General features: G+C 51.9%; 15 protein-coding genes across 15 annotated transcripts; 8 read left to right on the top strand and 7 right to left on the bottom strand.

Moving 5' to 3' along the window:
- Positions 1–983: 983 nt before the first annotated feature.
- rfeF (putative transcription factor RfeF) lies at positions 984–3,810 on the top strand (the record flags this gene model as incomplete). Its single annotated transcript, XM_053094771.1, has 7 exons — positions 984–989; positions 1,131–1,247; positions 1,323–1,376; positions 1,684–2,208; positions 2,331–3,207; positions 3,261–3,328; positions 3,382–3,810. 7 exons carry the CDS (start codon positions 984–986, stop codon positions 3,808–3,810), a joined length of 2,076 nt encoding a protein of 691 aa, XP_052950507.1.
- Positions 3,811–6,024: 2,214 nt separating this feature from the next.
- KD926_003423 (aminophospholipid-translocating P4-type ATPase DNF3) lies at positions 6,025–11,121 on the top strand (the record flags this gene model as incomplete). Its single annotated transcript, XM_053094770.1, has 1 exon — positions 6,025–11,121. The coding sequence occupies one exon, from the start codon at positions 6,025–6,027 to the stop codon at positions 11,119–11,121; it is 5,097 nt and encodes a 1,698-aa protein (XP_052950506.1).
- A 6,177-nt stretch (positions 11,122–17,298) lies between these two features.
- KD926_003422 (homeobox domain-containing protein) lies at positions 17,299–19,168 on the top strand (the record flags this gene model as incomplete). Its single annotated transcript, XM_053094769.1, has 2 exons — positions 17,299–17,612; positions 17,680–19,168. The coding sequence occupies 2 exons, from the start codon at positions 17,299–17,301 to the stop codon at positions 19,166–19,168; spliced, it is 1,803 nt and encodes a 600-aa protein (XP_052950505.1).
- A 629-nt stretch (positions 19,169–19,797) lies between these two features.
- On the bottom strand, positions 19,798–20,860 carry KD926_003421 (phosphatidylglycerophosphatase; the record flags this gene model as incomplete). Its single annotated transcript, XM_053094768.1, has 2 exons — positions 19,798–20,018; positions 20,155–20,860. 2 exons carry the CDS (start codon positions 20,858–20,860, stop codon positions 19,798–19,800), a joined length of 927 nt encoding a protein of 308 aa, XP_052950504.1.
- Positions 20,861–21,183: 323 nt separating this feature from the next.
- KD926_003420 (putative small nuclear ribonucleoprotein SmD3) lies at positions 21,184–21,817 on the top strand (the record flags this gene model as incomplete). Its single annotated transcript, XM_053094767.1, has 4 exons — positions 21,184–21,240; positions 21,335–21,395; positions 21,500–21,629; positions 21,715–21,817. The coding sequence occupies 4 exons, from the start codon at positions 21,184–21,186 to the stop codon at positions 21,815–21,817; spliced, it is 351 nt and encodes a 116-aa protein (XP_052950503.1).
- A 488-nt stretch (positions 21,818–22,305) lies between these two features.
- KD926_003419 (adaptin-binding domain-containing protein) lies at positions 22,306–23,939 on the top strand (the record flags this gene model as incomplete). The annotated part of the gene is made up of 3 exons (XM_053094765.1): positions 22,306–23,332; positions 23,420–23,746; positions 23,860–23,939. The coding sequence occupies 3 exons, from the start codon at positions 22,306–22,308 to the stop codon at positions 23,937–23,939; spliced, it is 1,434 nt and encodes a 477-aa protein (XP_052950502.1).
- A 276-nt stretch (positions 23,940–24,215) lies between these two features.
- On the bottom strand, positions 24,216–25,149 carry KD926_003418 (protein tyrosine phosphatase-like domain-containing protein; the record flags this gene model as incomplete). The annotated part of the gene is made up of 3 exons (XM_053094764.1): positions 24,216–24,283; positions 24,386–24,525; positions 24,635–25,149. The coding sequence occupies 3 exons, from the start codon at positions 25,147–25,149 to the stop codon at positions 24,216–24,218; spliced, it is 723 nt and encodes a 240-aa protein (XP_052950501.1).
- A 4,350-nt stretch (positions 25,150–29,499) lies between these two features.
- On the top strand, positions 29,500–30,193 carry KD926_003417 (Hpt domain-containing protein; the record flags this gene model as incomplete). Its single annotated transcript, XM_053094763.1, has 3 exons — positions 29,500–29,538; positions 29,588–29,856; positions 29,938–30,193. 3 exons carry the CDS (start codon positions 29,500–29,502, stop codon positions 30,191–30,193), a joined length of 564 nt encoding a protein of 187 aa, XP_052950500.1.
- A 751-nt stretch (positions 30,194–30,944) lies between these two features.
- KD926_003416 (uncharacterized protein) lies at positions 30,945–31,475 on the bottom strand (the record flags this gene model as incomplete). The annotated part of the gene is made up of 2 exons (XM_053094762.1): positions 30,945–31,138; positions 31,208–31,475. 2 exons carry the CDS (start codon positions 31,473–31,475, stop codon positions 30,945–30,947), a joined length of 462 nt encoding a protein of 153 aa, XP_052950499.1.
- A 3,184-nt stretch (positions 31,476–34,659) lies between these two features.
- Positions 34,660–35,687, bottom strand: KD926_003414 (YqcI/YcgG family protein; the record flags this gene model as incomplete). The annotated part of the gene is made up of 2 exons (XM_053094761.1): positions 34,660–35,401; positions 35,467–35,687. 2 exons carry the CDS (start codon positions 35,685–35,687, stop codon positions 34,660–34,662), a joined length of 963 nt encoding a protein of 320 aa, XP_052950498.1.
- Positions 35,688–36,863: 1,176 nt separating this feature from the next.
- Positions 36,864–38,575, top strand: KD926_003413 (putative MFS multidrug transporter; the record flags this gene model as incomplete). The annotated part of the gene is made up of 3 exons (XM_053094760.1): positions 36,864–37,510; positions 37,567–38,066; positions 38,136–38,575. The coding sequence occupies 3 exons, from the start codon at positions 36,864–36,866 to the stop codon at positions 38,573–38,575; spliced, it is 1,587 nt and encodes a 528-aa protein (XP_052950497.1).
- Positions 38,576–40,552: 1,977 nt separating this feature from the next.
- On the top strand, positions 40,553–41,502 carry KD926_003412 (uncharacterized protein; the record flags this gene model as incomplete). Its single annotated transcript, XM_053094759.1, has 3 exons — positions 40,553–40,654; positions 40,956–41,262; positions 41,414–41,502. The coding sequence occupies 3 exons, from the start codon at positions 40,553–40,555 to the stop codon at positions 41,500–41,502; spliced, it is 498 nt and encodes a 165-aa protein (XP_052950496.1).
- A 124-nt stretch (positions 41,503–41,626) lies between these two features.
- Positions 41,627–43,286, bottom strand: KD926_003411 (uncharacterized protein; the record flags this gene model as incomplete). The annotated part of the gene is made up of 3 exons (XM_053094758.1): positions 41,627–42,645; positions 42,710–42,790; positions 42,926–43,286. The coding sequence occupies 3 exons, from the start codon at positions 43,284–43,286 to the stop codon at positions 41,627–41,629; spliced, it is 1,461 nt and encodes a 486-aa protein (XP_052950495.1).
- Positions 43,287–44,745: 1,459 nt separating this feature from the next.
- On the bottom strand, positions 44,746–45,547 carry KD926_003410 (uncharacterized protein; the record flags this gene model as incomplete). The annotated part of the gene is made up of 2 exons (XM_053094757.1): positions 44,746–45,161; positions 45,523–45,547. 2 exons carry the CDS (start codon positions 45,545–45,547, stop codon positions 44,746–44,748), a joined length of 441 nt encoding a protein of 146 aa, XP_052950494.1.
- Positions 45,548–48,284: 2,737 nt separating this feature from the next.
- Positions 48,285–50,259, bottom strand: KD926_003409 (CAAX farnesyltransferase subunit beta RAM1; the record flags this gene model as incomplete). The annotated part of the gene is made up of 7 exons (XM_053094755.1): positions 48,285–48,561; positions 48,633–48,908; positions 48,965–49,082; positions 49,138–49,265; positions 49,331–49,405; positions 49,467–49,622; positions 49,730–50,259. 7 exons carry the CDS (start codon positions 50,257–50,259, stop codon positions 48,285–48,287), a joined length of 1,560 nt encoding a protein of 519 aa, XP_052950493.1.
- Between the last annotated feature and the right edge of the window lie 714 nt (positions 50,260–50,973).

Below are 50,973 nucleotides of genomic sequence, written 5' to 3'. Positions count from 1 at the left end.
CCCCCCCCCCCCCCCCCCCCCCCCCCCCCCCCCCCCCCCCCCCCCCCCCCCCCCCCCCCCCCCCCCCCCCCCCCCGCAGGGTTGAAGCTATTCGCGCCCGTGCCGCCGGGAGGGGGAAGTATATCGATCCTGCGTCCCTGCATGGTACGGGTCTGATGCTTGATTTCGTGGTGCATCTGATTGATCTAGGTAAATGTAGATTCTATCCAGGTCTTATACACCGTGTACGTGCGACTATTTCGAATTGGCTTTGAAGAAGCCAAGGTCGAGTCGATGCATGCGTGTCGATATACATCTGGATCGACGCCACTCCCGACCCTGCAGCGAGCATCCATCTTGTCTCCGCTGAGTGACAGCTAAGGTTAGTTATCCGGGGTATATCAGGCCATTTTCGGTCTTCATTGGTGGTCCAGAATTATCGAGCAGAATGATCTGAACAAAATACTTACTTGGACCATGACACAGTAGCCAGGGGACCCCAATCCGAACGTTTGGGTTTCGCAAGTTAAAATGTATCTTCTGAGTAAGCTCAAGGTAAAGTTGGACGTGGTCAGATGATGTGAGATCAGATGGTGTGCTGATTCGTATTCTGCATTCTGTTCTTTATGCTGGATGCCTGCGACAAGAAAAGTTCACTTGGGACAGGGTAAGAGGCGTTGTGGCGGTATATTCCGTGCAGGTATTCTGTATAGATCATGTTCAACCTGGAGAAGGAATCATAATCGACAAACAATGATTGATGGTGGAAGGCGCAAGAAGGGAAAGGCGGCTAAAATTAGGCAGGGCGGGTCTGATGACGAACGGATCCGTCTCTCGTCACTCTGCATAAGTCAACAATCATAATCATCATCATTATTATTAGCTACTCACTCTACTCACTCTGTGTTTACTTCTTCTTCTTCTTCCTCTTCCTCACCTTCCTGTCACCCTCTGCCTTCCATTCTTATCATTTACTTTCACATTGTCTACACTCTCTATCCACCATGGGGGTAAGTCCACTCTTTCCCATCCTCTCATACACGCACAGTTTTTTTCTCCCCCCCCCCGGCGTCTCTGCCCCGCTTCCAGCCAAGCTGCACATTCCACAGACGTGAGAAACTGATCATCTGCATGCTGTATGACATGTCCAGTTTGCTTCCAAGATCGCCAGTAGTCAACAAAACGCTCCGAACATGAGTGGGAACAACGCCCCCTATCCCGGAGGAGCGCCCCCAACGCTGCAGCCTGGGAATGCCGGTGGATACGCCGTAAGTAATAACTTAACAAGTAGCCCTACTGCCCCTCCATCGTCATCGAAATCTTTGTTTTGACTCACTCCCCAGCCCCAGCAGTATCAGGCTTATCCGGGTGCCCCTCCTTCCGCTGGCAACAATTCGGTAAGCTTCGACTAATCGTTTTTCTTTTGCTTTTTTTTTTCTTGTTTTCTTTCTTGGTCTTTCAACTTCGATCGTCACCCTTCCTTGGTTCTTCTTTCTTCTCTCCCATCCTCCCCCCACCTTCACCCATCGCATGACAAAGAGGACTCTGGGATCGTCTGCTGGCTTCTCTCGCCCTTGCCATCACCATCGTCGCCTTATATCGGCTGGACCCGCGACCGGCGCTACTTCCTTCGTCGCTTTTTTGTATCCCCGCTGATCTCGACAACATCCCGCCACCATGTCGCGACCTTACTATAATCCCCAGGGATATCAGGGCTATCCACCCCCGCGCCCCGGTTCAGCCCAGTCTCCCCATCCCATGTCGCCGGTAGCTCCGAAGCCGCCCCCGCAGCAGCAGCCACAATACCGAGCATATTCTCCCGCCGGCGTGCCCCCGTCTGTGCCGCCAAACAAGCCGGTTCCCTCGCATTCTCCGGCCCCCGCTGGTTATTCGGGTCCTCCGCCCTCACAATCGCCCATGTCGCCGGCCTTTTCTCAATCGCCCTACGGGTCGGCCCCGCCGCAGCAGCCGGGCTATCCTCCCGCTCCCCAGTACGGCTCCGATCCTCGATATGGCCCGCCCCAAGGCTCTGGCTATGGTCAACCTCCGGGCTACGGACAACCCCCTTCTGGCTACGGACAGCCCCCTTCAGGCTACGGACAACTTCCTTCAGGCTATGGACAACCCCAGGGTTACGGGCAGCCCCAAGGCTACGGACAGCCGCCCCAATCCCCGGCACAGCCTCAGCCATATGGAGCTCGAGGATTTCCTCCGCAACCTCCTTCCAATGTACACACGATCCCAGGCACCTCCTTGTTATATCGATTTCCTTGTCTTTAGCTTTCGTTGTTCAGTTCATTTTGATCTTTTGTGCCGTTGGAAATCCTTTACTGACCCCGGTTCATCAGCAGGCCTCCCCGTATCCCCAGCAGAACGCACCCTATCCCCCGCAGAATGCACCTTACCCCGGCGGCCCCGTTCGTCCTCCGCAAGGCGGTCCTCCCGGCCCCGGGTACGGAGCTCCGGGAGGTGCGCCTCCCGTGGGCCCCGCCACCGACCAACAGATCTCCGCTTATCGCCAGCTCTTGATTGCGACCATCCGAGAGAAGAACCTGGAGCACTTCTATCCCCCCGATAAATTGGACCGGGTTGTCCAGGCACTCGCCCGAGATGCCCCCGGTAAGTGCAACAAGCTGATGCACGAATGGGCAGTTCCGATGGAGGTCGCCACGGACATCATCAAGCTCGCTCTTTTCGATGTCATTCTCTACGTGGATGATAGCGGATCCATGGAGTTCGAGGAGAGGGGCGTGAGGAAGGAACAGCTCAGGAATATCATCGGCATCGTCGCGACGGCCGCATCTACCTTCGACGAGGACGGCATTTCCGTGCGATTCATGAACAACATGGAGAATGGCGACGGAATCCGCAATGCCGACGATGTCAACATGCTCGTGTCCCGGGTCCGCTTCGCAGGCCTCACCCCGCTGGGAACCGGCCTCAAGAACAAGGTCCTTGACCCTATGGTCGTGGGGCCTGCCCGGGCTGGCCGCTTGCAGAAGCCCGCCTTGGTGATCACCATCACGGACGGCCAACCCGCCGGCGAACCTCTCGACACTGTGGCCAACTCCATCCGCTACGCCATCTCCGAGGTCTCTCGCACGCCGTATGGCCGCGGCGCCGTTTCCTTCCAGTTTTCGCAGGTTGGCAACGACACCAAGGCGCGCGATTTCCTTTCCAGCCTGGACGAGGATCCTCAAATCGGCAACTTGATCGATTGTACTTCCAGTAAGTGTGCTTGATGTCTCCCGGGGAGAGCCAGTAATAACCAATGCCTTTAGACTTCGAGGTGGAGCAAGACGAGATGTCGCGTGCCAACCCACCGATTCATCTGACGCGAGAACTCTGGGTAAGTAGCTGCTACCATCGTCCCGTGAGATATGTCTAACGAGTCAATCGCAGTGCGCCAAATTGATGCTTGGTGCCATCGATTCGTCATACGATACCAAGGACGAGAAGGCGGGTGGTGGTCCCGGCGGTGCAGTTGCCCCTCCTCCTTCCAGCGGACCTCCCCCCGGCCAGTACGGAGGTGGTTATAGCCCGGCCCCCGGTCAGGGCCAGCCAGGATATTACAACCAGCCTCCCACTGCCGGCTACAGTCAACCCGCGCAGTACAGTCCCAGTCCCGGATATGGTCAGCAGGGATCCTACCCTCCCAGTCAGGGCCAAGCCCCGCAGCCCGGCTACGGACAAAGCTACGGTGGATATGGCTCCGGTTCTCCCGCACCTCCTGGGTATGGAGCAGCCCCTAGTGGTGGCCAGGCCGGTGCGCCCCGGGGATACCCTCCTCAGGGCTACGGACAGGGTCCTCCGCCCCCACCCCGGTACTAGAATGACGACATGAAAGCTGGCCGATCACGACGATAATGTCTGACGCGACTTAATTTCATTGTGTTTTATTTTTTATGGTTTCCCTTTCGTGTGTTTTCTTATGACTATACAGGCTGGTGTTCGGTCAGGTCTGTATGCATTATGACGACGCGATTTGCCTGCTTTACTTTAATGACAGAAAAATCTTGTACCAACGAAGCCAACGAAGATTGAATGGACGCAGAGGAGTTCCATGTGGTCGTATTTTCGCCGTGTCCTGTATGGAGTACTTCAGCCGGCGTCTTCGCTAATCAGTAAGTATTTGATGATCGCTTAGCGGTCCTCTGCTCGCGTGCGAGCCCGAATGACGTCGGTAGTCGCGTGGACCAGGGTCCATTCTTCAGTAGTTCGTACGATCAGCATGGGCCCGCCCACACGCGAGGAAAGCCCACCGAGTACGGGAGACGGTGTATACCTACTGTGTCGGTCGGTCATTCGACACCTAAGGCCAGTGTGAACGGGGATCCCAATCCGTCATCATCGCCCCATACTCCGTATATCTCCAGCAGTAGCAGCCGTCAGAGAGACAGAGACAGTCAGACATCATGTCATTTTTGCCACCCTCCAGGCTCCCAGGCCTCCCACTCCTCCACAGGGCTGCGTGTCCCGAACCCAGTCTAGTCTAGACTCGGTCGACGGAGAGTCCCGCTAGGCCTAGACTGGACTAGCCACTCCACAGTCTCCAACTGGAACTGCCTGAAGTCGCCTTCTTTCTCCTCCGTTGTCCACGAATGTTCCACTCGTTTAGACTTCCATGTCTGCAGTGACACTGCATGTGTTCCCCTGGGACGCAACCGGTGGGAGAATATCACGAAGCCTTGGGGGGTTGCCACAGGGAACATGCGCCGTACAGAGTACGGAGAGGTACATAGCTGTAGGCAAGGGGGGGCTGTGCGACGCAGGTGAGGTAAGGTGACATACGGAGTACGCTTCTGGTCAACAGGATAAAAAATATTGGCCGAGAACTTATTTATTGCTTATTATTCTGGTGGTCGCAATTTCTTTACCCAGAATGGTTATAAGGTTTCATCCTGCATGGAGGGTGTGCCAGACTGCCAGGCTGCCAGAAAGCAGAAACCTCATGGCACAATCCGTGGTTGCATCCCGGCTCCATCTTGCGTGGCCCCTCCAAGCCACCGCGGCACCCCTCCAACGCCCATGACTGGACGGCCGCCAATTTAAGGTGCTTTCTGGTCGTGGGTCTCTCAACCGTGGCCTTTCAGGGACTGGACTGGCCTCTGGTTAGTGGGGGGTTCAGATGGAAGAAACGTGGAAGGTTGTCTGATTCTTCTTCTTCTTCTTCTTCTTCTTCTTCTTCTTCTTCTTCTTCTTCTTGACCTCTGCACCTGCTGCTCCCAACTATTTCCAAGTTCCAACGGGGACATTCCTCACCTGCGTTAAACGGACCTGCGGCAACTGGTGGCGGGCGGCTCTCCATTTTCGGGCATCTTACCGGATTCGGTCGTCTCCAAACTCAACCCAAATTGACTCTTCGCCGCCTGCGGTCTGCAATCTGCTTTCTGTCTCGCTCTTGTCCTGTTGACCTTTTCTCTCCTCTGTTTTGGTTTGATCTTTGCGTTGCTCTTCTCTTTCGGCTCCCACTCATAACCGTCGTCTCTCCTTCGTTTGTTTATTCTTTCGGGACTCAATTCCTTTTTTGTCCACCCGCCTGCGACGGTACTACCTACAGCCCGACCTTCCCCCACAGTCGTTTCCGTTGGGCCTCGTTCGCTCCTATCGCGCTTTGTCGTTCGACTGCCTCCACTACTCTGCGGGATATTCTAATTACGCTGCAAGGAATAGCTACTAGGTGGTTGCCGATCTCGACGTCATCTCGCAACGGATATTGTGAGAGGGAGTGTGCTTTTTCTTTTTTTTTTTTTTTTTCTTCCGCTGGATAGAAAGAATGAGCCAAGGCTTCTTTCATCCGAGCCAGAATTGCAACTGCGCCTGCACCACCCACTCGCTGTCTCAGCTGTTCGAGCTGTATATTTCATTGAGGGTATACGTTGCGTGAGATTTGGGAAGGAAGTTTAGTTCCGATCGATTCGCAAGTACGACCGTTTTTTTTAGCTCGGAAAACATTCCGGTCACTCGTTCGCAGTACCGGTTGAGCATACCCATTCCACTTAATTTTAGGCCGATCCGATAAGCACACATACGAATTGCCTCGCTATGTCCAACAAAGATGCGGAGACGCAGTCGAATCGAGATCCGCAGCCAACGACCACCGACACCGAACACACAAGGCCGATGTCTGGGGAATCCGAGTCGACGGGGAATACCGCCCCGGGGTCGAGGTCGGGGTCTCTTCCGCGGAGTCATTCTCTGAATGTGATCCCCGCGCGACATAGTATCGGTCAAGGCCGACCGTCCCTCGTCTCCTCGCGGCCATCCATGTCTCCTTCGCGAACGCTGTCGGATTCCGGGCGACGGTCGTCCCATCAGCACCATGTGCGTTTCTCGACTGACCTAGAACGTCCCACGGCGGAGGAGATCAGCCAGCAACAGCAACAGCAGCCCCGAACGGATCGACGACGCTCTCGGGGACTGTCGATTAATACAGATATCGCGCAGCAAACTTCCTCCGGCAGGTCTCCGGAACGAAGCACCACCTCTTCTCTATCGCCTCGAAATGGTCTCTCTCCTACCTCACCCCAGAGTCCGGACTCAGCCGGTCGTTCTCGATCCCGGAATCGTGGGTACTCGCTACGACGAACGATATTTGCGAAGAACATCCAGACCCAGTCGGGCGGGACCTCGCCTGGGGCTATCGAATTAAGCGACGCCGTGAGTCCGCAGGCTGAAAGTCCACAGGAACCATCGCTGCCAGAAAGCCCGCAGAAGGAAGAGGATGCCGCAAGACCTCCCCGTATTTCGACGGAAACCGAGAAGAGCCATGTCCTGGTGTCGCAGACGTCGATGCCCGAGTCCAGTTCGGCAGACGGAACTTCGACCACGTACGTCTCGGAACCGTCCGAGGGCCTCAAGCAAGGCAGACATCTTTCCATGTCCCTTTCGCATGAGCAGTGGTTAAAGAAAAGAGCCCTGATTGCGACGTTTCAAGGTCGCATTGAGGGCATGCTTGAGACTGTGCGCAAAACCATTCTTCAGATCAAGGAAATCCCGCCTAGCAAGGATGGCCGCCACGTCGATCTTGATCCTACGCGCACGGAAGCGCTAGTTGACGAGAGAACGGGAAAGGCCTATGTCGGGAATTGGATTCGTTCCAGTCGATACAGTTTCTGGAGCTTCTTCCCCCGGCAGCTGTGGGCACAGTTCACCAAGCTGGCCAATTTTTATTTCCTGGTCGTAGCGATTCTGCAGATGATTCCCGGTTTGAGTACTACGGGTACATTTACCACGCTGATCCCGCTGCTGATCTTCGTTGGTATTTCCATGGGCAAGGAAGGCTTTGATGACTGGCGCCGATATCGTCTAGATAAAGAAGAAAACAACCGCTTTGTCCCTGTGCTCCGTCCGGGCGTCGCATTTGGGGACCAGTCACCCGCCAACGACAACTCTTCGATATCAAGTGAAGATCGGAATTGGGCTTCCGTCAAATGGGAAGATATCAAAGTCGGAGATGTCGTCAAGCTGGAGCGTGATCAGCCCGTACCCGCGGACATGGTCCTACTTCATGCGGATGGACCTAACGGAGTGGCCTACATTGAGACCATGGCCCTCGACGGCGAAACCAACCTCAAGAACAAGCAACCTTGCCAGCCCGTGGCTAAGATGTGCAGCACCGTCGACGGCATCTGCAGCAGCGCCATCCACTTTACGGTCGAAGACCCGAACATGGACCTTTACAAGTTTGACGGCAATGTGATGATATCCGCGAATGAGAAGCTGCCCTTGACCAACAACGAGATCGTCTACCGCGGCAGCATTCTCCGCAACACAGAGCAAGCTATCGGCATGATCATCTACACCGGCGAGGAGTGCAAGATCCGTATGAACGCGAACAAGAGCCCCCGCATCAAGTCCCCTTCCCTCCAGGCCCAGGTGAACAAGGTGGTGATGCTCATCGTACTCCTCGTGGTCGGTCTCGCAGTGGCCTGCACGATTGCGTACAAGTACTGGTCCCGCGACGTCGAGAGCCATGCCTGGTACCTCGCCGAGGCCAACGTCGACTACGGTCCGATCTTCACGTCGTTCCTGATCATGTTCAACACGATGATCCCCATCTCGCTCTACGTCAGTATGGAAATCGTCAAGGTCTGCCAGATGCTTCTCCTGAACGCCGACATCGACATGTATGATCCGGAGACGGACACTCCTATCGAGGCGCGCACATCGACCATCAACGAGGAACTTGGCCAAGTCAGCTACATCTTCTCCGACAAGACCGGCACGCTCACCAACAACTCTATGCGCTTCCGCAAAATGAGCGTCGCGGGCACGGCATGGTACCACGACTTCGACCTTCGCGAAGAAGCCGCCAAAGAAGGGGATCGGGAGAAGCTCATCCACAAGAAGCGCAGCGCCAAGGGCAAAAAGGCCATCGGTCGCAAGTCCAACGCTTCAGAGGCTAGGTCCTACCTCGCACGAGCCGGCTCGGCGTCGATTGCGCGTGGGAATACGCCGGGATTCGGCCAGTCGAATTCCAAAAATCGCACAACCGACATGCTGAGGTACATCCAGCGCAAGCCGTACACAGTATTTGCCCGAAAGGCCAAGATGCTCATCCTCTCCATCGCCCTGTGCCATACCTGTATCCCGGAAACCGATGAGCACGGACACACTTCTTTCCAGGCCGCATCTCCCGATGAGTTGGCCTTGGTCATGGCCGCCCAGGAGCTTGGTTTTCTTGTCTGGGATCGTCAGCCCAATACGCTGACCATCCGGACTTTTCCTAATGGGCACAAAGGGCAGGCCTGTAATGAAGTATACGAGGTTATGGACGTGATCGAGTTCTCCAGTGCCCGCAAAAGAATGTCTGTTGTCGTGCGCATGCCTGACCAGCGCATCTGCTTGCTCTGCAAAGGAGCCGATAGTGTCTTGATGCAGCTGCTTAAGCGGGCGTCGCTCGCGCAGGAGAAAGTGGCCGAAATCGAGCGGCGCGCCAGCAAACGCAAAGCAGCCGAGGCTAGCCAGGTCATCCGACGCAACAGCGAGTACCAGAGCCGCAAAGATAGCGGGCCCCGGCCCAGTTTCAGTCGGCCCAGCATGACGCATCGACGGTCGAGCATTTCGGGCCACCGCGTGTCCGCCCTGAGGGACAGCGTCGACGTCTGGCTGCGCGATCGGGAGACGGACGGCGGGATCTTGAATCGGGGGAACGACGCCGAGTATTACAGCCCTCGGCCGTCGACTCAGACTGGCCGACCATCTACTACTGTCTCTGATTCGGGCAGCTCGGTCAATGAAGATGAAGAGGACCTGGTTGAGGAGGGTCTCGTCGTCAATGAAGCCGCTGTCTTTGAACGCTGCTTCCAGCATTTGAATGATTTTGCAACGGAGGGTCTGCGGACATTGCTGTATGGTCATCGCTTCATCGACGAGACCACGTACACTAGCTGGAAATCGGCATACCTCGAAGCCTGTACCAGCCTGGTCGACCGACAAGAGAAAACCGAACAGGTCGGCCAGCAGATTGAGGCGCAACTCGAGCTGACTGGTGCCACGGCTATCGAGGATAAATTGCAAAAGGGCGTCCCCGAGGCCATGGATAAGCTGAGACGGGCTAACATCAAGATGTGGATGCTGACTGGTGATAAGCGGGAAACTGCCATCAATGTCGGTCATTCGTGTCGCTTGGTCAAGGACTACTCGACGCTCGTGATTCTAGACCACGAGACCGGCGAGGTTGAGCAGTCGATTGTCAAGCTGACGGCAGACCTCACCAAACGGACTATCGCGCATTCTGTGGTCGTTGTTGACGGACAGACGCTGGGTATAATCGAGGCTGACGAGACTTTGAGGGTCCGGTTCTTCAACCTGGCCATCATGGTGGACTCGGTCATCTGCTGTCGCGCCAGTCCCAAGCAAAAGGCCTTCCTTGTCAAGTCGATCCGCACGCAAGTGAAGGATTCCGTCACCCTGGCGATTGGCGACGGTGCCAACGACATTGCCATGATCCAGGAGGCCCACGTTGGCATCGGTATTACCGGAAAAGAAGGACTGCAGGCGGCGCGCATTTCGGACTACTCGATCGCCCAGTTCCGGTTCCTGTTGAAACTGTTGCTCGTGCACGGACGGTGGAACTACATGCGAGCGTGCAAGTACACCCTGGGCACTTTCTGGAAGGAAATGCTCTTCTACTTGACGCAGGCTCTATACCAGCGCTGGAACGGATATACGGGTACAAGTCTGTACGAGCCATGGGGCTTGAGTATGTTCAATACGCTCTTCACTTCTCTGGCTGTCATCTTCCTGGGTATCTTCACCAAAGATCTGTCCGCATCGACACTACTTGCCGTTCCGGAACTGTACACCAAAGGCCAACAACACGGCGGGTTCAACATCCGACTATTTCTCGGTTGGACGTTTATGGCGACTTGCGAGGCGATGGCCGTCTACTTTATCATGTTCGGCCTCTTCGCCAACGTCCTTTTCACTCACACCGGCAGCGACATTTTCACCTCCGGCCTTCTGACCTACACCGCCTGCGTTATCATCATCAACACCAAACTCCAAGCCCTCGAGGTCCATAACAAAACCTACCTCTCCCTCGTGGTGATGATCATCTCCATCGGCGGTTTTTTCGTCTGGAACCTGATCCTCTCGCGCCAGTACGACATCCACTCCGGCGACGGCATCTACCACGTCCCGGGCAACTTCATCTTCCAATCGGGCCACGACCTGGCCTTCTGGGCCGTTCTCCTCCTGACGGTCATCGCGGTCGTTGTCTTCGAAATGACCGTCTCCGCCCTCCGCGCGCTCTTCTTCCCGTCCGACGTCGACGTCTTCCAGGAGTACGAGCAGGACTTGGAGATCCGCAAACGCTTCGAAGAGGCCGCCGCCTCCGAGCTCCAGCAGGGCTGGGACCACGGCAAGAAGAAATCCAGCTTCGAGATCGCGCGCGATCTCACGGAGTCCGAGGCCCGCGAGAAACAGGTCCAGGAGCTGCTGGCCCGGCCGAGAGTCATGAGCAAGACGGGTGACGGGCACGTCGAGATGGAGGAAATTGACGGTCCGGCTGGTGGGCGAGGTCCCGCCGGTATGGCAGGTGATGAGGAAATCACCCATGCTCGGCGACGATCCGTCGAGGTCCATGAACTGTTCACCAAGGGGTATGGTGCTATTCGGAAGGGTCAATTGAAGTGATTCCTTTAACAAATGCGCTCGAGCACGAGCACAGCGGTGGCTGTAGGTTTCTATGGCTGTGGATACATATCCTTCTTTTCTTCTTCTTTTTACTTACTACCACCTCTATCTGTTGTTAATAGTTTTTTCTTCTTCTCTGTTTTATTTCGTTTGGTGTGGGGGGGGGGAGGTTTTCTGATTCTGTCCTGTACTATTGACTTTATCAGCGTTCTGGCGTTGGCAAGTGGATACCCCGGATATTATTTTGTCGCTCCTTTTTGATACTGTACGTTGTTGTTGTTGTTGTTGATGATGTGGGCAGCATGGCATGATGTTACTTACATGTGTATATGGCATTGATGAGGTGTGATTACATACATACATACATATTACTTTGACTGAGGTTTTTCTGGTGTTTGTAACTTGGTAAAAGCAAATTATGTATAACTCCAGGGTATCTTACTTTTTTCTGTTTGTACTATCTTGTTATTCCTCTTGTCTAGCTGAATATAAATAGTATCGAGACCTATCAGGCCATAAATATATAGCAAGTCTACAAGAGTATACATGCAGATAATTAGTCGCGTAAAGCGAATGCAAGCTCCCTGTAATTTCTATTTATGAGCGTACTAAACACCAAGAACACTATAATTATCCGTCAATGCAAATCCCACTGATTTAGAAACCTACGAAGGTTTTGTCGAGTAGCTAGCTAGCACTAGAATCAAAAAACAGCTGTGGGTATGTGACTACTAGGTATACTGGAGAACGGGCTGCCTTGTGCTGTCTGTACATATGAAACAAAAGCTGAAAAGCCTCGCTTGGCAAATCAAGGAGCAGAAATATATACATGCGCAGGCATCTTGTTGCCTGTATGTGAACTAAACCAATGTAGATAGTTACATGGGATGGGTGGGTGGCATGTGACATGTGGTATGTTATGTTGGTAAGTTAGTTTGATCATATCGCAAGAATATTTTTCTGTTTTCCCTTTATCCTAACAATATTTATTCTAGTGATTGAGCCCATGTAGTTTGGGAATCGATGGCTTCGCTGCATATCGAAGACTCAGAGTATAACTTTGTGTAATCTATATATTCCGGGGGAAATATATACCAACTGCTAGCACCATTCAAAAACACAGTCCAGTCCAATCGCAATAAATCCCCTTATAGGTATTTATCGTATCTCCTCCGTGAAACATTTCAATCCATATAAAGAAATGTCCTCTTCCCTGACACATACAGGTGTACATACCCTCTTGGCAACCGCCGTCCTCCCGTGCGTAACTACATAAGGCAGTTAGAGCTAGGGAAGTGTTGGCTGTTGGCAAAGCCCGATCTTGTCATACGATCGGATCCGATCTCCCAGGCAATTTACACCCCCACCGCAGGATAACTAATGTTTTTTTTCTTTGTTTGCATCATGCGATCGCACACGATCGATCCGTCTGCGTAACTATCGGGGCTCGGGGATCAAATAATAATAGAACTGGGAAGTATAGTAGGGCGTCTAGGTAACTTTGCACTTTGTGCACGTCCTGTGTAGCCAGGCACATGGTACGGGGTACTGTAGATTGATAATGTACGACTGGATAACTAGATAGGTGGATGGATAGATGGATGATGGCAGATAAAAATAGAACTTCCCCAGTATACATAGAATGCACGTTGAAGTATTTTTATCAATCATCCAATACATACTAACGAATCGTCCAATAGTCTACTGTGATAGTTCAGAGTCAAAAATATAGGCACAGGAAACTAGATCAGCCGATTCCCATTGGCGCAGGCTCGCAATCCCTCCGGTCAAAAATAGATCAGCAGGTCGTGAAGGACGACCGAGTCAGGAAAACTAACGCTGCTTGGCTTCTGGCTAGCTTGGTCGTCGGCTCCGGGGATATATTAATTTTAATTGGGATTTAGTATGGTTGCTACTAGACTGTAGGTGTATGATGCGAGGATCGACTCGGTAGATGTGTACATAGATGAACTGCTTAGTATAGTGCTAAGGAGAGGCTAGGATTGCACTATGTAGATACTAGAATTAGATACTAGATGGTGGACTGGACGGCGCATGGTGGGCAGGTGGCAAGGCGGTAGAAGCCGTAGAATAGTACATACTAACGGATAAGACACACTTGGCCGGAAATAGAATCGCATGTCCGTTGTGATTTATTATAGTTTGGTGGTGGTTGAATCCTCGAATTACTCGTTCTAGTTCTGCTGCACACATGATGATAGTACTGTATGTACCTACATGAGGGGAAGACATTCTGTCTCGTAGACACATGTTAAAAATAACCCGCATCCTAGCGAAAGAAAGACAATATCGCTTCTATGATTACCTCTCCCCTCCTGCACATTGACGTACCGTACGTCCATGGTGTGCACCCTGCAAAGACCAACGAGGGAAAGCAGCTAAAGCACACTATTGTAATTCCGCCGGTCCGCGCGAGGTTCAACCCTGAGTCCCTGACGTCGTCGACAGCTCCAGCCTTGAGTCAAAAGGCAAAGCAGGAAATCCGCGTCCGTTTTTTCCTTCTTCCTCGGGGTTAGTGTCGGGGGCTTGATGCTGTAGGTTTGCCGCTAGTTGACTTGTTCCGGTTCTCGTTCCCGCGAGGAGGGCGACGGGCCAATAACCACCGAGGCATTTGGGGGGCACGGATCATTGGGCTTTGGGGACTAGGCTGCATTGGGATGGAACGGGCAGGGATCATGCATGGAGGAGGTGTCGTACCTTACAGGATACTTACTTACTTGCTGTGTAGGCAGGTGTGTTGGAGTTTCATGTCTTCTCCTTTTCCTTCCGGTTTCTTTTTTCTTTTACTATAATAAGATATAGCTGTATATATGTACTGTACAGAGGAGTACTTAAGGCTGGGAATCTGCTGTGGATTCTGTACTCTGGACTCTGCACTCCGAGGTAAGGTAAGTATGTAATAATAATACCTCCTGCTAGTCAGGCACACGAGTGCCGACCGCTCCACCCCTGGCGCTGTCATGTCCGCCTCGCCAATCACGGCGCACGTAGTGGCGACGGGGAAGGGCGGGTACCTGGATCGATTCACCAAAGAACTGGCTGGCTGGCCGGCCTGGAAAGGCTGTGCCTTACACATCACTTATTAATAGTAAGAGGAGCATGCTCGGGATGCGCACCTTACTTAGCGACCACCTTGCCTCGATCAACTCGCACTTCCGGCCGATATCTTTGGAGCTGGTCTGATGATGGATCAGGGACCAGGAACCAGGGCATTGTACGTCACAGAAGCAGAATTGACTTTGGCTGACCATGGGTCCTCCGGCGGGAAAGTGCTCTAGTTAAGGTACCCGGTCAGCACCTACGTCCTAAATGTAAGTGTAGTGTATGGAGAAATTGTAAACCTGTACGGATGGATACTAGAGTCGGGAAAGGAGGGAGAACCGGATTCATTTGAAACAAGACCCTGAAGTAAAACCAGTTCGGTCGCAGGTGTGTGTGTGGTGTGTGGTGTGCGTGTTACCTACTCCGTACTGTTAGCGACGGAGACCTTACTCCTTAGTCGCAGCGTTCCACGAGGGGGGTGCCTGAGGATTATTTAGGAAGTGTTGCTGGTGTGTGGTTCTTGGCTTTGCGCTTAGCCTCTCTTTTTCCTTCTTTTCTTTTCTTTTCTTTTTTTCTCACCCTTTTTTATTTTTTATTTTTCTTTTCTTTTTTCCTTCCTAGCGTTTCTCTCGGCTCTCTCCCCTTTCCCACCCACTTTCCCAACTTCCGCTTCCGCTTCCACTTCCACTTCCCACTTCCCCTGCTCCTGACGACTACCAGAGTGTCCACTCCCCCTAAGCCGTGAACGGAGTCGGCACTCCGTAGTCCGTTACGGTCTGAGAGAACCAGACGAAGGAGATCCTTTTCGTTAAGTACCGTCAATTCGGCAGAGGTTGTGATCGTGCTGGGTGTGCTTACTGGGGCTCCACTTTCTGGGAAACCCTTTTCCCTTCGGATCCGATTCACTGCGCCTACGTACACCATACACTGTACGGAGTAGTGTGCACATACAGAATTCTCCCAGCTGGCGTTGGCTGAGATCAAGGGGACATGGGCTGGGAGGTGCAAGTGCCCTTAATACTCCGAACCTCCCTGTCTACTGTACTGTACTGTGTGCAGCGTCGAAGGAGAATAACCAGGAGGCTGGCCTCTCGATGGAATTAATTTATTTCTCCGAACGGCCCAGGTCGCCTTCTTCCACCCGTTCCTTCATCCGTTTGCCTGGTTCATCCTAACCGGCACTATGACCTGAACGGGGTCTGGTGGATTCGACTATCGGTCTTCCGTCTTCCATAGAGCCATCGACCGACCCGAAGGGGTCATATTTCCCCGAACATTAGCAGGAGGGAAAATAATAATATTATGGTTATTATTATTCGTACGGACTATTATTCATGTTCTACCTACTGTAGTATAGTTCCTGCTCTGTCCGGTACCTAGTATGTATTTACTATCCAGTATTCAGTTGTCACTTTAACCGGTCAACGTGGTTACCGTTGACCAGCAACGGTCGGACCTGGACGGTTAACTGTTAACCTGTCATATTTCTTGCGAATCGCCCGTACGTACTCCAAAACTAGTCGGATAAGCTTAGTATGTGACTGGTAGTTGTCCTAGTCAGCGTCACCCCCCTCTTCTTCTTCATCCTCCCTCCGATTCGGTTCGCCTCAAGGCTGGCGCGAAATGGAGACGAGCGATTAGTCCGTGCTGGTCGGTAGGTCGGCTTAGGTGCATGACTAGGTCGAGGTTGCTCTGAGCCCTCTCTGCATAGTGTGCATACCGGGTACATCCTGGTGGCGGTCGGTGGCTTGTTATTGGGTGCTGGCCATCCTAAACAGCATTGGGCAGCAGGCCTCGGATGCGCGTGGATGCAGGGGCCAAATCCAGGAGAGAGGGTGTGTGGACTGTGTATGAAGACTGCATCGGAGGGAGGGGAATTTGTTCTTTTCTACTTTATTTTTTTGGCCCTCAGATAAGGCAAGGTCCAGTCCGGAGTAGAGTTCCTTGGGATATGATATAAGCACCGGTCGACGGTCTGGAATTAATCGGGCGGATTCTCACGTCAACAACGATACTAAAGATCGAATCAGGGAATTAATTTATTGTCCGTCTTGTTCTCGATCGTTGTCAGTGTATTAGGGATCGTCTCTCCCGTAACAACCGGATTTTTTGGTTTTATTTTATTTTATTTTTCTGTGACCTAAAATCTGGCCAGGCAACAGAGACCGAACAGGGCAGGTCAAAAAGGAACAGGAAACAGAAAAAGAAAAAGAAAAAAAAAACGCCCCACGGAGAAGTCAGGAACCGCCGGTGCCAAAACAACCAGCGCGACCAGGCCTGCGACTAGACCCGATCGAGCCCCCCCATCTCCTGACCTGACTCTCTGTGTCTCTGGCTGCTCTGGCACTGCTCTCCGTCTCTCTCTCTGGCGCGCCTCTCCTCCACCCGTTTGTCTCTCCTTCTCCTTCTTCCCTTCTCTTCTTCTTCTCTCCTCTCCTCTCTTTTCCTTCCTTTCTCTCCCTCATCGACCATCTTTCCTTCTTTTTTCTTCCCCCCATTCACTCTTTTTTGTTTTCCTTTCTATTCTCTCGTTTATCCTCACCCCAGTCGATCGTTTCACTCTTTCACGATCGACCTCTCCCTTACTCAGTATCTTGCGCACTTTTTCTCGCTTACCTCTGGACGGTGATCGTTCATTTGTTCTCCCTCAATATCAGAACCTTGATCGATCCTTCCCCAGCTGCGAAGATCCTGAATTTCATTCATCACCCAAAGCTGCATAGGTCGGCTTATTTTTATCTTTTCCCCTCGGAAGATTCTTTTCTTTGACGCTTCTGCGACGCGATCATCTATATCCGCTTAAGCTTGCTGGTCTGGTAAATCTCCCGGACCGACTCCATCTCTCAACTTCCTGCCTAAGCGCTGCCACTCGTTTGAAAACCACCAATCCTTTTTTGACTCCTCTTTGGCGCTTGAAGCTGCTATCGAGAGTATCAGACATCTCCTTTCTTTTACTTTTTTGACCTTGTCGACCGGATCGTCACAACTTTCTCCCCTTTTTTGAGAATTTCTTCAAAAAGCCTCATCTACTTCACCCCCATCAATTGGTCGAATACTCCTTTCCCTACCTCATTTCCATTATCTATCTTTTTTCTCGGTCAATCCCTGCAAACCATGTCCGTTCCTGATCCGTCGGCTACGCCGACTATTTCCACTGCTATGGCCCCGTCTCCTTCATCCGCCGACGAGACCCCGTCCCCGACGGCCTCGAATGCCACCACGTCCTCCGCCAACCGGCGCCCTCAGCGAAAGAGCACCTTGACCCAACAACAGAAGAACAACAAGCGCCAACGCGCCACCCAGGACCAATTGGTCACTCTGGAAGTGGAATTCAACAAGAACCCTACGCCGACCGCGGCCACGCGGGAAAGAATTGCCCAGGATATCAACATGACTGAGCGGTCGGTTCAGATTTGGTTTCAAAACAGGTGCGTTCTCGGGAAATTATTGCGCAGTGATGGTAGGAGACTAGCAGGTTTGCTAACGACAGTCTAGACGTGCCAAGATCAAGATGCTTGCGAAGAAGAGCATTGAAACCGGCGAAGGCTGCGACTCGATCCCCGAATCGATGCGCCAGTACCTGGCCATGCAATTTGATCCGAGCAAACCTGGTGCGCGCGATCCTTTTGGCCGCACCGGAGGCTACGGAACCAGCGGCGCATTCCCCAACGAAGCCACTCCCTCGGGGAAGGTGGTGATCCACCACTTCACCTGTCGATCCCTGACAATCGGTAGCTGGCGGCGCATCGGACAGAATGCCATGGACCTGGTCGTCTTTTACTCCCCGGAGAAGGCCTGCATGACGTATTACATCAACAATGACTCGGCCGGATACAAGATCGAATACCCCTTTTCCCATATCAAGAACATCACCCTGGAGTCCGGAGACCAATCCAACCAGGCCAGTGGCGTCCCCTCTCGTCCTGGTGGTCTCGTGGTGGAACTGAACCGCCCACCCATGTTTTACATGGATTCCTCCAACTCGGGTGGTTTCTACCAGTGCGGCGATTTCACGGAGGACCAGCAGGCGAGTCAGTTGATGGTTCACCACCTCGGAGGTCACCCCAAGGTTCTCAGCGTTCAATTGGCCAAGCTGGTGTCGTTGGAGTCCTTCCAGAACCGTCTGGCCTACGGCAACTTGCCCATGAACGCACCTGTTTCTACGCCTCCCTTCATTCAGCGGCCCGCCTCGCAACCGAACCAGTTTGCGCCGCCGCCGGCCTACCTGGGCCTGTTCCAGGACAACCACTCGCATCTGACCGTCCAGGCGGCTCGAGGACACAAGCGTCAGCGCAGCCGGTCCGTTCCCGTGGCCGTCGACTTTTCTGCCATGCAGGCGCCGCTGCCTTCGTACAACATGCCACAGACCCCGTCTCCTTTCCATCACGCGGAGTCGAGCATCTATGCGCCGGTTCCTCAGCAGGCCCATCCGTTGGCGATGAACCTCCGTATCGATACCTCTGCCGCCTACGGATTTGACCCGCGCCATCCCATGTCGGCGGCCACGACGGCCTCTCCTTCCGATTTTGCCAGCCCTTCCCTTTTCACGGCCGGGGCGGGTGATTCCACTCCCGTTGCCTCAAACATGGGCACTCCGTTTAACATGTCCTTTGTTTCTCCCCAGGTTGATTCGTCGAGCCTGGCGCAGTCGACATCCCCGTACTCCGCCGTCGGCCATGCTGACCCCTTGATCGCGGACCATTCGCCTCCGCTGTCAACGATGCATCACGCATCCCAGGAAATGTATGGCTTGGGTAACGACCACCAGGCCAACTTTGCCGACGAGGGCATGTCGATGAACAACATGTATCCCAAGCATAACATGAACTTCACCGTGCCGACCTCGATGGGATTTGAGGGCAACACTTTTGATTTGCCCATCCAGAGTGTTGGGAGCCATTCTTCCCCTGGCGTCCAGGGCAACTACCAAGGCATGAGCTCTTTGGACAATGTCGACCCCAACACTATGGGCCCGAGATCGTGAACAAGTCTATCTGATACCGCTTAGTCTGAGTGACTCATTTTGATGTTTGAAACCATAATATGTCAGCTACTGCTCTTGCGATGACAGAATGTGGCGTTTATGGCTCGATCCTCGTCCGTAGAAGATCTTTCTGCTCGAACGACACGGATATCACCTATATCCAATAGGCAACCCCATTGTTGCCTTGATCATTTTACGCGAACGTCCCTTTCGAGGGCTCGGCAAATTTGAGGCAGTTCTGTGCCTCATTTGTTGATGATGATGAAGAGGACATATCCATTTCTTTTTCTTTTGATATGCTCCCATATTTTTTTTTTTCTTTTGGACTTTTTTGACACTTCTGATCTTTTGTGATTTCTTTTCATTCTTCTTTGATTCCTTTTTGGATTTTTTTTTTTTTGGTGTATTAATACCCTTCTCCTGTAGGGCTGGTCCTTGAGCGTTTTCCCTACCTTTTTACCCAGTCTGACTGGGCTTTTCCATTCTTCTCCCCCTTTTTATCTTTTCTTCTTTCTTCTCTTCTTTTATATATTGGACCGGGGCCTTTTTAACGTGGTTATGCCAGAAAGCCATTCAGTTGGCGAGATTCACTTGGATTTCCTTTTCCTTGGTTCATTTGGGTCGGCGGGTTAGGAATTGTTTGCATATTTCCCTTTGTGATGGTCATCTTTTTTGGGTGACTTGTGGTCTGAGTTGGAATCCTTGGTCGATGATGCATTAGCTAGTTGAAGTGCCGGCTCATAGTCGGCACTAGTCGTCGCGAAGCTGAGACATTCTTCGCGACGACAGTAGAGGAACAATTCAATCCAGATCATGATCTCCATCTGCTTCCGCGTAGTCATCGGTAGGACTTGACGATCGAGTATCAGTAATATCAGTACAGTCTATAACTAGTCTACATGGGTATCTCTAAACACAGCTCATCCCGCGCAATTACTGAGCCAACCACCCCTTAGGCGCGGGGGCCTTCAACCCCCTCGACTCACGCAGATACATTTCCAACCACGCTTCCATCTTCTCCAGGACATTCAAATCCTCCCTCCCTCGTCGCGGATCAACCCCCTCCGTCACCCCGTCCCGACACCAAACACTCCACGCCCCCATCTGCGCCGCCATCAACACATCCGTGCCCAACCGATCCCCCACGACGGCAATCTCCTCCGGCCCCTTCACGACCCCCCGCTCCGTAAACCACGCCAGGACCTCCCGTCCACAGAACGGTTTCTTCTCGCTCCCCTGCGGTAGTCGGAACACGGGGATCCGGAGCCCCGAGAGCCCGTTTTCTTGCAGTTCGGTGATCTCAGAGTCGTAGCGAGGGTGGGAACCTGCACGGTTCGACACGATTAGGATCGAGTGAGGGGCGGAGTGCATGTTGAAAGGTGAGGTTGGGGAGGTCCGGAGGGTGGTTAGTTTGTTGAGGATTTGCGGTGGGAAGGAGGTGGTTTTTGCGGCGCAGAGCGTGTTGTCTTTGTCGAGGATTAGGGCGCGGATTGTGATTGGTTTCTTTGGGGTTGGGTTTGTCGTGGACGAGGAGGTGGGATTGGTATATGAGGATGCGAGAACCGGTCCGATTTGTTCTGGGAGATGCGTGATGGTCGGGATGGTGAGGTGCGGGAGGAATTGAGCGGGGGATTTGAGGAGGGTGGAGACGGCGAGGTTGAAGGCTCGGAGGTTGCTGTTTGGTGGGTTCATTTTGATGTATCCATTAATTAATTGATGCGTAGATGCAGATGTTCGGAGTACTCCGTAAAGAGAACGAGAGGAAGGAGAGAGGAGATCCTGCCGGGCGGAAGACTCAAGCAAAGCAAGCTAAGGCAGAGCCGCAAAACTTCCCTCCGCCGGCGGAAACTTCCCTCCCTCTTTCTGTCTACCTCTCCACGTCCTCGAACCTCTCCATCCCGCCTTGTGTGTTTCAACTGGTCTTGTTCAGACCTAATCAATTGCGCTCGTGTTCTTCATCGAGCGATCTTCTCTTCCTCGATCGGTTCCCTTCGGATTAAAAACTACGACACAGAATGGGCAAGCTCACCAGCACGATCGGAATTCCGATCAAATTGCTCAATGAAGCGCAGGTTCGTTCGCATCCCCCTCTTTCCCCTTCTGTGTCTATCTGATTTCGAGTCCGGATATGCAAGCGATGCAATACAGCTAACAGATCTGCTATAGGGCCACGTCGTCACGCTAGAGATCACTTCGGGGGTGGTGTACCGCGGAAAACTTCTCGAGGGTTGGTCTTTCTTTCCCACGCCCCTCGAACCATACTTCTGAAATATGCTATACAATCGATATCCTGGAATAAATCAACGCTAACCATGATCCTCTGATCTACAGCCGAGGATAACATGAACGTCCAACTGAAAGATATCACCGTCACTGCGCGCGACGGTCGCGTGTCGCATCTCGACCAGGTGTATATCCGCGGCAGCCACGTGCGGTTCTTCATCGTGCCGGATATGTTGCGGTATGTTTCCTCCTTCTATATCTCTTGGGGGATCTGAGAGAGAGATTCCGGATGGAAGTGAGTGGCATGCTAATTGATTCTATAGAAACGCGCCCATGTTCCGTTCTCGTGGCCAGCGCGGCAGAGGTGTCGGTCTTGCTCGTGGTAAGGCGACGGTGCAGCGTGCGAGGGGCCAGAGGAGAGGGTAGTATGAAGTTGGCTGTGAGGGGGGCTTCTTTTTTTTATCATTACATTTTTTACTTGAATAAATGGCGGCGTTTCTTTTGTGAGTTTGTTTGTTATAATGGTCTTTGATCGGTCGGTCGGTCGGTCTATCTATCTACCGCTTAGATTCATTGGTCGAGGGAAAAGAAAGGAAATACCTAGGTATGAATTCGGTTCGGATGATTGTGTTTCTTGTAGTGGTTTTGTTTAGTTGTAGGAGGTTGATTGGTGTTTGTAGAGCTGGAGCTGGAGCTGGAGCTGTTAGTCTGGTACTGATTGATGGTCATAGGAACTGAGGGAAGAAGTCCGACGGAGCTTTTTTTGCTCTCCGCTCGTCGCTCGTCTTCCCGCATTCATCCTTCTTCTTTCTCTTTTACTTCGTACACTCCCTTACCTACCTACCTACCTACCTTTCTTAATAGAAGCTTCACAATTCAACAGCGCATGACCTAACTGACGCAAACAATCCAAAATGCCCACCACCACCACCACCTCCCAAGAACCGTCCCATCAACAAAAACAACAACGAATCCCCAACCCCCGCCGCCTCCTCATCCTCTCGCCCTCTTCGCATTCCCCCACCACCATCCCTCCCTTCCTTCACGCCCTCACCGGCACCCCGGTCCTCGAGGCCCCGTCTACATCTACGACTACATCTACAGCTACGTCATCGGCGCCCTCGAACGAAGCAACAACAACAACAACAACAACACAGCCGAGTTTCGCAGGCTACACGACCCATCCGCCCCTGCAGATTCGCAATCGGTATTATGTCGCCGAGGTACCGGTCTGGGTAGATGAGATTGCGCTGGAGGGGACGGCAACGTCAACGGTAACGGTAACCTCCACCTCCAGCTCGACCTCCACAGCAGAACCAGGATCAGGACCAGATGCAGATGTGCAGTCCCAATCCGAGAACAAATCCAAAGAAGAGCAAGAACAAGAGCCCGAACCCATCACCACGCCCTCGCTCTGGAAAAAGGAATTCTCAGGCCCAGAAGCCCAAGTCGTGAGAGATGCTATCGGCGCCGTGGTGTTGTGTATCGTGAATCCGACTTCCAATTCCATTTCCACTTCCACCTCTTCTTCTTCGGAATCAAAGACGGAGATAGCCCCGGAGACGCAGACGCATGTTGATCGGCTAAAGGAGTTTCTGCGCGCGGTCGGAGACGTGCGCGCCTTGGTTGAAGAGGAGAGGGGTGGGATGGGCGATGTACCTGGGTTGGTGGTTTTGGTAGGAGGAGGAGAAGGGACGCAAGCTGCGACGGCGCAGCAGCAGAAGAAGAAGCAGGATCTAGGAAGTGGGCAGGAATCGGGGATGGGGGATTTAAGTGGTGATTTGGGTGCGGATCTAGATCTGGATACCGATGCCGAGGAACCGTTCTCGGTCCCCTGGTGGGAAGACCAATTATATGAGATGGGGTTGATCGGGATGGAGGTTGTTAATTGGGATCCGAAGGCTGGAGGGGAGGAGACGGAGGAGAGGAATCAGTTTGGAGGTATGTTTCTCACTCTCAACGTCATCTGTTTCTGTTCTCGCTCTACTAGCGTAGGTCTGGATCGGATATGGCTAACATGATAAACAGAATATCAAGGACTGCGACGCATCCGCGAAGTGCTGGAAACGCACGACTGGGCGCCATCATCTCTCTCCGACGACGAAGACAAGGACGGCGATGACGAGGCCGACGAGATCGAGAAGATGTTGCTTGGGGCGGACGCCGACGAGGACGAGGACACGGGCTTTGGGCTGGAAGTCAACGAGCTGGAGCGCGAGATGGTGGGGTTGCGGTTTGCCATTGAGCGAGGTGGAGGGAGTGGGCGGGCGGATGAGGACTCGCAGGACGAAGGCGATGATGAATTGAGGGTCGATGCGGTCGAGGCGTTGATGTTGCGGATGGCTGCTATTAGAGGTATTCCCCTTCCCCCTCCTTCTTTGTGATATTCGCGTTGTATATCCTCGTTTTACCTTGTTTATTCTGGCACACGAGCTGGCTGGTTGACTGACTGACTAACTGATGAACAGATATGAGCGACGAACTACCCGAACATGAACGCAAACGATTCGCGGCCAAGGCTGTACGAGATATTATGAAGGAGATATGATCTACCCTAGTAGGAATTGGAATAGCATAGAGCATATAACATCTAGTGACCGACTAGCTAGTGAAAAGGAACTGTATACTACAATTAACATTAGTATATTACCTACCTCCCCCCTATCTGTCTAAATATGCTATGCTACAGCACCTATACGTCCACTCAAAAACCGGTCACAACCATACTATCAATCCCGATCTCAAAAGATATCAAAACTAGACCCTGATCCCATGTTCCAGAGGACACTGTCTAGTCTAGAGAAGCAAAAAGAGAACAAGCCATCTACTCTGCCCTCTTCTTCAGCACCTTCTTGCGCTGCGCAATCATGTGCGTGTATAGAATATACGATCCTGTTTAGCTCCGGTTAGCACTGGTCCAGTTATCCGGTGGACAGTCATCCACACGACACCACACTATAAATAAATAGAAAGGAATAAGAGAGGTAGACGTACCAGGAACATAAATACCCAACACGGCAATCAAAAACCACCGATACAGCGGCTCCAACTCGCCCGCCGGTGCAAGCGCCTTCACGACAAGCACACACTCGCTCGTGATGCCGAGCGGGTAGAGGATGTAGAAAGTATTATATCTGATAACCAGTCAGTCGTCAGTTCCCTCTCCCCCCAAAAAACAAATCCAATGACCAATCCAGCCACAAACTGAAGATGCGAGGGAATGGCAAAAAAAAAGAGACTAACCTCAACCAAGTCCACCACCCCGGCACGCCCGTGCCCAGAACCTGCAACGCAAAGAACCCATACCGAATACACTCCGTAACGCCCCATGCGGTCAAACAGCCCAAGAAACCGAAATCACCGGTCTGCGCGCCCTTCTCCACACTGCCGACGATGTCGCCGCCGAACAGGTACATGACGCCCCAGACGACCAGCAGACGGCTGGCGACTTGCATGGCGGTGGTGAAGATCGGGGCGCGCACGAGGCCGAGCAGGCTATGTAGGATCTCGAGTGTGGCGAGGGATTGCGTGCCTAGAAGCAGCGGGGAGTAGATGTCGTTGAAGATGGAGGGGAGGGCGGTGTTAACGACGGCGTCGGAGTCGGTGTTGCTGGTCGCGGGTAGGATCACGGTGGTGAGGAGGAGGTAGAGGCCACGGACGGTGCAGGTGGCCCAGAGGGCGAAGCTGAGGGCATTGTAGAGGATGAGGTAGAGGCGGGTGAGGCCTTTGGGGCCTTTGGAGGGTTGTTTGGGAGGCATTTTTGGTAGCTCGAATCAGTTGGATATGGGTCGGTCGGTCTGGATGGATGGATGATGGATGTGACAATTGGAATAGATCAATTGACTTCTCTGGTCGGTTTCTTCCAGGTGAAAAAGAGCCGTACGCCGATGGGATGAGACTCGGCGACGCGAAATCTTCATGGACGCCAATCTGTCCGCATGTTGAATTGTTGAGGTTGAGCGCGCGCGCTTATGTAAGGCATGTTTGGTCCGAGGTTGTTCTGGATGGGGGCCTGTGATTGGTCGGCGGGCGGATGGTTTTTGAGGCCGGAAAGACGGGATTTTGAGACTGTCTGATCGTGAAAGAGGATTGATTTGGGGAGGGATTGTAGACGTCACGTGTACTGTCAATGGATGGACGAGATAGTAGGCAGGTCTATACGGAGTATGGAGTATGGAGTATGGAGTAGGTGCATCGGCAGTAGTGAGAATTCCGGCATAAAGACCAAACAGGGGTAGGGATCATGAGATGGGATGCACCTCGGCATATCGCTAATTGATGCCAATTTGAGTGCCCGGTCGTACTACCTCCCTGCTCTTAACGAAAAGAGTAAGTGCCGTCGACGGAGACGACACTCTCTGGCAGCGTCCAGCGGCGTAAGCTGACATTCCCGCCCGGCGAAAGGAAAAGTACGACATACGTCAGGTTCCCTCGGGCTGCAGGGTGATGTCATCGGATCACACGCAGATGGAAGGATTCCAGTCCCTCCACCGACATCACCAGTCCAGATGAGGGAAACTATATCAGTATATAGTCTTCAACCGAGGACCGTTAGAATGCTTAACTGGGATTATCTTTGCAACGGTGGACCGAGTCCGAACTTTTAACTACTAGAAGTGTACTCCGTAAGTTCTTCAAGGGAGTGGAGCGAAGGCTAACCCCAGTTGAGTTGACAGGGCCTGCACGAGCCATCATTCTGGACTGTATGGAGTACTTCGTACAGAATACAACGTATACTCAAGAGGAATTCGCATTCCCGGAGCATGTCCAATCCTGGCCGGGACCGCGAAGTGTCTGGAATGCGGCCCAAGCTTCGCGGGTCTTGGCACCGCATCCGCCAACGTCAGCGGCTGCCGCGGATTGGCGGCCGGTCGGCCCCGCCCTGATGTCACCGCTCCACTTTGTGTCTCATGATTGGCCGCGTCGAGAAACCGCGAGCCAAAAGCCAGGCTCCTCAGGTTCCTCGAGTTCACGGCTCGCCTTTATGAACCCCACGATTGCCTGCTTGGTTCGGCTGGAAAGCGTGGAAAAATCGCCAGAATCCAGAATCCCAGAAGCAGGATCGACTCCTGGCCGGTCGCCCGTTTGCAAATGTACGCCAGTCTCTTCTGTAGCAACTCCGTCATTCCGTCGGACGAGCTGGTGATTACTTATTATAGCCTTATGGGCTATGACATCTTTTCGGCCCAGTTGAACCGTCACCCCGCAGTTGGCAGGCTACCGACTAGGAGTAGCTGAGAAGACCCTCCGCTCGGGGAACTGGAAACCAAAATGAAGGCCAAAAACGAAAAAAAAAAAAAAAAAAAAAAAGGATTAAAAGAAAGGAAAGGATAGGGTCCTGAGGGGTGATCTGGGTGGCTGGTCTGCGCCATTTCTCGGGGATCACGATGCTGCAACTTGTCCTCCCTTGGTCATCCCGCCAGGTTGTCGCAGTCACTTGGTCCTTGGTCCTTTTCTCCCCTTCTTTTCTTTTTCTCTCTTTTCGTCTGACCATTTCAACTGACCGCACATAACATACAGAAACCCCGGAGTGGTCCGACGGCCATCCACGGTGCAGCCAAAGGGTATGGAAGAGCATCGTCACGGGCTCACGATACCTTCCCACGTGTCCAGCGTCGTCATTGGCAGGGTCAGCTCCCGATGATGTAAACTGATTAGTCAGAGCCCGTAGGTTCGAAAGGGTGAGTGGGGCTCACCCGTCGGCCAATGATAGGTGGGCATTCGATCTAAATCGACGTCAGCGGTGGTCTGATGAGTTCAACGTGCATCCCACACCAAAGTGGGGTTGGCGCTGCTTTTGGCCCTACACAATCTCTCATTTTAGATCTTCGATGGAAGAATCATTGAAACTGAACAGATGGAAAAGGGCGCTAGGATAGTTCCCATAGATAAAATTCTCGAGGAGTCGAGAATGGGAAGACTTCAAGACATCAGCCATGACGAGCGTTGGCGTGACTGTTTGCCTTTTTTTTTTTCTTCTGGTGGTTCCCCACAATAACAGTCCAATCGGTTGCCCTGGTTTTGGTGGGATGTTTAGCATGTCTTTCAATTGAAAAAAAAAATCCAGCAATGACGATGATATGATATATCGCAATCTCCAACCTCACAGGGCAACGTAGGCGGTATTCACACCACTGCGTACGGAATATATACTCGATCTGATAGGAATATCAACCTCTAGCATCGACCTTGCAGAATATCTGGCGGCTGTCGTCCTCTCTCTTTTAATCCGCCGTATTCTCCTATTCTTCTGCTCGACTCTCTGGCCTCTGCTCGACCAAACCACAGAACGGGTTGATCATCGTCGGTCTGCAATGCGATTCCCCACCAGTCGAGCCTCCATTCTCCCCCTGCTATACCGATTAGGCGCAGTCCACTTGGTCGGTGTCCAATGAGGTTGACCGCCTCTTGGGAAATCGCTCGACGAAGAATTCCGAACGAGACGGTATCCAGGGTGATTGAGGGGTGAACGGCTCCTTGGGGACGGATTGGATATTCGGAAAACCTCAATCTCAGATGTAAGAACGTAATTTCTTTGGTATTATGATTTAATTCTCCCCCCAGACCAAATAATCCAATGGTACCTGGAGGAGGCCTTCAGAGCGAAGTCTCGGACATGCGACGGTAAACCCACTTTGTTCCTCCCCTCCTTTTCTTTTTTTTTCTTTTTCTTTTTTTTTTCCCCTTCCCTTCCCCTCCACTTTCTTTGGTTCATCGCCAACGCGCTCGAGGAGAAAATAGAACAGAGGAAAAGAGGGAGGGAGAGAAAAAAAGAAAAAAGAAAAAAGGCCCGCCGATAAACCCATCGGGTGCACTTTTTTCTCTTCTTCTCTGCTTCCATCGGCGTCACTCCTCTTGACTCTTCCCTCCTCCACTCCGAACACCCACCAGCCTAATCTACCTAATCCATCCTCTTCTCTTTCTTCTCTTCCTCTCCCCCTCTTTTCCATCCGTTTGATCCTTTTTATTCCCGCATTTTTTTTAATAATTATTTTCCTTTTTGTTTTTTCACCTTTCTTGTCACTTTTGATACCGTTTATTCTCGGCTTAATTAGCAGCCTCATTTCGCAATATACCCGGCGTTGGGGCGGGCGAACTGACATCAGGTGGGAGAAAAAAAATCCAATACCCCTCGGCGTTTGTTTCTGATGAACGAGTGGATGCTCGTCTTGACGATGGATTTGCTTGCTTCCATGCTCTGCTCTGCTCGATCTGATTTGCGATGATTTGATGGAATTAAATCATTGCCGGACTGATTGGATGGGAATGCCGTCAATCTACCTTACCTACCTTTTTACCTTACTTACCCCTCCCTCTGTTATTCTTGCCCTTTTTCCCTCGTCTGATTGTACTTCTTCCCTTTCGACCTATCCTCCCATGTGGACCCATCATCCACTTCGGGCTGTGGCTGGTTGATATTGGCTCTCGGCTTCTGTTCTTCTCACCCACCCTTCATTTCACAACTCAACTCCCCTTGTTCCTCCTCTTCCGTCGAGATCTACCTGTCAGACTCGTTAGATTTCTTTCTCCTCTGTTGATTTCGGGATTTCCCTGTCCTCTTGTCCATCCACACCCCTGCTCTACTTCTCGATCTGTGTGTGTGCCCTTTCGCCACGCCACCTGCTTCCCCTCCGGTGAATTCATTGTCTGCCCTACCCTATCTTGACTCTTGTAAACCGTTTTTCTGCCTCGTTGACCTGCTTTCCCTCTCGTGCCTTCTCTCCTTCCTCTCCTCTCTGCGCCCTTCCCGCGTAATATCTTTATTGCGTAGGGCAACATGTTGCAAATCCAGATCAAGTCGAGCTTCTGTAACGTTCGTCATGGGTTCGTGGACTGTCAAACTGACCTCGAATTTTTTTGAATCTCACAGATCGCTCTGTAATTTCAGTACTCGCGTGGACATTTAAAAGGAAACATCCCTTGGGGATCCGGATCACTTAAAAAAAAGGCGGATAACTACGTGCCCTACTCTCGTCACGAACCTTCACCGTTCGGCACTCCTCGGACCATCACTACATTAGTGTTTGCGAACTATTGTGAGGGGTGTTGCGTTCCCATTACAAATCATCACCGATCAAGGGAAACTTGCAGATCACATATCTCACATCATGGCACCGACCACCACCACCAAGACTGTGGAGGAACCTGTATGTTGTGTGCCCATTTATGCGTCAAACTCCGCTAACTGTTCTCCAGCCCAAGACCCAGCCCCAGTCTCAGCCTCAGTCCCAGTCCCAGCCCCAGTCCCAGTCGCCGTCTCAATCTAAGCCTCAGACTCAGCAGCCGCCTAAGGAGGAGGAGACCCCCGCCGACCTTGCTTCAATGCCAGACCACATCGACCAGAACACATTCGACCAGATCCTCGAGATGGACGACGACGACGACGACCGGGATTTCAGTAAGGGCATTGTTTTGGGCTTCTTCGATCAGGCGGAAAGCACCTTCGAGAAGATGGAGAAGGCCTTGTAAGTGTTTCTTATCATTTGGGTCGTTTCATCTGGTTCTTGAATCCGAGGAAGCAGGGGCAGAGACTAACTCTCCAACAGAGAGGACAAGAAACTGGCAGAGCTGTCGTCACTCGGTCACTTCCTGAAAGGATCGTCGGCCACTCTGGGCCTGATCAAGGTCAAGGACGCATGCGAGAAGATTCAGCACTTCGGCGCCGGCAAGGACGAGACGGGCTCGACCGACGAACCCGACGATGAGGTGTCCCTGAAGAAAATTGACAAGACTCTCACACAGGCCAAGAAGGACTACAAGGAAGTAGAGAAATCCCTCCGCAAATTCTTCGGGGAATCCTAAGTTTGATCGTTGAGTGTTATCTTTTTTCTTTTTTTTTTTTTGACGTTATCTTTTTTTTTTTTCAATCTCAATTTTCAACCTTTTTTTCTTCCTCTCTTCTTTTCATGTTCTTGGGTTGTTGAACATATGGAGAATTAGAAACGATGATATTTGTCTCTTGAAACTGAATATACCATGTGCTTTCTTCTTCCTCTGGCTCTATTGATTCAATATTTCCCATCAACTCCAAAAAAACCGTGAACAAATGAGTCTCTTTGGCATGCACAGAAATACCCCCCAATCTACGTGATGAGCAATGATATCCTGCTCGGATTTCCATATCTATTTCACCCTTGACATTAAAAAATGAAACATCACGTTCGATCTGGACTGGACATGAGACTGCTAGTACATGTCTACCTACCTTTCTTCCATCCTGTATAACTAGTAATTCTTTTGCTGGCCGCGCTTTACTTGATACATACAAGTAGGCATGAATATTTTGAGTTAGCACTGCCCTGCGGCATCAAAAAGAGAAAATCATGTGATGCCTAAATTTGAATTATTCACTGGGTAATCTTAGCATTTAAATGATCTAGTCACATGTTTCTTTTTTAGTGTTCAAGATCGCACACTTGATCTGCACCTGCTTCATCTTACCTACACCATTATATACTGTCTCCAGACAACGACGGCAACAGATCTGATGCTACTCAATAGAGGTTTATGTTCACTATCTACACTAATTCGTACATATAAGTTGTTTCGTTACTCATAACACCCCGATAACACCCCGTCTCAAGGTAAGTCCAGGCAGCACCTGGTCCCTTCTCATCCATACAAACGATCCATCTGGACTATACCCATCGTCGTCTGACTCTCCGACGAGATCTGCGGCACCAGTCTCTCCGCCGGTTCGGCCACGTAGCCGGATGGCGTAGATGCAGCTTCTCGCGGAGCGACGCGCTGCGGCGACGAACCCATTGCGTATCTAGGACTAGCGGGCTAGAATCGTGCCCCTCGTCGAACACCAACTCGGCGTGTTCGTGTTCGTCGTCATCCTCCGTCGACCCGGGCGTTCTCCGGACGCGGATCTGCGCGACCTGCGCGTAGGTAGGTGCTCGAGCGCGACCAGCTCGCCGACGGTGCTCCAGCTCCCCGAGGTGTGGCGGTTGCGGACCACGTAGAAGACGTGGATGAGGAGGGCCGACATGGGGAGGAAACTGGCCAGGAAGTTTTGCATGGAGAAGCTGCTAATTTTCATCTCTGCGGGAATGCCGAGTTGCTGGATGTGGGAACCCATGACGGGGTGCGGCCGCCAAACAAGACATTGTACTTGTCTCTGAATACCGTCGTTCGGATTCATGCAGCCTGGACTGTATAGCCAAATACTGCTCTAGAAGCTTCCGGCGCGTTTGTCGTCTCCAATGAGGCCGCCTATACTGCCAGCTCCGAATTTGGGTGGATTGAGGTGAATCACACGATTTCCTCTGACGCCGCTAGTCGTTGTGGCTCTGCGCAGCGAGTGATAGACATGGCGTTCGATCATCGACCTGATTAGATGTCAAGCTCTCCTGCGTCCTCAGGGTCACAGTAGATGCTGGTTGCGGCTGCAGCGATCCCCCGTGATTGGGCGAGGAGCACGGGGCCCCGGCGGCAACCACAAGCGCCCTTTTGACTCTCGGATGATCTCCATCCCTTCCTCTTCCTCCCCCCCCCCGTTCTCCATGTTGACATATCCATCAAATCATGTAATTCCATCTCGTGCTATCTCGTTCTACCCTCTCGTTTCAGCTCTTTGAACAGCTCAGTGTTTCAGTACCTTGTTATTCTTTAATTCGCCGCTTGGTCTTCTCGCGAATCGACCGATAATGCAAATCTCCGGATGCGCTTGCGCGCCCCGTCTCACATCAGGAAACAGCACCAAGAATGCTTAGCCACTCGCCCCATTACCGCTTCGGCAGGTTCTCTCTCTCCACGACCGGTCTTATAGTGTGCATCCTCTCGGCCCTGTACCTTCTCTCTCTTCGCTACTACCACGGCGCTAGCTATCGCGACCCCACATCCTACTTCTTCGATGCGACTCGTGCTTACGAGAAGTTGTATTCATCCAATCGAATAACGGAAGCGGAGGCGTATCTGAGTGCGGCTGGCGATGTCAAATCCCCGGCGAGGTTACCCGGAGAGAAACCTACGATATGCGTCGGCATAGTGACGGTTCGTCGACGCGGTGATCAATATGTCGGCCTGACCGTCGCGTCTCTTCTGGAGGGTCTCAGCGGTCCCGAAAGAAAGAGCGTATTCCTCGATCTCCTTGTTGGAAATTCCGACCCGACAGAGCATCCGATCTACTCAGAGAATTGGGCCGAAACGCTGCCCGATCGCCTCCTAACCTACTCGAAAGACGACTCCGACTTCGAACAAATACAGAAATGGGAGGAAGGCGGATGGTATCGGAACAAGACGATTTACGACTATACGCATGGATGAAGAATTGCTATGAGACGGGTGCGGAATATGTCGCGATGGTTGAAGACGATACCTTGGCGGTTAAGGGCTGGCTCCCGTCCGCCTTGCAGGCTCTCAACACGGCCCAAGAGCGCAGTGCCGGTCGAGACTGGATTTATCTTCGCCTGTTCTATGCAGACGATCTCCTTGGCTGGAACTCCGAGGAGTAGCCGAGATATTGTTCTGGTCCCTGATCGTTTGGGCAATGCTTACGGGAGCTATGGTGGCAGCCAAGCGGACTTTCAAGACGCAGCTCAAGTCGGTACCCAACGGTGTCATCTGGATCACTTCCGGCATCTTCATTCCAGCTGCTATTGACCTCCATTTCATGGCTGGCCGGCAGACGATGTGGCCTATTGCTCCTGGTGTTCATGAGATGAACAAATATGGATGTTGCTCACAAGGCCTTGTTTTCCCTCGCTTCATCATCCCTTCCTTCCTTGAGAAGACCGACTTGACTACAAATTGGTTAGTTGATATGATGATCGAGACGATTGAGAACCGGGAAGAATGGACTTGCTGGGCTGTGGTTCCGAGGTGCAGAGTGACCAACGAGGGGTCGAGACCGGTCAATGTGTGGTATTTCATGGATGTTAATTCAGTATCTTCTCTCGGTATGATCTATTTTAGATTTTATCGTGCCTTGGTCTTTCTGCTCCTGGGGCATATCTTGTTCGGAGTTAACCGAACTGAACCAAACTAATGACTACTGAGACCAAACGCCGGACCTGCCGTGTCACAATATTGACTTCGGTCTCACCACTTGTACGCCTATAGGACCTGGACATCAGAAGCACGCCTCTTGCATGGACTCCCTGACTGGTTTCAACCAATGGAGGCGCCCAGCCTGAACCATCGATGAGGTGCATTTAGATATGGGACCATCTCTTCTATAGTTTGAGTCCACTCCCAACCACCGCGTCCGCTTTACCAATCGGCATGCCTGCGTTCAACATGGCGGTGGACAAGAATGCCGAGGTCGGCTACCGATCTAACCCCAGAAACAGCCTCTCCACGGCTGAGTAACGCATCAAATGCAATAGTTAACGAGTTCATTGCCTAACTAATGAAGGGGCCTGCATAAGAAACCGCAGCCATGTGATTGACCGGGATTTTATCCCCATTGCTCAGAGGAACTGAAGCTCATGCAAGGATGGGCGCCTCACTCCCAGCTAATATAAAACGACATGCAAGGGGCAGTCGATCGGAGCTCTGCCAAGCTGAAGAGGCTAAATTTGGCCCATGCCATTTTGCACCACGCGTTGAGAGCGCTTGTGGCGTACGGAGTACTTATCAGGAAAATGTGTGTGATGTATTCGAGAGGCTGATCTGATGACTAGTATGTGGGCATGAGATAGATCTGATATGGGAGAACGAGTTGCCACTTAACGTCTCGGCCCGTACAGTCTAATGGGGCCCAAATTTCACTAGTTTGAGCTTGTCTCACTTGGCTTATCCTCCGAGATGGATCGGGTCGAAGTAAGGTAATGAAAATCTTCCCTTTCTTTCATCTTGGTTGTTTCTTTTAGCTTTCAAATGAGAACGAAAGGTTCAATTGCGATGATCGTACTCACATAATTCACAGATCCGGAAAAATCAGTTTACTTGTTCTTCCCTCCTCAACATCCGCCCATACAATTTCATCTCGCCGGCATACGCAAGGACTTTCTCGAATCTCACTTCCAAAACATGCATGTCAGATCCAAAAAGAGCTGAAACTTTTCATTCTTACAGCACTAGCATGATGTCATAATTTCAATATAACTGCAGCTATGAAACCCCCCGCCCCCCTCTCCCCGCCATTCCTCACCTGTCTACTCCGTATGCCGGCGCTGCCACCACTGTTTCTTTACCACCACCAATCTATGCAAGTTTGCTTGCCTGTGACAAAAGGACCGTGCAGCACATGCCAGGACGCGCGTCCTGCTCAGCGCCCACTCCATGCACTCTATGCAGGAGATGCTGCAATGTGACGTCCTTTATGCCATGTTCAGCTTTTCTTTCTGAACGGCCGCCTCGAGGTCGTCATATGGGCAATCTGCAGTCTCGTTCTTGTCCAGCAGGAAGTACTGTCTGCTCTCGGTGGTACCCTCGCGGGCGTAGTCGCTAATGTCAGGGCTGTGAGGGATCTCATCGTACTTGTCGACGAGGCCACGCACGGTGCGGGTGGCGGACTCACGGTAGCGCGGGTCCTTGAAGATGATATCGAAGATCATGCGGGGCTGGTAGACCATGGCGAAGTTGGGAGCGCTGCGAGATCGGCGCTGCTTGTGGGCGGGGGTCAGGACGGCGAAGAAGGCCTCCAAGCCGTCGAAGTTCATGCACCATTGGCGGTTCTGCGTGTCGTGGGGGATCTTCTTGGGCCAGGGCTTGGGGTCGAGCTGACGGAGACGCTTGAGGAAAGACCAGAAGATCTTGTGGTATTCCTCGACGGAGCGTTCGATCTTGGGTGGCGGGCACAGCAACACAAGCGAGATGTTGCGACCACGGCTCTGGAGAATCTTGTGGTATTCGACAATGGCTTTGGCTCCGACCTTTGCGATCTCGAGGTTGTTCAGGTCCTCGGATTCCAGGAAGAGGAAGTCGAGCTCATTCGCCTTGTATCCTTTCGTACCATAGATACAAGGGAAAATCTTGTCCTTGGCGACCAGAGCGCCAGTGAAGTCGTCGTAGGCTTTGCGCTGCCAGGTGCTCTTGTCATATTTTTCCTCAACTTGGTAACTAGAGGGCCACAAAGTTAGTTGGTTGATGGGACGGAAAAATTGGGTCTGGGGCGCAAGTCATACCGGTCTAAAAGCTCGACGGAGACCTGATCCAAAAGTCTGTTTGCCTTCGCAGCACGGGAGCGTCCAAACGAAAACCAATCTGACAGACCCGACTTAATCTGGGACAGGTTGCTCAAAAGAGGATTGAGGAAGCCCTGGGAATTGTTGTGGACCTTGGAGACCACCAAGCCCAGGAAGAAGGTAAAAACATGGGTGATGAGAATCAGTGAAAACGGCTCCATATTGGAAAATAAAAGGAAATATCCCGAATTCGACAAGACAAAGAGGGAATTCGAATCTCTGTCAGAGACTTGATCCGTTGATCTGAAGTTAATGATCAATAGCAAGCTTGCCCAGAAACCAAGCCGGCTTTATACCAGACATCTTCACTATCAGGCGATTTTCGATGATGCTATGCCAATATGTCGGCGTCATATCCAGATTTCCGTACGGGGAAATTGATTCACCACGGTCTATGTTCATGTGCGCCGGCCTTGAACACTGGATCCTCCTTGCAGCCGGCAACCGTACGAGCAGTCTGGAACTGCATTCTTTCTTCCTCTTGGCCGACAACATCGATGACTTGTAGTCGCTTGGCTGCGTATACGGGGCAATGATCCACTGCCGGCTCTGTCGTGATTCATTGCCTTCAGCTTCTCTTGGGATGGTCCCCTCCTTACTGGGGAACATCTCAGCTCAGCTGGAAAAATTTCATACATCAGAGCCTCTTGGCAGATTAAATCAGATCCACCAGTGTCATAAGCAGGGCAGCCAGCCGCTCGCACTTCTCGGTTGGCTTCCCAAGGGCAGCGTTGCCCTTGCTTCTCTACGTCCCCGCTTACCTTGCGGGAGAAGATCGGAGGGAGGCGTACGTGGCTTTATGCCATCTCCAAACCATGGTGTGCGCCGGAATGTGTGATAATTCAGCCACACCGACACTCACAAATGTCGCACATGCGCCGAGGTATGCTTCAAAAGGGCAATGATGGCAATGGCTGGACCCACCTCCCAATAATACGCTGCAACGCAAGAATACTCCTTTCTCCAATGATTCCAGAATTGTCCCGGTCCACTCAGATGCAAGGGAATATTCAGCCGAAAAACTGAGCCGAAAGGGAGGCAAAGAAGAAAAAAAATTAAAAAAAATAAAAAAAATAAAGACACACACGGGACAAGAGAGAAATAGAGAGAACGAGAGAGAGCACGAAAGATGGCGGAGGGCCCGATTCGGTGACTCGAGCGTGGTGCTGACATTTCGCCATTCGAGTCCCCGCCCCTTCGAAGGAAATTAGCCCTAGAAAGGTCTATCGAGGAGGCTATTTGAGCCTTTGCTGTCCCCCTGTCGCTTTCTCCTATTTTTACTGGTCGCCAAAGTCTCCTGAATCATATCCTTGTTGGCTGCAGTCAAGACTCAAAACATGCCTGCATTTGGTTCCTCTACCGGAATTACAATCACACCCAACGACGGTGACAGCTCTATAGACGACGAGTACCAGGATGCGCTACGTCGGCATGGACTCGTTTTGAACGAGGCCGGCTTCGTTCGCTGGGAGAACAGTAACCCTAGGCATCCGAGAAATTGGAATGCGAAGCTTAAGACCTACGGCACCATCGTGATTTTGTTGCTGGAGTTCATCACCAGTGCCGTCGGCACGGCGGGCACTGCAGCCGCGCAGGAGATGCGGAACGACTTCTCGGTCGGCCTCGGCCTGTCCATCTTCTGTCTCACGTCGACGTACATGATCGGCCAGGGGATTGGCGGTGTGTTTTTCCCGCCGTACTCGGAGATCTGTGGCCGCAAGACCCTGTACATCGGGTCGACCTTAGTGTACTGTGTCTTCTCGATCATCACGGCGGCCGTCCATGCGCTTCCTGCCATCATCATTGCGCGGTTCCTGTCCGGGCTGGCCTCGGCAGTGCCTACGATCGTGGTGGCGGGGAGTATGGAGGACATGTACAATATGAAGGCGCGGGTGTGGATGATCTTCGTGTGGGCAGTGATTGGGAACGCGGCTGTTTGCGTCGGTCCTATCTACAGTGCCTATGTCACCCAGAACATGGGATGGTGAGTTCTGTTCCTTCTGGACAAGGCTTAAGCACAGATGATTAACTTCAATCTAGGCGTTGGGTCTTCTACCTCGCAGCCATCGGCCTCGGAATTCTCCTGGGATTCTGCCTGTTCCTGCACGAGACTCGCCCCAGTCTCCTGCTTGAACGCGAGGTGGCGATTCTGCGAAAGTCACAGCCGGGCAGAGACATCAAGCCTCTCAACCCCGACAAGACGCTGGACTTCAAGACCATGGTCACGGTCACTTGCGTTAGACCGGTGCGACTCTTACTCACCGAGCCTATCATCATGATGGTGTCCTTCATGGGTGCCGTCATCTGTGCCCTTTTCTACCTCCAGGCCGAGTCGTTGCCCTTGGTCTACGAGGCCTACGGCTGGCCCACGGCCACGGCATCGCTCGGTTTTATCCCGGTCCTTCTGGGTTGCGGGATGTCGACGTTCGTGCGTTTCTACGATCAGCATCATCTGGAGAAGATCGCGCGAAGCGGTCGAACTATCGAACCCGAGGACAAACTGATCGGGTTCGCCATTGCGACGCCCTGTCTGGCCGGTGGTAAGTCCATCTCCACATTTTGCCCTTGCCTTTCTTCCCAGTGACAACAAACTAACCCTCAAACAACAGGCCTCTGGCTCTTCGCCTGGACCATCCCACCCTTGACACAAGTCCACTGGATGGTGCCCATGGTCGCGCAGTTCTTCATCGGCTTCGCGCTGAACGAGGGCGTGTACACGCTGACGGGGTATCTCGCCGACAGCTACACGATCTACGCGGCATCGGGATTTGCCGGCCTGATCCTCGTGCGCGCGTCGACCTGCGCCGTCATCCTGCCGTTCACGCACCCCATGTACGTCAATCTGGGCTTCAACGTGGCGACGTCGATCCTGGCGGCCATCGCCACGCTGTTCTGCGTGGCGCCGGTGGTCTTCATCCGGTACGGCAAGCGGATCCGCGAGGCCAGTAAATTCGCGCGGCTGAGCCTGACGATGTACCACGACAACAAGGTGGAAGATGACGGGATGGATAAGGCAAAGGTGGACGAGAAAGTGGATTATGAAAAGTAGAGTCAGGCATTCTTTACAACACGTATGTACAGACCGAAGAATGATCGGCTCTAGATAAATAGAGAGATAGAGATAAAATCGGCCAGAAAAGGGGAAGCAGGGGGGGATACACAATTACTTCTCTTCCTTTCCCTTCCTTTCCCTTCCCTCAGGGTTTGTCGTACAGAATCGAAGGCCGATACAAACGCCTTCTTTATTTTTAATTTTTCTCCCCTCGACTCCGAGCAAACTCCATTTCGGGCGAGTTGTTGTTGCGACGGAGAGTTGGTTACACGACAGCTTGTGTTGCTGATCGATTGATATCTTTCAAACAAATTCCACCGAGGAGAATCCGTCGTTTGGTTGAACAAACGCGATTAAGAAGACCGGGAGGGAGGGGGCGTTTGATCGTCTTCTTCTCTTCTGTTCTGTCATGTCATATCCTCTCCACAAGCATTGCCAATATTCACATTCATTCATTTCCACCCAACCCGACAAGACCACGCCCAACCTAACCCAACCCCCGTAGACATCGTACTTCTGTCCTCGTCCTGTCAAATCCTCGACAACCCCGGTTGGTCTAGTCTGGACTGGACACTCTTAGTCTAGTCTGTCTCTCTCCACCGGGTACATACTTCCCGCCTACCAACGGTCCTGCAGACGGGTGGCATTGCAATCATTCCAATCATCATCCCGGATGCGATATGTACCGGGCCGAGCTGAGTAGCTTCTTCTTTTTTATTTGATTTTAGTGTCTCAAATTTGAATCTTTGGGCTTGGTTTGGTCGTTTAATCGTCCCTTGTCCGAATCCAATTCCTCGAGTGACTTGACTGGATTTGATTTGATTTGATTTGATATGGGACCGGTGGGGTCTGCTTGCTTGTCTGTCTGTCTGTCTGCTTGACATACAAGCACAGTACTATAGGTCGTTATTATCTATGCATTGGTTAATGTCTTGTCTCAGTTGTCTGATCTTATTTTCCTCGAGGCTAAGCCCATGACCGAGACTGAGACCGAGGCACGGAAAGACAAGACAAGGCAAGAAAAAACACATAATGAAATGACATAAGTGAATAAAATTGAAAAAAAAGTACTTTTATCTCCCCACCCTACCTTGTGCCTCTTGTTCCATTTACCCAATTCAGGCACTGGCCTGGTCGTAAAGTACGACTTTTTTTTCTTTTTCTTTGCCCCTCCATCCCTCCTTATACTCACCCGATCCCTAATCCTGATCCCAGTTCTAGTCATAAGACTACCTACCTCAGCAAAGCAATAGCAACCTGAAGAAAAGAAAAAGAAAAAGAAAAAAATGTCCCTGAACCCCGACCCGAACCTAAATCTACCCCTTGTCTGTAAACTCTGCTGTGTCACGATGGAGGGGGGGGGGGGGGGGGAGATATGTTCTGGGAATCGGAAGACAGGCGGATTTGATTTGAATTTGAATCGGAAATTAGATTTGAAATCGGGTTCGGATTTGTAAGTGTAGGGAACAAGATGGGATGGGTACGTACTTATTTTTCGGTTTGAGGGACCTATTGCTAAGGACCTTTCTACGGATCCCAAGGTAGGTATGTACACGATTGGATATGGAGGTGGGAGGCAGCAGCAGCTCCAGATCGATTTGATTTGATTTTTATTTTTATTTTTCCGGCTGTTTGGTCTGGTCTTGTGCTTCTTTTTCTTTTCCTTTCCCTATTTATTTATTCTGTTTGTCTGGGTGGTACTTCTTCCTCTTCTTCCTTTCTTCCTCTTGCTTTCTGTTCTTCCTTTTACCTATCTACCTTACTATCTATTCATCTACTTGGACTTTCTTCTTTCCTTCCTTCTGGACTCTTGGATTCATTCTACTTTTCTAGCCCTGCTTCCTTCCTTCCTTCCTTTCCATACTCACCTTCTTTGACCCCTGGTCTATTTCACATACTCCATACTCGGACCATTCGATTCGATCCAACTCAGTCCCATTCAATTCTATTGAATAACAAGCTGTTCCTATCGAAATGCCCCCCGTAGGCCCACGCGCCTCCAAAGAGGAATTCATGCAAGCGTTGGGCTTGAATTCTCAGAATCCGCAGCATGAGCAGTATTACCGCGCTATGAGGGTATGTGGATTTTCTTTCCTTCATTTTCGTTTTGTTCTGGTTGAAGTACTATGCTGTGTTGTGATTATTTGTTTTCACATTCATGTGTGGTCTATTTCCCTGCTCTATTTTATACTATACACTATACACCCCTACCCACCTCCTCTACAACAAAAGAAAAAGAGAAAGAGAAAGGAAAGAAAAGAAAGAAAAACCAAACATCCCCAAATCCCAAGACCAAGAAAAACACAACCAAACAACCATCCCGGAAAAAAAGGAAAGACACGATTATATATACATTCGCCTCACCAAACAAAAACAGGACGTAGCCATAATCATCTACAACCGTCTCAACGAAAACCCCTCGAACCTCCTCGACAGCGTGGCCACGGACCCAACGACCCGTCCCCCGTTCTTCTGGCACCATATCCGCCCGGACCGTCAGCACTGGGGCATCCTGGAGATCGTGTCGCATGCGGGACCCCTCACGGAGCCGTTCTTTGCGCGTGGCAACACCACCGGCGAGTATGGGCCGAATTGGGTCGCGGGGTGGTTGCTATACAGCGTGTTTCGGTCTAGGGATGTGCGCAATAATCGGAATCGGAGGAAGGGGGAGGAGCAGCAGGCTGGTATGTTTCTTTTTCCCTTTTTTTTCTTAATTTTTTTTTTTTTTTTTTTTTTTTTTTTTTTTTTGTCCTGGATTTTTGGTTGGGGAGGGGGGTGGAAGGAGAGGAAAGGGAAGGGAATTTTGGATGTTTGGCTGATAGAGTTGACGGGTAGGGCAAGCTTCGAAGACGGCGCCGTCAAAGTCGAAACAGGATGAGGGTCCGCCGAAGAAGGAGTATTATGATCCGGTGAGGAATGGGTGAGGGGATCCGAGAGAGAAAGAGAATGTCCTTAAGGTAGGAAGTGTGAGAATGAAAAGAAAGGAATCAAAATCAAGGTGGTCTCGAGTCATGGGCGATAGCGTTATCTGTATTCCAATACACCGGTCTAGTTGCCATCGTGCTCGTCGCCATCTAGATCGTCTTTCCGCTTGGATCCGTTCTTATGCGTGCGCTCCTTCTTCAGCGCCTCGGTCACGCGCTCGTCTTGCTCGTCTTTCTTCTCGTCCCAGTAGACGTCGTACTCGGCGGCGATGAGCTTGATCTCCTTGCGCAGGGTATTGCCCTCGTCGATCAGCGACTCCCACATGTTCAGATCGACGCCCTTCGCCTGATACAGCTTTTTCTGCCGCGCGTTGATCGTAAAGTCCAGTGCAGACCGGTACGAGATCTCCCGATTGTGGTAGAGAAACCAAAGATAGCCGCCCATCAGCGTCGTCAAACTGACCAGGTACGTCACCGGCTCCATCGTATCCCAGCCCAGATCCGTCTCGAATGTCAGCTTGTACACGAGATACCACCAGAACGAGAGGATGCCGAATCCGCCGATAGCCACGCGCTGCGCGCCCCGATGCGCTAACATATCGCACTCATGCTTGATCTCCGCAATGCTCTGGATATGCTTCGAGATGTTCCGCAGACGCATACGCAGGAAATGCGTGCGCTCGTCGAACGCAGGAACCGCCACGTGGATCTGGCGCAATCCCCCGGGCGAGCCCTCGATGCTGACGATGAACTCGCGTGCGCGAGACGCGTCACGGATGAAATCGCCCACCTCGGTGGATTGCGACCACCGCACGAAACGCTCCTCCTTGGACCCTGTGCCGGGCGCCGGGCGTCGCAGGTAGCTGAAGGTGTCGTCGTCTTCTTGCGGATCGCGTCGCGATTCGCGGCTCTCGTCGCCGGAGTCCAGCTCCGCGAGCCGACTCACTTGGGAATCGGTCTCCTCGTACATGGGCTTCCGAGGCCGGATGGCGTTGTCGTCGATCTGCAGCGCAATGAACGAGACGGTGGGAGATCGCAGCTCCCCGGTGTGGGTTTTGATATTGGGGACTTCTTTCTGGATGAGTCGTTCGAGGTAAGATAGTGGCTGCTGCGGATGGATGAGGATGGCGATGGGTTCGAAATCTAGGTCAACTGTCAGTCCAACCGTCCATCTGCTCGACTCATGAATGAAAATGATAAAACTCACCCATGTGCTTCTTATTATGATGCGCCGTCGGCAACGGAATCAACAATTTAAACAGTCTCGACGGTGTCGTCAACAACTTTCCTACATTTTTCATAGCCCGTCAGCATCATGACCAGCACAGAACAACAACCTCGCCACCACCACCCCCGAATGCATTGCCAAGCAGGGGAGAAGAATAGCCCCAAATAAGAAGCGGAAAAAGAGAAGATAACCTACCGTTTGTCATCGCATTCTCAATCTTCTGATTCCCCTTCGCCTGCTGCGTCCGATCCCGCTCCTTAATCTCCAATCGCTCCAGATGTTCCTTCGTCTCCTTCTTATCCACCTGTTTGATGTTCTCAGGTGTCGCGTACCATCTTCTCTGGGCGATTGCAGGAGCACGAACTCGAGAGGGTCGAGACAAGTCAGACGAGACGGTACAGGCGGATAGGCAAGTCAATGCCGATCGAACACCCGTTGTCGTCGTTGACGAGGATGAGAAACCCGCTACCCCTCTCGTCCGGGGTACGAGGCCAAGCCCACAGCCGGGTCTGGGACTGGCGCCAGCGGCGACACCGAAAGCTCGAAAGGACCGCATTATCGGGCGGTCATCAGCGTGCGAAAGAGGAGCATGTAGGATGGATTGATTGATGAATGGGAGGGATCGTCAGGGACCGGGATTATTGCCAAGGACGGTAGTACGTAGTTTATGTGTGATTGAGAGATCCAATCCGGTACGTTAAAATGAGTAGTCCCTAGTATCTAAGACTGTAGGACAAGAATCAGACTTAGGGCCGGGTGTATGTCGTTCGGGGGGGGTTGAAAAAAACAAGCAACATCAAGGAAAGAAGGTATATAACGGAGCCGAGCGGTCTCGAGCCTCGGAGCCGGTCTAGAGCCACAATTGCCAGGACGAGATGGCATCATCGCCTGGTTGTTCTGCTGCGTGTTCGTTTTGTGGCTGTGAGAAGGCAAGGAGGGAACGCCGCTACGTCATGCTGAGTCAGCGGCGGGTCGGGGGTGGGCGTTAGTGACATGTCGATGATGTCGTCGTCGGCGTTCCTGGATTCGAGTTGAATGTTTTATTATGGACGGGTCATCTGCAGTGCGGTGAATAGAGGTAATAGCTTTGTGTGTGCTACGACATTGTCCATGTAGGCCTCTGTGGCTAGTGGTGTTTACTTGACGTGGTATAGCTGCGTGTTGCAAGGTGCATGCTCTATTAGGTAGGGAACTGTCACTATATATAACCGCCAGGTGTAACAACGTTCATCACGCATATCTTCGAACGCCTACATCTTGCGCAGTACAATACCAAAATAAACTTGGAAATGGCAATTCCGAGTCCCTGAATCGGACAATTCCGTCAGAGACTCGATTCCGAGCAACCGTGACAACGCAAGGAAAGTCAGCTGTCATCCTAGAGTCCGAACTTTCCTGCGTCGCACAGTCACAGTATACAGGCAGGAGTCTGACTGGGAGCAAGGTAACACCCGGAGTTGCGAGCTGGCAGTAGGTAACCGTGATTCATTAGGTAGGTAGGCAGGTAGGTACGGTATTCTTTCATCTTCATTCTTGTACAAACTTGGCTGGGGAGGGGAAGGAAATTTGCAAAAGTCCGCCGACAATAGGAAGAAGACATATTGATGAACACAGAAATAGGGATGGGGGAAATTGACACGAGAAAGAAAAAAGAAAAAAGGACCGCTAGCCACCACCGATGAAAAGTCCGTCATAGTCATAAATAATCATATCACATTCATTCTGTTCTGTCGTCCCTCGCGTTGAACTCTCGTAGGGTTGTACCAGGTGGTCAATGCGAAAAGAAAAGAAAAGCAAAGACAAAAGAAAATAAACAACAACAAAAAAAGGGGTTTTTCGATCTATCTGGATATTTCAAGTCATGTCATAAGTCGTAACATCATAAATGATTTTCTTGCCTATACTTTTCGTTTTCCTCCGTGGCAGCTGCGTTATCTGTTGACGTAGACGTCGAAGTCGAAGTCAATTCAATGAATCGTGTGAGATATGAATCCTGGCAACCATGATGAGTAGAACTACGGGCCACGGCTCTCAAACGCCAATGCCCTCGACGGACCAACGGGTCGGTCACGATCGATGCGTCCGCCCTCGTAGCTTTCAGGGCTGCTCCCTCCGCTTCTGCTCTCGCCGCTAGTCGAGATGTCGGTGTCGTCCCCATAGCGAGGCTTCCGGCCGGTGCCGATCGCGACCGGAATGCCCTGGACCACGCCGCCGTGGTCATGACCCGCCGGATACATGCCGTCGTTGACGGAGAAATTGCGGCAGATGAGGTAGGCCCGCATGGCTGCGCTCTCCCGGGCCAGGGTCTCGTTCTCGCAAATGATATCCGTCTGGTACTCGCGATTGTTGACGCGGACGGTGCAGGTATATCCGGACGTGCTGGTGTACGACTCGTACTGAGGTTCTGGCCAGCGCCGGCGTCGGCAAAGACCTATACAACGTGCTTAGTGGTTATGTTCTTGCAGTCTGCTCCGGTATTTTAGACGCCCTGGTGCCCGTCTCGCCTCCGCTTCCGGGACTCGCCAACAAATCAATGCCAGCAGAGATAAGGAAATTCTAGACGGACGATGCCGGATGGACCAACGCCTTCGTCTTTTGCAATGATTTGTTCATGCTTCCTTTTCTTTTATTTAGAAACCAGGGACAGAGGGAAACCGGGCAAATCAAGGACAGGAATACATTGCACAAGATCCTTGGGACCAATGAGGAAAACAAACGGAGACCATCTGAGTGCAAACGGGGGGCGTAGATCTGGAGTCTGGACAAACGTTGAACAAAAGGACCGTACATACTGGCAAGGTAGAGAATATAGTACATCGTCAGGAGGATCGGGTGGATGCCCAATGGAACGTAAGGGACTGGGGCGGCTCGAATCAATTATTCGCTGCCTTGGATCTGTCGACACTGCACAGGATCCTGGCAATCACACAAGAGGCATTGAAGCAAGCCTACGATGTGAACGGCGTTTGGTGATGCCCAATGGCCACGTTCCTCATATGACGAGCAGAGAAGCGGTGCTATTTTGGTAAGGTCAAAAACCCCTGGCCCTCGTGGGAACAATCAAGCTTCGTATAGATCGGACGGTCAAACAGAGACGAAGAGCCGTAGAGATTAGGAGGGTGTGCAAACGATTGAAAACCAGCAAGATGCGCTACAATGTCAGAAAGAAAGGCAAGAGTTAAAAAAATAAATCCCAGGGTTAACCAAAAAGAAAAAGAAGGGCGAGAGCGATGGTTCTTCCTACTAGCCCTAGGTATAACCAGCTCAAATAAACGGGTGGGGCTGCCATTGAACAGCAATTAAAGAACTGACTTTTGAATAATCGACGGAGGAACAAAAAGAAAGAAAAAAAATTAATTAAAAAAAAGTCAACCAGAAAGAGGACAAATAACGGCCTTCAATTGAACAGCTCCACTCAGATTGGCGGAGGAACAGACAGGTAACAGGTGAATTCCATGATCCATTGCGGACCCCTCGAGGCCATTAACTTTCCATCGTCTCGACTCGTTTCTTTTTGGGCGAAGGGAAAGACAGGCAAGCGTTGAAACGCTGATGTGCTGGCATGGCTCTTCGCCAGTGATCCAACACTAGGAGATCCTCCATCTGCCACGGTGTAATTCGCCGCCGATCTAGGCGGCTCGGATTGGCATTGTTGCTCAGGATCAGAATCAGACTCAGACTCATTCTCCGTCTTGCCTTTATTCCTGCAAAATTGTTCAGAAGTCGGTGATCTAGCCAGAGAGCGGTCCTGGTTTTTTCTTTTTTGATTTTCATTTCTCTCTCTTTTTTTCGGTCCTTGTCTTTTTTCCTGAATTTTTTATTTTCTGGCGCCTTTGTCGGTCTGCCAAAGACGCCATTAAATTAAATTCCCGCAACCTGTATATAGATTTTATAAAATGAAGATCATCGGGAGGTCTTTTTTTTTTGTGCTTCCTCATTCTCACCCTTTCCATCTTGAACGTCGTGAAAGGCCACTAATGCATACCATAATGACTCCCAGCTAGAGAGAGAGGGGGCTCATGTCGCGCGAAATTCCAGAAAGAAAAAGAAAACATCCTCCGGGGATGACTACGATCAGACAAAGGCTCAACACCGTGGCGTTGAAACCAACGAACACCGCCAATGATGGAGGTCGCCACAATCGCATCCGGGTCGTAAAGTAACATAAGAGACGATCGTCATGGACCAACGACGAGCTGGGTAGTCGGTAGACAAACTGAACAGGAGAAAGGACGAAAGGGGAGAGAGGTCTCTTGCTCTGCCCCTCATTTTTTTTTCTTGTCATCTCATCTTATTATTCCTGCAGGATGAGACCAAACCGACCGGCTAGTTCCCATATCCTCGGGATGAACATCACTTGGTAGTTTGATTGACTGGATAGATATTCATTGCTGGGAATTTCGTCCAAGGGAGAAACAAAAGAAGAAAAAAAAGGTCCAGGTCCAGAGCACAGTCCCTGATTGACGTCCCTCCTTAGAGAACCAAGGGACGGTTCATTCTCCGACGGATAGAAAAGGATCGTCTGGCTCTGGATTCTTCGATTCCTGCATTTGTGGACCGGGATCGGATTGGTCCAGCCCTCTTTTTTATTTTTTCTTATTGATTTTCTGTTTCGTGGTTGACAGGCAGGCATCGGATGCACTGATGAGTTGGCAGCTTGTCGCTTCGTGCGCCGGCGGGGAATCCATGCCACATTGACACGAGATGGGAATGGGACAAGAATAATATGTATTCATAATCCGAATTAGAATTAGAATTAGAAGCAGCGTCAGAATCAGCATCGAAGTCATAGGAAAGAATCCTGCCGATTGATTAGCCACCACGCTAGGAGAGGATACTTTCGGGGAATTCGGTTTCGATTGGGAATTGGCACCCCTCCTCTCTTTTACCTACTCTCCTCTTTTCTTTTTCTTTTTACCCCGGATTGCAGCGGGTTTTGTTGTGGCTGCAGGTTGGTGCACCGTTGCCTTCTCTTGTTTCCCTCGCGGGGGGCGGAGGGCAACCGGTGGCTTGTCCATTCGTCTGATTTCTAGACATCTTTTCTTTTTCTTTTTTCTGTCTCTGGTGTTTTCTCAGAGGGGGAGTTGATTATCATAATGACACAGGAATGGATGGAAGTGCATAGTGCCGAGGGATCGTTGGATGGATGGATGGATGGATGGGTTGATGATTGATTGAGGGGAAGTCACAGGCGCAAATAAAACACCCCTGAGAAAGATACGACCAAAGCAAAACATACAAAGCCCGCCAACCGCATGGCATGACGACACAGGCGTGCGATGAAATCATCTGGCTGACTACACTAATACGAAACTCGTATGTATTCCCATCTCAATCACTGGCTCCTTACTTCTTGCTTCTTGCTTTTCAATCAGCCCATGGCTTGCCTCCTTGGTTGGATGATGAACGCGACGTCAATTCTTCAACGGAGGAAGAAGTCTACCAATATGATACAAAATGTCACCCCAGACTAATTCGTAGTTCGTACACATTTTCCGAGTTCCTGTAGCTAGAGCCGAATCCCTTCATTCTCAAAATACTCGGGATCAGGGCATTACGACGTCTCAAATGGTTGACGCTCGCACCAGGCGCGCATCTCCTGGGCGGCCTGGTGGGGAATCACATAGAGGGGGTGGGCGGCTATCAACCGGTCCTGCTTGCTTAGGACGCTGTCGGCCGGCTCGTCCGAGGCATCGACGTGAGAATACTTCCATGAGAACGCCGACGCGAATTCATCCTTCGAGCTGGTACTAGCGTCGGTATGGCAATGATAATATTGCGCCATACTCAACCCCGTGAGCGTGTAACATGTGTGGTACGAATCTGGGTGCCTTCGTTGCGGGTTGTCAGCATCCCTGGAGGTGATCGTAGAGGGTGACGAAAGAGGGGAAAGATGACTTACTTCCCGGGCTTATCTCGCAGGCCCCCGTTTCGAGACTGACAGCAGGACAATATGTATCTAGTCAAGCCTTCTCGACTGTAGAGACTGCCAGTAGTTTGCTTCGGGGATGCAGCCAGTTGGGTGCCGTCCAGCGCGGACTGGAGCAGTGGCCAGCAGCTTCCGACCCAATGGCTGTAGCATCCATCCACCAGCTTGTTAGTTCTTCCCGTGAACCCTCCTTCGGGAGCATACTGCCTGGCCGAGAGCCAGGATAGGAGCAGAGGGACGTCCATGCATCTGCCACGGTCAGCAAAAAGGAAAACGGCCACAGGATGGATCTGATAGGCACTCACTTGGCTATGGTCACCTCGGGCTTGCCTAAAATGCATAGGCATGCCAAAGCGCAGAACGCATAAGCCCCATGCGCCTCTGCTCCGGGACTGCCGGAAATACCTCCTTCAAACGTTTGGCCTACCGGTCGTTATCAATACTGTCCAATAAGCTCACAGGTGGGATGGAGTCTTACATCTTGCAAGATACTCGGAAAGACCGCTGGTGAAGGACTCCAATCCATGTTGCCGAGCTTCGGCGTCAGGGGGAAGAGTCAGAGGTAAATCAAGTAGTGATATAATCACCATCGCGCAGTAAGCGCCTCTGGCATGGCGTCCGGTTAGCCATGTTGTCACAATTAATTAGACGGAGACAATTTGACTACTTACCGCACGTCCTCTTCCCCACCCTCGCAGACCCTGAAGCCACCATCGGCCTGCTTTAATCTCCCGAGCCATCTCCACCTGATTAAGGGGTTAGGAATCGCATTGGGTCTGGACAAGACTTTTATGGCGCACAGCTCACATTGCTTTTCGATCAATCAACTGGAAGGCCTCGTGGCCGCCAACCATGGCAAGAGATAGCACGGCAGCATAGCTGGACGCGCAATGAGACATCTGGCCATGTCCACCTCCGAACCCACCCGTGGGGTTTTGCATAGATTTGAAAGTAGATGTAACGCTGCGAAAGAGAGAGACAATTTCAGAAGACGTCCAAGGAGCCGCAGATCATGGCTAGGAGTCGGGACGAGTCTACGGGACCGCGAAAGCAAACCAGCCTCGACTTACCGGTAGTTGAATTTACTGATGTCCTCTTCTAGCAGCGACAAGCCCGCCAAGGCCCAGTAGACCAACCAAGGACGACTGGCATCCAGTCCAACGAAGGAGCCGGGGTAGTCTTCTAGGGAGTCGTAGAGGAAGGCGATATGGTCGTCGCGTTTGAGGGCGGGCACGCCGAATTGATTCAGCGTCCCTCGTTGGCTGCTCTGGGTGCCGGCCAGGAACGGCAAGCATTTGGAGACGGTTTCATTCTGAAGCTCGGTTGTCTCGGTGGAGAGGGCATCTCGGATGAGAGGCAGCTCCGTAAAGAGCGGCGGGATCCCGGGATGGGCCTCGGAGCCAGACATGGTCGCGGTGGTACTGGGCTGCTGGTTGACTAATGTGTGATTCCGGGAATGAACTGCAGGCGAGGAACGGCCGTTGGTCTGTCGACCGGGTCTGGAGCCTCTGCCGTCTGATTTGCCTGTCGGAGGCGTTTGCGCGGTCGAAGAGAAGCGAACTTTTCGACGATGTTTCCCTGTCGCTGCAATGACCGGCATGAAATCATTCAATCCAGGGGATAGTTATCTTTTTTGGAAGAGGGCTCTTAATGCCTGGAGCTCCAAATGAGGCACTGTAGAATAATACGGGGATTCCAATGTGATCGCTGCGATTGTCCGGGGGTGGTCAATGGGCTCGCAATGGCAGCTCTGGCCTTCATTGTTCTTTTTTCCCGCCGGTCAGGTGGGGCTCACTCTCTCTTCCCCTCAGTGCCCTTTGCCTACTGACTCACTGAGCTCACTCCGACTCTGCCACCTCCTCGTGGTGCAGCCTGGTAACATTACCCAAGTGGCAATGGCCAAGAGCAGAGCGGCCACTCTAGGGTCCTTGTGAACCTACCATCCTTTGGGGACAGACTTGATTGCCACGATGACCCCGGACCCGAAGCCGATCGAACGCTCTGCGCCAAACACGGGAGAGCCAGCCCTCCATGAACAGATACTGACGCCTTTCGATTGTTGCCTCACTCTACCGGCTAGCCGTACGGCTTTCACCTCCCTCTCCATCAGCCTACGGGCCTACGACCTCCGCTCTGCGTGAGCTACGACAATACGGACCTCCTTTGGGAGACCCCAACAACACTGCTCCTTGGAGCTTCTTAAGAGTAGGATCACTACTACTCTTCCAACCTACAATCATTTATACTTGTGGAGGTTTCTTTTCCCTTTTCCCTTCGGGGTTTGGGTTGTTTTTCCCTCTATGCCATCAAAATC

Source organism: Aspergillus affinis, assembly GCF_023601865.1.
Source record: "Aspergillus affinis strain CMG 70 chromosome Unknown NODE_180_length_50973_cov_82_437972, whole genome shotgun sequence".
NCBI classification, from domain to species: Eukaryota; Fungi; Ascomycota; class Eurotiomycetes; order Eurotiales; family Aspergillaceae; genus Aspergillus; species Aspergillus affinis.
Note: the sequence above shows the minus strand (reverse complement) of the source record. Positions and strands in the feature narration are given on the sequence as shown.